The sequence below is a fragment of the Oncorhynchus nerka genome, linkage group LG11, assembly GCF_034236695.1.
Source record: "Oncorhynchus nerka isolate Pitt River linkage group LG11, Oner_Uvic_2.0, whole genome shotgun sequence".
NCBI lineage: Eukaryota > Metazoa > Chordata > Actinopteri > Salmoniformes > Salmonidae > Oncorhynchus > Oncorhynchus nerka.
The window spans coordinates 72,322,743-72,394,831 of NC_088406.1; the positions used below are offsets into that span (position 1 = coordinate 72,322,743).

Here is a 72,089-nt window from a genome sequence, read left to right on the forward strand (position 1 = left end):
TGACCCACGGTGGATGAGTCCCGCCGCCACGTAAGTCACTCCACTTAAAACGTTCTCATGTGTTTAGATCCGTTCAAGTGGGAACGCACACAAACACATGCACACACACACACACACACACACACACACACACACACACACACACACACACACACACACACACACACACTGAGTTTTCTTTCTTTCTTCTCCGCCTCCAGCTAAAGCGTTCATAAACAGACGGTGAAAGCCTCATTAATCTGTTGTCAGGAATATTACTGGCATTGTGAACATGTTCCACGCTCGGTGTGTCCCGAAGCTTAGCACAGCCAAACACTGGGCCATTAGAGCAGGTGTGAGAGTCACACCGTGCTTCTGTGTGATGGAAGGTAGGTAACGGAGAGAGGAGATGAATGAAAGAGTTCCAAATGAGGCTTTCTCATTACCAGCCATATTACGAGATGAAATGATAGAATAGCCAATTACTTCAAACTTAATTAACACTTACTTCACACTTTATTAGACACCTCTACTGCAAAACACGAAGAACACAGCAAACCACCTGAGTTCACTCACTGGCACCATCCACTACTACAACAAGAAAAGCATAGAAAAGCACAACAAACGTGTGGCACTATCCAACTACATATGCTTATGATAATGACAAACAGAAAGCAGCGAGATCACAAGACGAATACAGCTGACACTCATACGTACAGCCACACAGAGAGAGGAGAAGGATTGTTCTAGTCATAGCATGTGTTGCTATGGAGGAGGAAGAGGGGGGAGGAAGAGGAGATGGAGGAGGAGGAATAGGAAGAGGAGGAGGAGGAGGAGGAAGATGAAGAGGAGGAGGAGGAGGAATAGGAAGAGGAGGAGGAGGAGGAGGAGAAGGAGGAGGGTGGAGGAGGAGGTGGAGGAGGAGGAGGAAGAGGAGGAGGAGGAAGATGAAGAGGAGGAGGAGGAGAAGGAGGAGGGGGAGGTGGAGGAGGAGGAGGAGGCGGGGGAGGTGGAGGAGGAGGTGGAGGAGGAGGAGGAGGAGGAGGTGGAGGAGGAATAGGAAGAGGAGGAGGAGGAGGAGGAGGAGGAGGAGGAGGAGGAGGAGGAGGAAGATGAAGAGGAGGAAAAGGAGAAGGAGGGGGGGGGGGTGGAGGAGGAGGAGGAGAAGGAGGAGGCGGGGGGAGGTGGAGGAGGAGGAGGAGGAGGTGGAGGAGGAGGTGGAGGAGGAGGAGGAAGAGGAGGAGGAGGAGTAGGAGGAGGAGGAGGAGGAGGAGGACCATATCCGTAACCTGATGGGATGTTCTATTCCTACCTCCGTCCATCTGCGGATCACATGCTGAATGAGACAAAGCGGATGAGAATTTCCCAACTGACCCTGCTTTCTCATGGGTCAATATTTTGTTTATGAATAAATGTTGAACTTAAATCAAATGAATCTTTCCCATTTAATCTAAACATAAAAACACAAGCAATACGAACTGCATTAGACTGGGGTTTTCTTGACTATGGTATTCCCAAGTTGTTCCCGCTTATGGTTTCACCTCAAAACTATAAGTTAAAACAGCTTTATTTTTTACATTTGATTTGATTGAACCTTTATTTAACCAGGAAGGGCTCATTGAGATTAGAATTATATTTTTCAAGAAAGTCTTGGCCAAGATAGGCTGCACCAAGTCATAAAACAATTACAGACAGACAACATGAAAAACTATAGGTAATCTAGTAAAAAAAAACATAGAATTCACAAGAGTATAACAAAATCATAAAACAGCAAATTAAAAACATTGACAGGTCAGGGAATCAGTCTCAAAAAACACAAATTCGGACAAGTTCTTCCAGTTTAAAAATATTTTGTAAGTACATAAAAGCCCTCTGAACAATAAAAATGCCCAAATAAAATGGTAGGGCGACAGGCCTTCAGATAGATATACTAAGATGTTAGGGTGGGAGGCATCACAACAACAAAATAACAAGATAGTTGAACATGGCTGTTTGTATGTGTAGATCCAAGCCCCTTGCCCCACCGGGACACATTGTTAACTTATAGCTGTGGTCTGTCTTCCCCTCCCTACCCTGTGATTCTCTCTCTACTGCCTCTCTACACGTAGCCCCGGCGTCCCACAGCTGCATCCCACATGTTTTCACGCTGTTCAACAATGCGGCTGGATGTCATTCTGCTGTTCTCAGACCTGCTGTGGTGCTTCTTCTTCTTCTTCTTCTACAACACGCCAACCCCCCCAGTCTCAGCCAGCTAGTCCACTTTCTATTACTGTGTACGGTACCACACTGTAAGCCACAGCTAAACTTGGTTCCAAAAAATGTTCAGTGGGGTAACACAAAGTAATGCTGCGAGGACAGCTTCAGAATGCAGGGAAGGATAGACGGTAATTCTTCAGGTCAAATCTGGCAGGCAGGGGCTCTTGCTCGGGTCATAGCAACACAGAGTCATTTCCATAATTGCCCCACAGTCAAATCAGGCTGGATTCCTCTGGATCGCTCTAGATTCGTGTAGATAAGCAGCCTATTGGGCTCTGGTCAGTGCCGGCCTGTCTGCCGGACCCCCAAAGAAGAACAGGTGTGGTACTGGAAGTGATTTCCAGCTCCTCTGTGTGTTTCCACTGTTTTTTTTGTAGTAATTGCCACAGGACATTCCCCTTGCCTTTCGGATTGCTATCGTGTAATCTCTCTGAAGAGAGAGGCGAATGAAAGAGGATTTGTCCTGGGTTTGGCTTTGTCTTATCAGTGGTCTTCAGAGGAACAGCAATACCTTTAATTACAGACGTAGGGTTGTGGGGGGCTGTTTTGTTAGACTTTAGTGCAGCTTTTGACATTATCGATCATAGTTTGCTGCTGGAAAAACGTATGTGTTATGGTGTAACAGTATTGCTTCCGTCCCTCTCCTTGCCTCTACCTGGGCTCGAACCAGGGACCCTCTGCACACATAAGCAACAGCCACCCTCGAAGCATCGTTACCCATCGCTCCACAAAAGCTGCGGCGCTTGCATAGCAAGGGGAACAACTACTTCAAGGTCTCAGAGCGAGTGACGTCACCGATTGAAACGCTATTAGTGCGCACCCCGCTAACTAGCTAGCCATTTCACATCGGTTACACTCATCCCCCTTTTGACCTCCTTTTCTGCAGCAACCACTGATCCGGGTCAACAGCATCAATGTAACAGTTTAGCTTCCGTCCCTCTCCATGCCCCTACCTGGGCTCGAACCAGAGACCGTCTGCACACATCAACAACTGCCTCCCATGAAGCATCGTTACACATCGCTCCTCAAAAGCCGCGGCCCTTGCAGAGCAAGGGGAACAACAACTTCAAGGTCTCAGAGTGATGTCACCGATTGAAATGCTATTATCGCGCACCCCGCTAACTAGCCAGCCATTTCACATCGGTTACAATGGCTTAACACCCGCTGCTATTTTGTGTATAAAGAGTTACCTGTCTAAAAGGACACAGAGGGTGTTCTTTAATGGAAGCCTCTCCAACATAATCCAGGTAGAATCAGGAATTCCCCAGGGCAGCTGTCTAGGCCTATTTACTTAAAAAAATCTTTACTAATGACATGCCACTGGCTTTGGGTAAAGCAGGTGTGTCTATGTATGCGGATGACTCAACACTATACATGTCAGCTACTACAGCGACTGAAATGACTGCAACAAAGAGTTGCAGTTAGTTTCAGAGTGGGTGGCAAGGAATAAATTAGTCCTTGACAGAGTTGTGTGTATAGGTGGCAGGGAAGTCAGGCGCAGGAGAATCAAACTGAGTGAAATGTAGTTATTTAATAACAATGAACGAAACATACTCCAAACACTAAATGTAACAAAATAACAAAAATGGGTACGAGGACCCGTCGCTCACCAATTCAAAATATATACAACACTGAAATACAAACAATCTCTGACAAAGACATGAGGGGAAATTAATGGGATTGAAACCAGGTGTGTAGGAAGACAAAACCAATGGAAAATGAAAAATAGATCAATGATGGCTAGAAGACCGGTGACGTCGACCGCGGAGCACCGCAAACAAGGAGAGGCTTCAACTTCCGGAGGGTAAGGTGCAGGGCGATCCGGATGGAGACGGTGGATTTCTTGCGACATGGAAGGATCAATTACGTCCTCCACCGGAAGCCAGCATCTCTCCTCCGGACCGTACCCCTCCCAGTCCACGAGGTACTGAAGGACCCTCGCCCGACGTCTCGAATCCAAGATGGATCGAACGGAGTACGCCGTCGATGTGTAGAGGGGGCGGAGGAACATCACGCACTTCAGTCTCCTGGAGCGGGCCAGCCACCACCGGAGAGACACATGGAACGAGGGGTTAATACGGTAATTAGTGGGTAGCTGTAACCTATAACATACCTCGTTCACTCTCCTCAGGACTTTAAACGGCCCCACAAACCGCGGACCCAGCTTCCGGCAGGGCAGGCGGAGGGGCAGGTTTCGGGTCGAGAGCCATACCCTGTCCTCTGGGGCGAACACCGGGGCCTCACTGCGGTGACGGTCTGCTCCAACTTTCTGGCGCAGTATCGCGCCCTGAAGGTGGACGTGGGCGGCCTCCCAGGTTTCCTCCGCATGCCGGAACCAATTGTCCACCGCAGGAGCCTCGGTCTGACTCTGATGCCAAGGAGCCAGAACCGGCTGATACCCTAATACACATTGAAAGGGAGAAAGGTTAGTGGAGGAGTGGCGTAGCGAGTTCTGGGCCATCTCTGCCCAGGGCACGAACTTCGCCCACTCCTCCGGCAGGTCCTGGCAATAAGACCGCAGAAACCTACCCACCTCCTGGTTAACTCTCCACCTGCCCATTACTCTCGGGGTGAAAACCTGAGGTAAGACTGACCGAGACCCCAAGACGTTCTATGAACGCCTTCCAGACCATTGATGTGAACCCCGATCAGACACTATATCCTCAGGCACCCCATAGTGCCGGAAAACGTGTGTAAACAGGGCTTCTGCAGTTTGTAAGGCCGTAGGGAGACCGGGCAAAGGGAGGAGACGACAGGACTTAGAAAAATTATCCACAACGACCAGGATCGTGGTGTTACCCTGTGAAGGTGGAAGATTTGTTAAAAAATCCACCTACAGGTGCGACCACGGCCGTTGTGGAACCGGTAAGGGTTGTAAACTTACCTCTAGGCAGGTGTCTAGTAGCCTTGCACTGGGCGCACACTGAGCAGGAGGAAACATAAATCCTCACGTCCTTAGCTAAAGTGGGCCACCAGTACCTCCCATCAAGACACCGCATTGTCCGACCTATCCCAGGATGACCAGAGGACGGTGACGTGTGGGCCCAATAGATCAAACGATCGGGGACAGCAGACGGAACGTACAGACGCCCATCTGGACACAGAGGGGGAGAGGGCTCTGCACGTGACGCCCGCTCAATGTCCGCGTCCAGCTCCCACACTACCGGCAAGAAGCTGGGAGTGGGATCCATGGACCGCTCCTCTGTGTCATACAGCCGGGACAATGCGTCTGCCTTAACGTTCTGGGAGCCTGGTCTGTAAGAGAGGGTAAACACAAAACGAGTGAAAAACATGGCCCACCTTGCCTGACAAGGATTCAGTCTCCTCGCCTCCCGGATGTACTCCAGATTGCGATGGTCAGTCCAGATGAGAAAAGGGTCTTTAGCCCCCTCAAGCCAATGTCTCCACGCCTTCAAGGCTTTTACGACAGCTAATAGCTCCCGGTCCCCCACATCATAGTTTCGCTCCGCTGGGCTGAGCTTCTTCGAAAAGAAGGCACAGGGGCAAAGCTTCAGTGGGTACCCGAACACTGAGAGAGCACTGCTCCTATCCCAGCTTCGGATGCATCCACCTCCACTATGAATGGGTACGAGGACCCGTCGCACACCAATACAAAATATATACAACACTGAAATACAAACAATCTCTGACAAAGACATGGGGGGAAACAGAGGGTTAAATACACAACAGGTAATGAATGGGATTGAAACCAGGTGTGTAGGAAGACAAGACAAAACCAATGGAAAATTAAAAATGGATCAATGATGGCTAGAAGACCGGTGACGTCGACTGCCGTGCACCGCCCGAACAAGCAGAGGCTTCGACTTCGGGAGAATTCGTGACAGTCCTAAATATTTCTAAAACTAAAAGCATTGTATTTGGAACAAATTATTCACTAAACCCTAAACCTAAATCTTGTAATAAATAATGTGAAAATGTAGTAATTTGAGGTGACTAAACTGCTTGGAGTTACCCTGGATTGTAAACTTTCATGGTCAAAATATATTGATACAACAGTAGCTAAGATGGGAAGAAGTATGTCCATAATAAAGCGCTGCTCTACCTTCTTAACAGCATTATCAACAAGGCAAGTCCTACAGGCTCTGGTTTTGTCACATCTGGACTACTGTTCAGTCGTGTGGTCAGGTGCCACAAAAAGGGAAAATTGCAATTGGCTCAGAACAGGGCAGCACGGCTGACCCTTGAATGCAAACTGAGAGATAATTTTAATAACATGCATGTCAATCTCTTCTGGCTCAAAGTGAAGGACTACTGGTGCTACTGTTTGAACTACTGATGCACAGCTCGGACACCCATGCATACCCCACAAGACATGCCGCAAGTGGTCTCTTCACAGTCCCAGAGTCCAGAATAGACTATGGGAGACGCACAGTGCGACATAGAGCCATGACTACATGGAACTCTATTCCACATCAAGTAATTAATGCAAGCAGTAAAATTAGACTTAAAAAACAGATAATAATACACCTTATGGAACACCGGGGACTGTGAAGCAACACAAATATAGGCACAGACATATGCATACACACACACACACACACACACACACACACACACACACACACACACACACACACACACACACACACACACACACACACACACACACACACACACACACACACACACGATAACATATGCACTATACACACATGTACACATGGATTTAGTACTGTAGATATGTGGTAGTGGTGGAGTAGGGGCCTGAGGGCACACGGTGTGTTGTAGATATGTGGTAGTGGTGGAGTAGGGGCCTGAGGGCACACGGTGTGTTGTAGATATGTGGTAGTGGTGGAGTAGGGGCCTGAGGGCACATGGTGTGTTGTGAAATCTGTGAATGTATTGTAATTTTTTTAAATGTATTGTATAATCTGCCTTAATTTTGTTGGACCCCAGGAAGAGGGATCCATAATAAATACAAACACAAATAGTGTATGTTAATGTTTCAGAGAATTGGTGTGTTTACTTTTACATTAAGATATGTAACCTAGTGTTGGCTAATGCTTGCCATTATGTAGATCACATTCCCAAAATATAGAATCAAGTAAGTGCTATAGATAGGGGATGCAGAATACACCTGAAATGACATATGTAATAGACTTTACAATCCTAGAAAGAATCACTTCTAGAATGTATTCTCAAGTGCACTTGACTTCTCAATCTCACCTCTTCAATTCTTCTGTAGGCTATCACTGACGACAGCCCGTCCAGTGCTGACAGCCAGGTATTCATCGTTCCGTTCCACAGTAGCGTACAGCCAAGTGCGCGCACTCGTGCTGTCTTACGTCACTGTGCTCGCTCCTCTTCTCGCGCGCTGGTTAAAAAGAAGGAGGAAAGAGCTAGGGGAAACATGTGAGCGCTCTGAGGATCTAGTGAGAGACAATTTTGTGCTTACTTTTTTGACCCAATGCACTGTGCTGAAACGGATTTTAAATCAGAAGGAAGGACACAAGTGAAGCTTACTGCAATTCTCAGAGCTTTCTTATCCTTTGCTTTGTTTTCTTTACGAGAGAAAAATGTGTATTTCTGGGGTATGCCAGCATAACCAGCACTACCATTAATTTATTTTAAATAACATTTTTTTCTCTAGCAAATATTTAATTCTGATTACTTTATGCGTATACCTTTATTAAACTAAATTATTATAATCGTTTACCTGTGATACAGCATATATAAATATAGAGAATATAGTATTTTGTAGGTTTGCACCGTTGCTTTCAACAGTGATTTCTCTCATAAATTTTGGTTCCTACGTTTTTTCAATATGAGGCATTTGAAATTTGTACTCGTGTTGGCTATTGCAGTCAACGTTTGGGAATGTGGGGATTCCAAATTTGGCGAGAAGGGGGAAATAAGCCCGAGGAGAAGGAGATGTTACGACGGGAGCATGCCCAAGCGACTGAAGAAGAGGGAAAGAAAACTGTCAGTGGACAGCGATGCAAGCAGCGGGGAAGTTTGTCACAGGTTGTACCCTCGTGTGTCATGCTGCCCAACCAGGCGTGCTGCTTATCAGATAGTCCACCGGCGTGATGCCAGGGTATGTTGGGCTCGTTGCATTCTTTCATTGTGAGAGCTGTCTGTAGGCTAAAGCCAAACGCCCCGGGGAATGTATGTACTGCGTTGTGTGTCTTTTCGACGTGTTGTTGACAGTAGTAGAATGAACGATATTTGAGGGAGGTGGGACTGTGAGGGGAAAATTCAACCGTAGCCTACTTACACATTCTGGCGTTGTCCTGCTACTCTAGGCGGTTTTTGACGTTTCTTTACCAGTCACATTAAATATGTAGAAAATCCATAAAACTGTAAAAACAAATGAACATGATTTATCAGCCAACTATGTTGTTTAAAAGTGGGAAATGATATAAGCCTCCTGATTGTTGGTCTCGAGCTTGTCAAAAGCGTTACAGTGTTACCATGGTTATGTTAGAACATTTTACGTTCATCCCCGCGCTACAAAATAACACCACACGAGCGCAGTCCAAGGGAGTCAGCACCGTTGACTATCGTTCAATTATACTAAGTTATTCTTTGCATCCCACACGGCAGTTATGCGCACTTGTGGCATGTTTGTCAGCGCACTTAGAATGTATTTTGCAACAATGTTGCATGTTATTATGTTTTTCTTCTTTCCAATTAGTTCCTGCACAGAATGTTCGCGTTTACTGTACACAGCCTACGCGGATGCCCGTTATAGCTGTTATAGCATGTTTAACTGCATGGATACATCTTTAACACAGTCTTCATAGGCTACGTGGAGTTCACGGTATAATGCGTCGTATTCTTATGTAAACCGCCCCCAACTAATCGACTTATGCGGCTGGGTGGTATCTCACTTTGTGTTGTGACAAAAAGCCATATTGCGTCATTTAATTTGCTCAAGTCATGCAAATAGGAGGAAAAACACTGAACGGAACAAAAATAACCTCGACTTCTCCTCTTCCCTACTACACTGCCCACACACAGAGCTATTTTTGCTTATGGCAAAAGAATAACAACAACACCATTGTGTTTGTTAGTTTCTCTAATGGGTGAAGCTGGAGAACATCAGTCTCCCCATTCAGTCCCTCGACTCTGTCCAAGTGTTAAGGCTGCTGAGAGGGTATTATTTGTCCTTCACTCCCCCTCTCACACCCACCCCTCACTAACTTACACCTATTCCCAAAGGGCAAGTGTTTTGTTGAAGATTTTTAACACCAGTCTTAGTGTTGCCTACAGCACAGCCTCTTTTCTCTATAGGGCCTATGTGTGGGGTCTCTCTCTCTCTCTCCCTCTCTCTCCCTCTCTCTCCCTGTGATTCCTGATGGTGAGACCTTATGAGGCTTGTGCAGCCCACAGTGTCTAAGATTGAATGACAAGCAAATGTTTTCAAGTGTGACCTTTGTGCATTGATATGTTTGTTCCGACAATTTCTCTGACAAAAGCCATTGTGCCGATCCTATCAAAGAAATGAGTCCTCCTGTAACAGCTGCTCCTCTACAGTGAGCTACTTACACGTCTGGCTTTGTGATCACGTCTCTGCGAGGAGGACAACGACCACCATAAAGGAGCTTATGGAAATGCATTTTGCATTTGGGCTGTCCATGTGAACTGGCAATCTTGTGTTATTGATGTGTTACGACTCATTTCCCCCCACATGCCAAGGTATGTCACACAGATGGATGTTGTGCGCGTGTGTGGGTCAGTTGTTTTACCTTCGGAGACTTGGGTCCCTTGCATTTCTGTTCCCCCAGTAATGCTATAATAGCGTTTGTACAGACCGGGATCGAGCCTCTGCTTTTGAGTGGCGAGTCGGTGGTGAAATTTTGCTGCTAAACACAACAAACAAAGGTCCTCTTGTTCTGGTTTGTGGTGATGGCAACATTGGAGCCCATCCCAGCAACATATGGGCACAGGGTATGGCAGAGAGCCCACAAATGCTCCTCTCCATGGACTGTGTGCCAGCCCATGGCACGCCGAATCAATGGGCAATTTAGAGCAGGAGGGCGGGCGGTTAGGCATGCCCACGGCGGTAGTACTCGCATATATTTGGAGGGGTTAGTACTAGTATTAGTATAGTAACATATACTGTTACCACTTAGCAGACACTGTTATCCAAAATGATTTTGAATACAGTGAGTGGATACGTTTTAGTATATGTATACTGCAGGGATTAAACCCACGTCCTTGCCGTTGTTGGCGTCAATCTCTTACCAACTGAGCCACACCTGACCACTACAGTTAGAGACCGAGAGTAAGTTAAAACACACAGACATGGACAACCAGGTTTCAGCCCAAGCTAAGCCTACCCTGCCTAATGCTGACCTGTCAACACTTCTAAAGGCTAACGGCTTTTAGCTGCTCTGCACTCTTTATTAGTATAGTATTAGTGTGAGTATATTTATTAGTATGTTTATTAGTATATTTATTGCTTGTTTATAGCCGGGTTTATCAACCTCTGTGTGTGCTTCTGGCAAGTCCTAATCACCCGTGTTTTACACTGTCCCGGTAAGAGGAGTAGAACAAACATTCTTTGGCCATCTCTAGTCGTGGTCCTGAGGGGCTATAAAACAACCAAAGGGCCTGTGTTCAACCTGTGGTCACAAAACGGTCTCGAACACGACCGCAGGGTGGCCGTATCCTTAAGAAACAGCTTTCACTTCCAGACCTAGTCAGGTTATTGTTGAACTGAGAGAGAGAGAGAGAGAGTTAGAGAGAGAGAGACAGAGAGAGAGAGAGAGAGAGAGAGAGAGAGAGAAGGAGGTGTCCATATGTTGGACCCAGGTCTGTAGGTCTAATTGACTAGGACAGACTGCTAATTTGTTGAATGATGTGCCTGTCTATCTCTAAATTGGTGTTTACACACGGACGGACCTCACACAGTGCAAAGCACTACCAGCCTGCCTGCTGCCTAAGCAGCACACATGTCTGGATGCAGGACAGATTACGTTGTGTTTTATTACACCTAATTTGCTACGTAAATAATCCCTGCTAATTTCTGGGGTCTAAATCTCTTGTTTACTTTTGTTTAGCGACCTAAGTAACGCTTCAAACCCTCTAATTCGGCTCCATCCATTTTGGCCCCAGCCGCCCTAACATATGTCATGTAATTTGAATTGAACTGTTTGTGCACTTAGGTAAACAAGTTGTGAGGAAGATAATCTTTCTCAGAAAGTGCCGCGTATTCTGGGTTTAAAAAAGTGACATTAAAAGGTAATCAAGTCTAATTTTGGTGTGGGTTTAGTTTCTCTGGAGAATATTTTTCCGTGTACCATCAATAAAGCTGCAGCAGTGGATAATTGAAGTTAGGTTATATCATCTCCATGTCTTACAATAATGTTTATTATTAACTGGGTGGTTCGAGCCCTGAATGCTGATTGGCTGAAAGCCATGGTATATCAGACCGTATACCACACCTGTGACAAAATATTTATTTTTACTCATCTGAATAAGTTGGTAACCAGTTTATAATAGCAATAAGACACCTCAGGGGGTTGTGGTATATGGCCAATATACCACGGCTAAGGGCTGTATCCAGGCACTCTTCGTTCGTGCATAAGAACAGCCCTTAGCCGTGGTATATTGGCCATATACAACACCTCCCGGGCCTTATTGCTTAATTATACAATATCGCTGACATGCCAGAAAATGATAAGCCATGTTGAGGTGTAAAACATTAATGCTCACTAAGTCCGTATTTTAATCAGTCATTGTTCCTTGTTGCGTGTGGTCCCTCCCCCTAGATCTTCTCCACCAATAACACGGAGTGCAGCCGTCTCCTGGAGGAGATCAAGTGTGCACACTGTTCGCCCAACGCCCAAGTGCTGTTCCACTCCCCCGAGTCGGACAAGGTCCCCCTCAGGGAGCCCCACCTGCCACGCCTCTGCCAGGACTACTGCCGTGAGTTCTACTATACCTGCCGCGGACACATACCAGGTAACCATTCTACTACACCTACCACTAAGATATACCAGGTAACCATTCTACTACACCTACCACTAAGATATACCAGGTAACCATTCTACTACACCTACCACTAAGATATATCAGGTAACCATTCTACTACACCTACCACTAAGATATACCAGGTAACCATTCTACTACACCTACCACTAAGATATACCAGGTAACCATTCTACTACACCTACCACTAAGATATACCAAGTAACCATTCTACTACACATACCACTAAGATATACCAGGTAACCATTCTACTACACCTACCACTAAGATATACCAGGTAACCATTCTACTACACCTACCACTAAGATACAGTGGGGCAAAAAAGTATTTAGTCAGCCACCAATTATGTAAGTTCTTCCACTTAAAAAGATGAGAGAGGCCTGTAATTTTCATCATAGGTACACTTCAACTATGACAGACAAAATGAGAAAACAAATCCAGAAAATCATATTGTAGGATTTTTAATGAATTTATTTGCAAATTATGGTGGAAAAGAAGTATTTGGTCAATAACAAAAGTTTATCTCAATACTTTGTTATATATCCTTTGTTGGCAATGACAGAGGTCAAACGTTTTCTGTAAGTCTTCACAAGGTTTTCACACACTGTTGCTGGTATTTTGGCCCATTCCTCCATGAAGATCTCCTCTAGAGCAGTGATGTTTTGGGGCTGTTGCTGGGCAACACGGGCTTTCAACTCCCTCCAAAGATGTTCTATGGGGTTGAGATCTGGAGACTGGCTAGGCCACTCCAGGACCTTGAAATGCTTCTTACGAAGCCACTCCTTCGTTGCCCGGGCGGTGTGTTTGGGATCATTGTCATGCTGAAAGACCCAGCCACGTTTCATCTTCAATGCCCTTGCTGATGGAAGGAGGTTTTCACTCAAAATCTCACGATACATGGCCCCATTCATTCTTTCCTTTACACGGATCAGTCGTCCTGGCCCCTTTGCAGAAAAACAGCCCCAAAGCATGATGTTTCCACCCCCATGCTTCACAGTAGGTATGGTGTTCTTTGGATGCAACTCAGCATTCTTTGTCCTCCAAACACGACGAGTTGAGTTTTTACCAAAAAGTTCTATTTTGGTTTCATCTGACCATATGACATTCTCCCAATCTTCTTCTGGGTCATCCAAATGCTCTCTAGCAAACTCCAGACGGGCCTGGACATGTACTGGCTTAAGCATGGGGACACGTCTGGCACTGCAGGATTTGAGTCCCTGGCGGCGTAGTGTGTTACTGATGGTAGGCTTTGTTACTTTGGTCCCAGCTCTCTGCAGGTCATTCACTAGGTCCCCCCGTGTGGTTCTGGGATTTTTGCTCACCGTTCTTGTGATCATTTTGACCCCACGGGGTGAGATCTTGCGTGGAGCCCCAAATCGAGGGAGATTATCAGTGGTCTTGTATGTCTTCCATTTCCTAATAATTGCTTCCACAGTTGATTTCTTCAAACCAAGCTGCTTACCTATTGCAGATTCAGTCTTCCCAGCCTGGTGCAGGTCTACAATTTTGTTTCTGGTGTCCTTTGACAGCTCTTTGGTCTTGGCCATAGTGGAGTTTGGAGTGTGACTGTTTGAGGTTGTGGACAGGTGTCTTTTATACTGATAACAAGTTCAAACAGGTGCCATTAATACAGGTAACGAGTGGAGGACAGAGGAGCCTCTTAAAGAAGAAGTTACAGGTCTGTGAGAGCCAGAAATCTTGCTTGTTTGTAGGTGACCAAATACTTATTTTCCACCATAATTTGCAAATAAATTCATAAAAAATCCTACAATGTGATTTTCTCATTTTGTCTGTCATAGTTGAAGTGTACCTATGATGAAAATTACAGGCCTCTCTCATAATTTTAAGTGGGAGAACTTGCACAATTGGTGGCTGACTAAATACTTTTTTGCCCCACTGTATACCAGGTCACCATTCTACTACACCTACCACTAAGATATATCAGGTAACCATTCTACTACACCTACCACTAAGATATACCAGGTAAACATTCTACTACACCTATCACTAAGATATACAGGTAACCATTCTACTACACCTACCACTAAGATATACCAGGTAACCAAGAAGGATGATGATAGTGCCATCACTACCTCAGTCAGTGCTTGCACTGTATAGGTGGAGTGAGGCACACATATGAACACAAATCTCTCTCGCTCGCTCTCTCTCACACTTACTCTCATTCTCACTCACTCGCTCCCTCCCTCAATCTCACTCACTCTCTCTCTCTCTCTTACTGACTCCCTGACACACTACATACAGTCTATTGTCTGAATAAGGCAATATTACATTTCTGAGCAGGTCTCCTCAAGGTCCCCAATTCAAAGTCAGCAAACAGTGTTGAACATATAGGTAGCTTGGTTTTACTTATGCAAGACGCAGTGGAGCGTAAGGACTCAAGAAGAAATATTTATTTATGTAGGCTTACCTCATCTGACCTCACCTCCACTTGGTGGTAGAGCCTGCCTGCCTCACGCCCCCATACACTGGGAGAGCCTCGTCTTAGTCTACCCACCCTGGCTGGCAGACGTTGCCTGCTGCAGCCATCAGCCTAGCACTTTGTTAATTAGTCTGACTACACACTTTAGACCTGGCAATCAGGAGCTCTCTCGCTCTCTCTCTCTCTCTCTCTCTCTCTCTCTCTCTCTCATCAGTATTTTTAGTCCCACTTGGACTGGTTGTAGAACATTACTTTTCTTTACACACATTTACTCAAACTCTTCCTCAATCTATGAAATTTAGACATAAATTGTGTACACACACACACACACACACACACACACACACACACACACACACACACACACACACACACGCACACGCACACACACACACACACACACACACACACACACACACACACACACACACACGTACCCACACGCCCTAAACAAAGCCCCTACAATCTGCCAGAGAGCTGAAAATGATTGATTTTATGACCCTTTCCTCCCCTGGCCCCGTCCTTCTTTGGCAAGCCCTCCTGAGCTGCCCTGGCTGACGTCAGCCCCCTGACGGTGCTGTGTGCTGTTTGGGGATGTGTAAGCTGTAAGCACCCTGGCTACGGTCTAGACATGACCGGCTCTGACACCTCGCGCCACCAAGGGAGCTCCTCACACACAGCCTCAGACACACACAAACTACGGCCTGTTTAAGAAACGCCACTCACACCATCAGTTTGTTTTCCTTGGTGATAAATTCGATGGAACGTAAACACAATCAGAGCTGCCTCGCTGGACCTGGGCCTCGCCTCTCGAACTGCTCCCCCGTACGCGTAGGCAAGGCAACGCCAGCCCTGGAGGGAGTCTCCTCCCGGTGTGGAATAAGCGAGGAGATGACATGGAGATGACATGCAGTTTCCTCCTGGATAGGATGGTATTGTGAGATGATAGGAGACCTGCTTGATAGGCCGCCCTCCCTGAAAGCTCCCCATCCTCAGAAGTAGGGCCTTTGAAGGGCTGTTACCTGCCTGCCGTGCCTCCCAGTGAAGTGCACATTCCTTGTGATCAAACGGCACTGCTTGCCCCCAGCCAATTCTTCTTCCTATCTGTGTCGCCACGGCAGATTAAATCTGCTCGCGTTTGCTGAACAGAGAACAGTTTCAACCACACATGTGGTGGCTCTACACCACCACCAGAACTATCAACATCAACCCCCCCATGTACATATTACCTCAATTACCTCGACTAACCTGCACATTGACTCGGAACCGGTACCACCTGTATATAGCCTCGCTATTGTTATTTTATTGTTGCTATTTTATTTTTTACTTTAGTTAATTGAGTACATATTTTTCTTAACTCTTATTTTTCTTAAAACTGCATTGTTGGTTAAGGGCTTGTAAGTAAGCATTTCACTGTAAGGTCAACTCCTGTTGTATTCGGCAGAGAGAGAGAGGGATAGAGAGAGACGGACAGAGAGAGATGGTGAGAGAGAGGGAGAGAGAGAGATGGAGAGAGAGAGAGACAGCAGCCAGTGAGCTGACAGACAGCAGTGAAAGCTTAGAGTTAAACCCAGAGCTTCATACCAGGAGCTTGAGCCAGAGAAGGAGTCAGTCACCCCCTCCCATCAATCCTTCCCTCCCTTTCTCCCCCTCTACACAGATCAGCATATGTGGTGACGAATGACACATTTATTTTTCTACAAAGGTTGTGTATATGTAAAGCTGCTGAAGTGCATCAAGATGTCAAGTACTTTGGGTGGCCACCCAGGTTGTGTTGGAAGACAACCAGATGGAAGTAGAACTATAGCGCTAGCTCACTGCCTGGGATGTGGACAGAGGTTTTTTTCCTATCTATCTCTCTCTCTCTCTCTCTCTCTCTCTCTCTCTCTCTCTCTTTTCCCCCCCAGGCCAGTACAATAAAACTGGTACATATTGTGGAGGGAGAGAGAATGCAGTGCTCGGTGTTTATGGAAGTAGTTAACCATAAATTGTCTAAAATTAGATGGCCCTCTAAGTACATATCATTCTGGATACAGACAGAGGTTTTTCCTCCTATGGATTTAAGAGTCCCTTTCTGGATTTGTGTCCTTATGTATCAGGCTTTTTTTTTGGGGGGTTAAGCTACTTAAAAAAATGTTTTTTTTTAACAATTTGTTGTTTTTCAGTTCAGCTGTCATTTGCATTTGTAGTAATCACTTTTGCTTCTTAAGAACATGTTTAATTAAATCTCAAATATAAAGCATTGACAGACATTAGTTTTTTGGGCTCATGTACAGAATACAGAATATATCACTAAAGATGAAATTCAGAACCCTTCCAGAACTGTACTCTGCATCAACACATGCAAAGTGCTGACCAACAGTATTAAACCTGGACGGTAGCCTTTACTGTGTCTTTAAATGTCCTCCTGCTCCCGTGAAACTCCCTCTCCAGCTCCCCATTAGGCTGTGTACTTATCCCTCATTTCTCCATAAAGACATTTACGGCCTGAGTCTCACTTTAACCCAGAGGTCTCCCACCCCTTCTGCCCCCTCCTCCCTCCATCCCCCACTCTGTCTCTCCCCCCTGCATCTGAGGTCCTGGGACCAGCATGGTTAAGATAACTGCAGGCACAAAGTAGGTGGGTGGCATAGGCCTGGGAGTGTTTGTGTGTGTGTGTGTGTTCTGAGTGTGTGTTTGATCTCCGTGTTGTATTTAGATGTTTAGTGGGATATCGTATCACCTCCAGTGGTAGTGTGGTCAGCCTTGTGGTCGGTGTGGGGGGGCCAGGATGTAGGGAGGGAGGGATGTGTGGGGGCCGGAGAGCGAGATGAAAGAGGGGAGAGACAGTCCTGTTTGTGTTTTTATCACTGCTGTGTTTGCTCTCCTCCTCCGCCCCTCTGAGGGTTGTGTTAAGGGAAACAATATTGGCACGGTTGTTTTTAGGTCACGGGCAGGTTTTAAGATACGCTGCTTGCTTGCGTTCTTTTCACCCTGTTCGTGGTTTTGCCCTGCTAGCACAATAAGAAAGGGGGGGTTCCTAGAATCTTGGAATAATGTTGTGACTGTGGGTCTCTGAAGGTGGCCAATCAGGCGGTGTTGGGGCTGCTGTGTCTAATGAGGATATATTCTCAGATTAATTTGTGCCCCAGACCCTAGTGTTGAACCAACTTTAGCTCTAGTACAACTAGCAGCTCCAAGAGAAATCAAGGTGGTCTTGGGAAATAACCGTGTGATGGTGACATTTTGGTTTTGAACTTCCCCAAAGCACAAGCAAGCAGTGGAACACAATCAATCAACATTTGGGAACATAATTTCTTGATTTGGGTTTTGAGGCAGACAGAATACTTCTATCCCTCCTAAAAATGTGCAAAGTTAGTGTTTGGAAGACTGGGCTGTTAATTAAACATGGTCCGTTTTGAATTAGAGTTTCACACATTTCACATGCTGTGCCTATATGCCTGCCGCTGGGCTGAGGAGGGCGAAAGCATCTAGGCTGTGGCCCAAATAGGTACTGGTCAAAAGTAGTGCACTATATAGAGAATAGGGTGCCATTTGGCACTGGCCCCTAACAGTGCTTTAATTGTATGAGAATTTCAGCCTATGTTTGACTTAATATTCCAAATATCTGGAAAGCTATTAGGTATCCACAGCAGTCACCCACGTGAGGTAGAGTTGGCATAGCAACAGGGGTCAAACAGCCATAGCACCAGGGGTCAAAGGATAAAGGTAAAGATGGATGGGGCCTCAGTGGTGCACTGCTACAGAGTTGAAGACCTGAGGAGCAGTCTGAACAGCATATTCCTCACATTCTGTTCAGATCTAACCCAGTTGGCCTGTCTGGCCAAGCGTTTCTTCACTTGTTCAGCCCAGGCTTAGCCAGGATTTGGTTTGGCTCATTCAGCACAACTCTCAAAAACAACTGTATGAAGACTTAAGGAACTAAAGCTGCGTAAACATGAATTAAGGGAGACTAACTAGGAGGGGATTTAGCTTCAGCTCGCTGGTAAGTAGGATGATGTTGCATCATGGTTTGAACGAGGCGTGATGTCACTTGAATTGAATGGTCTTTCTCTGCCTGCGGGCCGTTGTCTGTGTCCATGGTGTTTTCAGAGCTGTTCCAAGCCGATGTGGATGAGTTCTGTCAATACTACGGACGGCGGGACGGAGGCCTGTGCTTCCCAGATTTCCACCGAAAGCAAACACGGGGACAGGACTCCAACTACTTGGGAGATGAGAAAGTCGAAGACATCAACAGGTTTGTAACGTTTCACTTTCAAAATCTCTTTTACTTGTATACGTTAGGAAGAGTGCATTTAAGGTATGCTTTTTAAATATTGAGTTAACCATCCAAAAAGGACACTTTCAGTGAGTTGAGGAAAGAGAGGCCATAGTGTGTATTGTGGCATCTCCACACTCTGAACCCAGTGTGTCACTTTGACTGGCCACCACCACCGGTCTCGCCCCAGGCGATATGTACTATGAACCAGGGTCATGGGAGACATGCCAATGCCAAGCCTGGATGACCTTACCCGTCACCCATCTCTCCAGTCATCACCAAAGCCTGCCGTTTGTTCAGGGTGCATTGGGCCAGGCTTTGGCCACACAATGGAAATGCTTACCCTGCAGGCCAGCCCTCCCTCACTGCTAGCTAGCAGCAGTACGTCATAGACAAACTTTCCCCCTTTTTTTTGTCTGCTCCGGTGGAGAGAGAGCCTCTGAGCTCCCCGTCTCCGTCCCAAATGGCACCCTATTCCCTACGTAGTGCACTAGTCCTATGGGCAATGGTGAGAAGTAGTACACCATGTAGGGAATAGGGTGTCATTTGGGACGCAGACCTGTTCGAGCCCCCCTGACGCGAGCTGAGAGCGCTGCTGCTGGACATGTGACCAACTGACCGTCCTGCTGTCTCGAGCTGGACCGGACCAGACCAGACCAGAACAGAGAAACTATGCTGATGCTGTCTGTCTATGATCTCTAGCTAAGTGCTGTCTGCATTCCTGGGGTTGATGGGGTTCTACTCTAGTCGTTTCTAGTAATGACCCCTTGCTATGCTAAAGAGCACTGTAATTGTAATTGCACTGAACTCTAGGATGGATGGCCGGGATGGCCGAGGAGAGATATAGAGCTTCTGTTGGCAGCCGCTCATCTAAAGGGAGTCTTGTTGAGCTGACTCTCCCCTTCTCATCTTCCGCCTGGGGCCGGCCAAAAGATGATGAGCAAGGAGAGAGGGCCAGGTTTTAACCACCGATGTCATCTAACATCATAAGTCTTAATCAGACCTCCCACTTCAAAACTGGCCTGAGGGAGAGAGCAAGGCAGAGAGAGAGACAGAGAGAGAGAGAGCTAGGGAGCGAGAGAGAGAGGCAGAGGGAGAGAGAGCCAGGGAGCGAGAGAGAGTGGCAGAGAGAGAGAGAACCAGAGTGAGGGAGGGAGAGAGAGAGAGAGAGAGAGAGACAGCGAGCGAAAGAGAGAGAGAGATAGAGATAGAGAGGGCGCACATCTGCTGTGTATGAACTTGACACATGCGTCACGATTAGAGGTCGACCGATTATGATTTTTCAACGCCAATACCGATACCGATTATTACAGGACAAAAAAAACGATACCGATTAAACGGATGATTGTTTTAGATTTATTTGTAATAATGACAATTACAACAATACTGAATGAACACTTATTTTAACTTAATATAATACATCAGTAAAATCAATTTATCCTCAAATAAATAATGAAACATGTTCAATTTGGTTTGAATAATGCAAAAACAAAGTGTCGGAGAAGAAAGTAAAAGTGCAATATGTGCCATGTAAAAATGCTAACGTTTAAGTTCCTTGCCCAGAACATGAGAACATATGAAAGTTGGTGGTTCCTTTTAACATGAGACTTCAATATTCCAAGGTAAGAGGTTTTAGGTTGTAGTTAATATAGTATTTATAGGACTATTTATCTCTATAGCATTTGTATTTCATATACCTTTGACTATTGGATGTTCTTATAGGCACTATAGTATTGCCAGTGTAACAGTATAGCTTCCGTCCCTCTCCTCGCCCCTACCTGGGCTCGAACCAGGAACACATCGACAACAGCCACACTCGAAGCAGCGTTACCCATCGCTCCACAAAATCCGCAGCCCTTGCAGCGCAAGGGGAATAACTACTCCAAGTGTCAGAGCGAGTGACGTTTGAAACGCTATTAGCGCACACCCAGCTAACTAGCTAGCCATTTCACATTGGTTACACCAGCCATTAGGCTGATAGGCATGAAGTCATAAACAGCGCTGTGCTTGTGAAGAGCTGCTGGCAAAACGCACGAAAGTGCGGTTTGTATGAATGATTACGAGCCTGCTGCTGCTCAGTCAGACTGCTCTATCAAATCAGACTTAATTATAACATAATAACACACAGAAATACGAGCCTTTGGTCATTAATATGGTCGAATCCGGAAACTATCATGTCGAAAACAAAACGTTTATTATTTCAGTGAGATATTTTATCTAACGGGTGGCATCCCTAAGTCTAAATATTCTTGTTACATTGCACAACCTTCAATGTTATGTCATAATTGCGTAAAATTCTGGCAAATTAGCAATGAGCCAGGCAGCCCAAACTGTTGCATATACCCTGACTCTGCGTGCAATGAACGCAAGAGAAATTACACAATTTCACCTGGTTAATATTGCCTGCTAACCTGGATTAGTAGTTATAACTAGTGATTATGATTGATTGTTTTTTATAAGATAGGTTTAATGCTAGCTAGCAACTTACCTTGGCTTCTACTGAATTTGCGTAACAGGCGGGCTCCTCGTGGAGTGCAATGAGAGGCAGGTGGTTAGAGCGTTGGACTAGTTAACTGTAAGGTTGCAAGATTGGATCCCCTGAGCTGACAAGGTGAAAATCTGTCATTCTGCCCCTGAACAAGGCAGTTAACCCACCGTTCCTAGGCCGTCATTGAAAATAAGAATGCGTTCTTAACTGACTTGCCTAGTTAAATAAAAAGGTATAAAAATATATATATATTTTAAAAAAACGACCATTATGATTAATCGGTCGACCTCTAGTCACGATGACAGCATAGCACCAGACAGGAAACTGACGGGACGAGATAACTGAACTGACACCCTTTTTCCTCCAATGAATATCCATCCTTCAGACTCAGACTCTCAATGGCAAATGTCTTGAAACAAGTGTGAGGAGCGAGAATCAGCGTCACCGCCTTCATGTGTTAGCTAGCCGTCGCGATGTTGTATAATGGATTTTGAATGTTCTGTTTCCCACATCAAATGTGAACTGTGGTTTTACGCAACACTTGTTGCACAGCTGGAGACCCCTCATCCCCCATTTAGGCATTGCTCCACTAAATTCACCCGTGGAGTAACATATGTATGTATGTGTGCCCAATGCACATGAATCAAAGTCACTGCGTATGGAAGTGTCTATACTCTTACTCAACCCTTCCCATCGTCTCATGCTATTGCTTCACTCTTCACTTGCTTCACTCTTACTTTGTAAATCACTGGTATTAACTTACTGTCAAGTCAACTCAATCAGTGTATGTATATTGTGGGGGTATTTTGTTTTTCCTCTCTCTCTCTCTCTCTCTCTCTCTTTCTCTATCTGTCTCTCACGCTCGCTCTCTCTCTCTTTCTCCTCCTCTCTCTCTCATGCTCTCTCTCTCGCTCTCTACCTGTCTCTCATGCTCTCTCTCTCGCTCTCTACCTGTCTCTCACGCTCACTCTCTCTCGCTCTTTCACCTTCTCTCCATCTCCCTCCTTCCTCTCCTCTCTCAACGGGATTATCCGTCGGCGATCCTTGACCTTTCGTTCCTACTCTGGCCGCCCAGGAAGCACAAGCACAACTGCTACTGTGCCCAGGTGGTGCTGAGTGGGCTGAGGCAGCCAGTAGCCGTGGTGCACTGTGGGGACGGATCCCAGCGCCTCTTTGTCCTGGAGAAGGAGGGCTTCGTCCGGGTGCTGACCCATAACATGGAGCTGCTGAAAGAGCCTTTCCTGGACATCCACAAGCTGGTGCAGACCGGACTCAAGGTCAGTGAGGAACACAACACGCATCCCTAATGACACCCTATTCTCTACATAGTGCACTACTTTTGACCAGGACCCATCGGGGCACCTGAAGACCGCTCCAAACCCTAATTCACATATAAGCGATGGTACTTGTTCGCCCCGTGTCTTCCCAATGTAAATGTACCTTAACACCAGTTTTAACACCAAAACGGTTAACTATCAATGCAGGGAGCGGACACAGAGGGAGAGTGACACTTTCTACTTCTAAGACCAACCTCTCTCGTCTGATAATTCCGACCAGCCAAGACCCTTCCTTCCAGACTTACCCCCCCCTCCCGCTCGCCAGTCTAACACTTCATTAAACAATTAAACAAAACCATCAGCTATTTATTAATTGTCCCAACACGGCTAACTCACACATTGTTATCTTTCAATGAGCTTAGCACACATGTTGAGAACATTGCTAATGTGCTGCTAATTCGTATAAGGTGGATAAATGGCTTTTTAAGTGTTACTCTACTCTCCCCCACCAAGCTGTTTCCATACAGGTTAGCTCTGTACAATCCCACAAGATGAAAAACGATCAGACTAACACGTCACTGGCCAATACTTTATTTTGATAAATGGTGTCGTATGATATGATTTCACACAGCAATAGCCCCTCTCACAACAGTGGAAGACCAGCTGTATCTGTCTTTTAGTGGTCAAGCCTGTCTGCACCATCTCTCTCCCCCTCTCTCTCTCTCTTTCCCTCTCTATCTCTCTCTCTCTCTCTCTCTCTCTCTCTCTCTCTCTCTCTCTCTCTCTCTCTCTCTCCCTCTCTATTCTCTCTCTCTCTTCTTCTATTCTTTCTCTCTCTTTCCCTCTATTCTCTCTCTCTCTCCCTCTCTCTCTCTCTCTCTCTCTCTCTCCTTCTATTCTCTCTCTCTTTCCCTCTATTCTCTCTCTCTCTCCTTCTATTCTCTCTCTCTCCTTCTATTCTCTCTCTCTTTCCCTCTCTATTCTCTCTCACTCTCTCTATCTCTCTCTCTATTCCCCCTCTCTCTCTCCTTCTATTCTCTCTCTTTCCCTCTATTCTCTCGCTCTCTCTCCCTCCCTCTCTCTATTCCCCCTCTCCTTCTATTCTCTCTCTTTCCCTCTATTCTATTGCTCTCCCTCCCTCTCTCTCTCCCTCTCTCTCTCTCCCTCCCTCTCTCTTTCCCTCTATTCTCTCGCTCTCTCTCCCTCCCTCTCTCTTTCCCTCTCCACCCTCGTTTGCTAAAGAAACATCTGGTGTCTGTCGAGACCGTTCTAATAACGAGGGGTCTAAGGAGATGAACTGTGTTCACGGTGCACAAACACACCAGAAGTACTCGTCACCCGTCCCTCTCCGCTGCAGTTTCCTCGAGACAGGAAACCATTGGCATGTCTGGTACTTCTGAAAAGAATTAGCACCTATCTGACATTTACTCACTCAGTCTGGTCTGCTCTGACCTCCCATCATCATGGAAATCTAACTTCCAGAGAACAGGGGAGGACAAGAGGAGAGAGGAGTCTGGAGCTGGGGCTCGGGTTGGCTGGCCTCCTCCCTCAAAGATATGTTATATACTGCCGTTTGGTTTGGAACCTTCTCCGAGAGAAGAGGGAGAAGAGAGAAGAGGAGCAGCACACCCACGAGAGCGAATCAAGAAGAAATTCAATCATCACCGCCCGCCCGCTCCTCCATAGCTTTGTGTTGGCAGAGCCTCTGGGCAACAGTTGAATAGGAAGTCGTCTTTTTCTTCATCGACGTCGTCTTGGAAGCCAGGGAGAGGATTGGTGTAGTGGAGCAGTATTCCATGTAGGCATCATTTCAACCTCAGTAGTGTGCACCATAGACATGCAGCGTCAGGTCCAGTGCCAGTAGTTGGAAACATCATCTTTATAGCTGTGTAGGATTGTTAAGCTTTTGAAATGGCCTATAATTTACCATGTAATTTCAGGTTCAGTTTCAATTTCTCACCTGCTAGGACCTGTTAATGCTATCGTAGCGCTTACCAGCTCTTACCACATAACTTTACATGGAGACATCCACTTCTGCCACTGACGGTTAGCTATGTGTCACAGACAGGTTTGGGGTCAATTCCATTTAAATTCTAGACCATTCAGGAAGTACAATGACATTCCAATTCTCTTCAACGCTTTTCAATGAAGAACATTTGGAAATGGAATTGTAATTCGTTTTTTCTTTCCTGAATTGACTGGAATTGAAATGGAATTGACCCCAGCCCTGCTCACAGACAGTTACATCTAGAGCTGTCTCAGAGAAGGAGTACTGATCTGGGATCATCTTTCCCCCTGTCCAAGTAATCAAAGTCATTGTGTGAGCTAAAAGGCAACTCTTAATACATATGGCCCCTGATGATGTTTATCCGTATCCAAGGCGATAGCTGTAGTTTTTGAATTTGAGAGTGAACTGATAGTGTCCAGAGATAGGGAAATGGGGAAGAGGAGGAGGAGGGGGCACACTTTTTGGACAGGAAGTTTATCTATCACGCATGCCTCCCACCGTTCCTTTAGAAAGAGGACAGCGGAGATTACAGGGAGTGAAGCGGACCCCAGCGAATGGACATGCAAACAGGCCCACAGGGAACCCAGGACGACCCTCCTGCTGTCTTATCATCATTAAACCTAACTGCTAGCGGATAAAACAATCATTATGACAATTAAAGAGTGGCTTGAGACCCGGAAGGCTGGCCGGTAGGCCCCCCTGAGTCCTATTCTGTGATGTTGGCTGTTGGCTGCTACAAGACTCCGCACGGGGCCCCAGCACCAGGGGACCAGGGGGGCTACTAGGGGGGGCTTCCAGGGGGGGCTGAGGTGTTTACTCACTGCATCAACAGGACATAGTTCCCTCTATACAGATAGAACACCCAGGAGCCTCAGGGGAAGTGGGAGATGAGGGGCTGGAGTGAGACTCACTGAGAGGGAAGATAAGGGTTTATCATTGCCCTGACTCCCCTAGCTGCCACATGCTTTGATTGTAATGTTCTGTGGTTCCTTCTGCCGACCCCCCGCGTGACAATTAAGATGACCCGCTCAGACACAATGCTGCCGAATGGGAGGGAGCAAGGGAGGCTCTCCTTCTCTCTTCATTGCACCGTGGGTGTTCCCTGACACCCAATCTCCCCTTCCCCTCCTGTCATTACTTGATTGTGTGTAACGCACTTGCTGGTGTCCTCTTCCCGGTAGGGGCGCGGACGCGCAATAAAATATATTCACTGTGAGACAAATATCTCATACTGTATTCTTGTGCTCTATCACACTGCATCTACAGCTGTTGGGCTAACTCAGACAGAGACATTAGAGGTTCCTCTCAGACAGTCAGGCTAACTCAGCCAGAGAGAGCAGAGGTTCCTCTCAGACTGTCAGACTAACTCAACCAGAGAGAGGAGAGGTTCCTCTCAGACTGTCAGGCTAACTCAACCAGAGAGAGTAGAGGTTCCTCTCAGACTGTCAGGCTAACTCAACCAGAGAGAACAGAGGTTCCTCTCAGACTGTCAGGCTAACGCAACCAGAGAGAGCAGAGGTTCCTCTCAGACTGTCAGGCTAACTCAACCAGAGAGAGCAGAGGTTCCTCTCAGACTGTCAGGCTAACTCAATCAGAGAGAACAGAGGTTCCTCTCAGATTTTCAGGCTAACTCGGCCAGAGAGAGCAGAGGTTCCTCTCAGACTGTCAGGCTAACTCAACCAGAGAGAACAGAGGTTCCTCTCAGACTTTCAGGCTAACTCGGCCAGAGAGAGCAGAGGTTCCTCTCAGACTGTCAGGCTAACTCAACCAGAGAGAACAGAGGTTCCTCTCAGACTGTCAGACTAACTCAATCAGAGAGAACAGAGGTTCCTCTCAGACTGTCAGGCTAACTCAATCAGAGAGAACAGAGGTTCCTCTCAGACTGTCAGGCTAACTCAACCAGAGAGAACAGAGGTTCCTCTCAGACTGTCAGGCTAACTCAACCAGAGAGAACAGAGGTTCCTCTCAGACTGTCAGGCTAACTCAACCAGAGAGAGTAGAGGTTCCTCTCAGACTGTCGGAGATAAGTGCCCTGCGGATGATAAATTAGCTCTTACTCCTACTGTTGACTCCCTCTGAGAATTGAATCGTTGAAGCTGAAGGAAGGGGGGCAGCAATGTTAATCTTACTGTTATCCTATTTATGTAATGGGAAGAGGAACATATGCTGGAATACGTCAAGAGAAAGTTCAGTGAAAGTCGTAGTTTATCAAGATGGAGTCGTAGACCCAAAACATTACTCTGTTGGCCGACGTGTCGTGTGATACAGGAAATTGCCTGGCTGCCTCCTCCATTATAAAAGTGGTTTTGCATCCAATCTGATTGGGCTGGGTGGTTTGGTCTCTTTAGTTTTTCCTCCTCTTTCCCTTCATTATGAGACTGAGTGATCTCTGGTCTAAGCTCCGACCTTGTCATAGGATTAATGTGTGTTAACAGGTGGGGGGGGGGGGGGGGGGGTTGACTTGGCTCCCTGGGTTCATTGTGCTGGAGTAACCAGTGGGAGGTGGGGGGCTGAATGAGTGTGAACATTTCAGATTGCCTTTGGGGTAAAAGGGACTGCATTGTTTTTCTCCAATCAGCTCTCCTCGTAGTGGAATGTATTTTTGTGGGGATTGCCAGAGCCAATGAGGATCAAAAGGCACTGGGCTAACAATGCAGGGAGCCAAACCATGCATCATGGAACAGAAAGGCAGCTGCCTGGCGGGATTGGAAACGGTAGCCACTCACTATGCTCCGCTCCCTGCTCCGGCTCCCGTTCCACAGCTCTATGGAATGCTGCTGATGTTCTGGTGAGAACTCCAACTCTGCCTCGCCTGGCTCTTGACACCAAAAACAACGGCCAAAAACGGAAGAACAATGTCCGGCCTACGCTGTGAATCTGAAGGCAGGTGTTGGTGGAGCATCAACAGACAGACAAACAGACAGACAGACAGACAGACAGACAGACACAGCCCCGTGAGATTCCACCAGAGCCCACTACCACACTGGGAGGAAGAATGATGGTGGTCGTAAAAAAAAGGAGGGAGAAGGAGAAGAACAGTTTAAGGAGAAAAGGAGGGAAGCTTGTTTTCAAGTCAAGGCGTTGAAGTGATTTGTGGAGGGCCTGACAGAGGTGTCACAATGACATCATCGATGGCCATTGTCCCCCTCTGCTACAAGGCTTTGTTCTCCCATGACAACAAAAGGGGGTGGTCAGAGGACCTGTAGGAGGCTAGTGGGAGGAGCTATAGGAGGATGGGCTCATTGTACTGGCTGGAATGGAATTAATGGAACAGTATCAAACAGATCAAACATATAGAAACCCCATTTGACTCCGTTCCATTGATTCCATTCCAGCCATTACAATGAGCCCGTCCTCCTATAGCTCCTCCTACCAGCCTCCACTGCAGTACACCCAGTACCTCTCCTCTAAATAACCCCGCACAGTAGAGCTGGAAGATAGTGAAACCTCACTTTGTTTATATTTTAACTGGAACTAATACTCAACACACGAACACTTCAAATGAGCTCTTTTGTCTATCACTTGGAGCAGAGCTGCCTACTTACGTTGTCAACAATATGTCTGCTGTAGCTTTGGCAGTAATTTGATAGCGATCCATCTGCCAAGGTATTTTTTCTCTTCTCCTAATCAGGAGTTAAGATTGAATTGGGATATGTTCCAAATGGCACCCTATTCCCTATATGGCTTGGGCCAAAAGTAGTGCGCTATGTAGGGAATAGGGTGCCATTTGGAACTCAGGCCTAGTTTCCAAGTGTTTGTTTCTTATGACCTGGTGTTAGCGCTGCTGCCGTCCGTATGCCTTCTGGTTATGACGAGCAGTCATTAGTGAGAGAGCTAATATTTCAGCCCATTTACCGCCTCTGTGTTTTAGTGGTCTTTTAGCTGAAGATCAAACGGCTACTTCCTTTTGGAATTCTTGTCTTGACCCGCTCCTTCCCAGTGTTTATGGGGGGAATTCGGGTCACTGCATCCCAAATCTGACATATGGGTCAATAATTTTAAGGTGAGGGACGGGAATGGTTGTCTGTGGCAAACTAGAATCATGTCCCACTCATTACTGTCAATGTGCAGTTTATTGGACTCACTACCAACCCCACATAAATCCTGTTATTTTGAGCAACACAGAATTTACATTGAGTAGTTCTCATAAATTCTCGTCAAGAGGAACTCTTATTTATTCGTCAACGTTCGCATTTTTTAATCTTGACGGCGGTATTGAAAGGACCCCGGTGTCTGATCACTGTAGGCCTAGCTCGTACTGAACAGGGCTGACGACACGGACATCACATTCCATTGGAATGTTTGACTGGGATCTGCCCTTCGCCGTCCAAACAGTTTCTGGGGGATCCAGTACACTTGAACCAATTTATGATCTGTGTTGCTTGGCCTGTGACCCGGGACTACACCTCTGCTAATGCCTCCAAACTGTAGGCCTAACACAAAGGCCAGACCTCCTTGCTCTCTTTGCCTAAATTCCCTTTTAAATATTTTGAGAGGGAATTCCAAGAGGTTGACGCAGGCAGATCGGCATTGATTCTGGCTGATGTTGATGCTGCTGGTTCGCCTCCGTCAGTGAGGTAGTCATTCTAGGGGGTTTTGAGGTCGATTTTTTGCATCCACGCCAGCCAGCATTCAATGCTTCTGTTATTGAGGGAGAAATGGGGCTTGAGCTGTTTTGGAGAGGGGGGGAGGTCAACAACATACGGCCAAAAATGTAAGGGGGCACGTTTTAAACATTGTTAACACCTAAGCCTGGCATTCTGTTAATTCTTTTGTTAAGAGAGGGAGAGAGAGAAACACAAAGGCCTGATTGCATTGCCTAGGGACTGAAACGCTATAGCTGCTTATTACAGCTAACTATGATGGGAGGACCACCAGAGTTGTGACTGATGTAGCTGCCTCCGGGGTGAGACAAAGGTTTACGTATTACACAAGCAATTTAGATGGTTTCTAAACATGTTGCCAAGACACTGGGTGCTGGCAGCACTGTCCTTGTTTAGGTTCTCTTCCCCCCTCCATCCACCTCCTTCCCCCCTTTCTCTTCCCCCCTCCATCTTTAGCCTCAAATTTTGCACGGTGCGGGGGGGGGTGACTGAAGGACTCTGCACTTTTGTGTTCTCTATGAACTACGAGTGAGCTAATAAATTCTTTCAGCCACTCAGCATAGCATTCACGGATATCCCCCAAAGATTACACACACAAATCACCGGACAATGGAGGCCGCCGGGATGGCCTGGGCGCCGCAGGGGCCCCGAGGACAAGCTGGAGAGAGAGAGAGGGCTGGGCTGGGGTGGAGGGGGATCGAGGGGGAGCACTGGCTGGAGTCAAATGTTTTATAATGGTTTGTAATGCAGTAGTCAATGAGGGGCGGTAGTGGAGGTACGGTATGTGGGGAGGACAGAAGAGGGGTATTCGGTTGGGAGGGGGGGGGGGGCACTGGGTATCTACAGAGACCAAGATGGAAGGAGACAGAGAGAGAGAAGGAAATATAGTGAGAAAAGTAGAGAGAAAGAGACAATGTGGAGGGTGATTAGCTGTGGGTTATGGGTTGGCTTTGACTTTAGTTACTACAGCACAAGCAGCAGAAAGAAAGAAAGAAAGAAAGAAAGAAAGAAAGAAAGAAAGAAAAAAAGTAGGGAAATAATTAACTTGTTGGTCCCTTTGTGTTTGTCCTCTGACTGCAGGCAGGAGATGAAAGGGGTCTGCTAGGTCTCACATTCCACCCCAATTACAAGAAGAACGGCAAGCTGTACGTCTCCTACACCACCAACCAGGAGCGCTGGGCCATCGGACCGCACGACCACATTCTGCGCGTGGTCGAGTACACCGTCTCCAGGTAACTAGTGGAGAAACTCATGCCAAACATCGACCATTTATGGTTCAACAACTGATAGTACAGAAACGTCCTGCGTGTGGTCGAGTACACCGTCTCCAGGTAACTAGTGGAGAAACCCATGCCAAACATCGACCATTTACGGTTCAACAACTGATAGTACAGAAACGTCCTGCGTGTGGTCGAGTACACCGTCTCCAGGTAACTAGTGGAGAAACCCATGCCAAACATCGACCATTTACGGTTCAACAACTGATAGTACAGAAACGTCCTGCGTGTGGTCGAGTACACCGTCTCCAGGTAACTAGTGGAGAAACCCATGCCAAACATCGACCATTTACGGTTCAACCACTGATAGTACAGAAACGTCCTGCGTGTGGTCGAGTACACCGTCTCCAGGTAACTAGTGGAGAAACCCATGCCAAACATCGACCATTTACGGTTCAACCACTGATAGTACAGAAACGTCCTGCGTGTGGTCGAGTACACCGTCTCCAGGTAACTAGTGGAGAAACCCATGCCAAACATCGACCATTTACGGTTCAACCACTGATAGTACAGAAACGTCCTGCGTGTGGTCGAGTACACCGTCTCCAGGTAAAATCTGTGAAATTACATTGAACCAACATTGAATAAACGTTGAATTGACATCTATGTCCTGTGGGCACCGTCTCCAGGTAAAATGGCAGAAACCAAACCAAACCACCCCCTAGATACATTCATTGACCGCACATGGTTCAACCAATGATGATGCAGAAACAAGCAAAGCCTAAATAAGATGGATTTCATTGTCGATATTCCTGAGATAAATGTTTGCAGGTATAAAGTAGGGCTGGGAATTTCCAGGGACGTCACGATACGATATTATCATGATACTTAGCTGCCGATATGATATGTATTGCGATTCTCACGATTCTTTATGTATTGCGATTCGCACTGTAATTTTGTTGCAATATTATTCGATGTTTCAAACATATTGCTCACAATATGTCTGCTGCAGAGGGACAAGTGAGAGCCATGAGAAAACACGTTTTGTTCAGTCTTGGAAATAAAAGTACTGACAACATATTGGCTCCCTATTTAAAAAGAACATGGAGAACAAGCTATGAGGGAAAATACTGGAGTTTTGGAGCAGGTACAGTCAACTAGCGCACAAATAATATTGCAATATTGCCAAAACAATACGATATATCGTCAAAAATAATATCCCGATATGTAACATAACAATTTTTTCCCCATCACTAGTATAAAGTACAGTTGATGAACAGGAGATGTTTATTTTCTAGTGAGTTTTGAATGCAGCCCGTGCCGGCTCGCTGCCAAGTCAAGTCCCGCACCGTGAAATGTGTTTTCTGACGGCGACAGCTTTTGCTTTTATTGAAAACTGTAATGGCGGTGTATAATTCTACAACGCCGCTAAAGACAACTGTAGATGTTTGTGGCTCTGCTGGTGATATACCAGATCTCCGTTGCACAACAAGCCGTGATTAACAAAACAAACTTCTCGTAACTATACTAGTTAAAGTATTACGTTTTTATTATCATAATCACTTGTTGTATTGCTTGGTTTAAAGACTTCATTTTTCAAACTGTTATAATCTTGGCGGCAGTGGAGTTCTGAGGAGGAGCCATGGCGTTGGTATTTGTATGTCACTCAGTGTGAAATAGTCCATCTATTCCTGGCAGAGCAACGACCCTGAAGGAAAATAATAAGAACCTCTCTGTCTAAATACCCTGCCCAAAATAACACATCATTAAACATTTTGTGGCTGTTAATATATTTCTCTGGACTTGGAAAGTCATCACTTTATGGGTTTGAGTTACAGCTTTGAGTTGAGATTCACCCCAACATCGTAATAATGTCCTAACTCTGAGCTTTAATGAAGCGTCAAATCTAAAACCCAATGTCTCCAGACAACAAGCTCATTAAACACTCTTCTCGTTGGCGTGTTGTCGGTGAGTTCGCTTGTTTTTACATGTCAGCATTTTCTCCTGCAGTGGTATAATCTTACTCACGTACATAATAGATTTTTTTCCCATCCAGGCATTACATGAGCACCTCTCTGTTTAATCAGGACATCCTTTAAATATACGTCTCAAACGTTCTTTACCTTTTCTCTCAATATGTGTAGTAGGCCCCAATAGTGTCAACATATGTTTAGGGCTCATTTTGGTTAATGCAGGGGTGTGTTAGGGCTTGGTTGGAGAAAAAGCATGCACACACTATGACCCCTAAGACTGTCCATCCTGGGTATGGAATGTATTGAAGCATCACGCCAGCCTCTGACAATACCCTCTAGGTTCCTCTCATAGAGATATGAAACAATACCCTCTAGGTTCCTCTCATAGAGATATGAAACAATACACTCTAGGTTCCTCTCATAGAGATATGAAACAATACCCTCTAGGTTCCTCATAGAGATATGAAACAATACCCTCTAGGTTCCTCTCATAGAGATATGAAACAATACCCTCTAGGTTCCTCTCATAGGGATATGAAACAATACCCTCTAGGTTCCTCTCATAGAGATATGAAACAATACCCTCTAGGTTCCTCTCATAGAGATATGAAACAATACCCTCTAGGTTCCTCATAGAGATATGAAACAATACACTCTAGGTTCCTCTCATAGAGATATGAACAATACCCTCTAGGTTCCTCATAGAGATATGAAACAATACACTCTAGGTTCCTCATAGAGATATGAAACAATACACTCTAGGTTCCTCTCATAGAGATATAAAACAATACCCTCTAGGTTCCTCTCATAGAGATATGAAACAATACACTCTAGGTTCCTCTCATAGAGATATAAAACAATACCCTCTAGGTTCCTCTCATAGAGATATGAAACAATACACTCTAGGTTCCTCTCATAGAGATATAAAACAATACCCTCTAGGTTCCTCTCATAGAGATATGAAACAATACACTCTAGGTTCCTCTCATAGAGATATAAAACAATACCCTCTAGGTTCCTCATAGAGATATGAAACAATACCCTCTAGGTTCCTCATAGAGATATGAAACAATACACTCTAGGTTCCTCATAGAGATATGAAACAATACCCTCTAGGTTCCTCATAGAGATATGAAACAATACCCTCTAGGTTCCTCTCATAGAGATATAAAACAATACCCTCTAGGTTCCTCTCATAGAGATATGAAACAATACACTCTAGGTTCCTCATAGAGATATGAAACAATACACTCTAGGTTCCTCTCATAGAGATATGAAACAATACCCTCTAGGTTCCTCTCATAGAGATATAAAACAATACACTCTAGGTTCCTCATAGAGATATAAAACAATACCCTCTAGGTTCCTCATAGAGATATGAAACAATACACTCTAGGTTCCTCATAGAGATATGAAACAATACACTCTAGGTTCCTCATAGAGATATGAAACAATACACTCTAGGTTCCTCTCATAGAGATATAAAACAATACCCTCTAGGTTCCTCTCATAGAGATATGAAACAATACACTCTAGGTTCCTCATAGAGATATGAAACAATACCCTCTGGGTTCCTCTCATAGAGATATAAAACAATACCCTCTAGGTTCCTCTCATAGAGATATGAAACAATACACTCTAGGTTCCTCTCATAGAGAAATGAAACAATACACTCTAGGTTCCTCTCATAGAGATATGAAACAATACACTCTAGGTTCCTCTCATAGAGATATAAAACAATACACTCTAGGTTCCTCATAGAGATATAAAACAATACACTCTAGGTTCCTCATAGAGATATAAAACAATACACTCTAGGTTCCTCATAGAGATATGAAACAATACACTCTAGGTTCCTCTCATAGAGATATAAAACAATACCCTCTAGGTTCCTCTCATAGAGATATAAAACAATACACTCTAGGTTCCTCATAGAGATATGAAACAATACACTCTAGGTTCCTCATAGAGATATGAAACAACACCCTCTAGGTTCCTCTCATAGAGATATAAAACAATACACTCTAGGTTCCTCATAGAGATATGAAACAATACCCTCTAGGTTCCTCTCATAGAGATATGAAACAATACACTCTAGCTTCCTCTCATAGAGATATAAAACAATACACTCTAGGTTCCTCTCATAGAGATATGAAACAATACACTCTAGGTTCCTCTCATAGAGAAATGAAACAATACACTCTAGGTTCCTCTCATAGAGATATGAAACAATACACTCTAGGTTCCTCTCATAGAGATATAAAACAATACACTCTAGGTTCCTCATAGAGATATAAAACAATACACTCTAGGTTCCTCATAGAGATATAAAACAATACACTCTAGGTTCCTCATAGAGATATGAAACAATACACTCTAGGTTCCTCTCATAGAGATATAAAACAATACCCTCTAGGTTCCTCTCATAGAGATATAAAACAATACACTCTAGGTTCCTCATAGAGATATGAAACAATACACTCTAGGTTCCTCATAGAGATATGAAACAACACCCTCTAGGTTCCTCTCATAGAGATATAAAACAATACACTCTAGGTTCCTCATAGAGATATGAAACAATACCCTCTAGGTTCCTCTCATAGAGATATGAAACAATACACTCTAGCTTCCTCTCATAGAGATATAAAACAATACACTCTAGGTTCCTCTCATAGAGATATGAAACAATACACTCTAGGTTCCTCATAGAGATATGAAACAATACCCTCTAGGTTCCTCTCATAGAGATATAAAACAATACACTCTAGGTTCCTCATAGAGATATGAAACAATACCCTCTAGGTTCCTCTCATAGAGATATGAAACAATACACTCTAGGTTCTTCTCATAGAGATATAAAACAATACCCTCTAGGTTCCTCTCATAGAGATATGAAACAATACCCTCTAGGTTCCTCTCATAGAGATATAAACCAATACACTCTAGGTTCCTCATAGAGATATGAAACAATACACTCTAGGTTCCTCATAGAGATATAAAACAATACACTCTAGGTTCCTCTCATAGAGATATAAAACAATACACTCTAGGTTCCTCATAGAGATATAAAACAATACACTCTAGGTTCCTCTCATAGAGATATAAAACAATACCCTCTAGGTTCCTCTCATAGAGATATAAAACAATACACTCTAGGTTCCTCATAGAGATATGAAACAATACACTCTAGGTTCCTCTCATAGAGATATAAAACAATACACTCTAGGTTCCTCTCATAGAGATATAAAACAATACACTCTAGGTTCCTCTCATAGAGATATAAAACAATACACTCTAGGTTCCTCTCATAGAGATATAAAACAATACCCTCTAGTTTCCTCTCATAGAGATATGAAACAATACACTCTAGGTTCCTCTCATAGAGATATAAAACAATACCCTCTAGGTTCCTCTCATAGAGATATAAAACAATACACTCTAGGTTCCTCTCATAGAGATATGAAACAATACACTCTAGGTTTCTCTCATAGAGATATAAAACAATACCCTCTAGGTTCCTCTCATAGAGATATAAAACAATACACTCTAGGTTCCTCTCATAGAGATATAAAACAATACACTCTAGGATCCTCATAGAGATATGAAACAATACACTCTAGGTTCCTCTCATAGAGATATGAAACAATACACTCTAGGTTCCTCTCATAGAGATATGAAACAATACACTCTAGGTTCCTCATAGAGATATGAAACAATACACTCTAGGTTCCTCTCATATAGATATAAAACAATACACTCTAGGTTCCTCTCATAGAGATATGAAACAATACACTCTAGGTTCCTCTCATAGAGATATAAAACAATACACTCTAGGTTCCTCTCATGGAGATATGAAACAATACACTCTAGGTTCCTCTCATAGAGATATAAAACAATACACTCTAGGTTCCTCTCATAGAGATATGAAACAATACACTCTAGGTTCCTCTCATAGAGATATAAAACAATACACTCTATGTTCCTCTCATAGAGATATGAAACAATACACTCTAGGATCCTCTCATAGAGATATGAAACAATACACTCTAGGTTCCTCTCATAGAGATATGAAACAATACACTCTAGGTTCCTCTCATAGAGATATAAAACAATACACTCTAGGTTCCTCTCATAGAGATATGAAACAATACACTCTAGGTTCCTCTCATAGAGATATGAAACAATACACTCTAGGTTCCTCTCATAGACATAAAAAACAATGCATTTGATCAAACACTTTTCGTTTTAATTTTGTTGATCAGGAAAAACCCCAACATGGTGGACAGTAGGACCACGCGGATGCTGATAGAAGTGGCAGAGCTGCACAGGAAGCACCTGGGAGGACAGCTGCTGTTTGGCCCTGACGGCCTGCTGCACATCGTCCTGGGAGACGGCATGATCACCCTGGACGACATGGAGGAGATGGACGGCCTCAGGTGAAACCCAGGGGTCAGGGGGTCAAAGCTCAAGGGCAATATGTCGGCTATTTGGGGATTAGTCTGTGGGGATCATTCTGTCAGAATCTTTAGTATGTGTATCTTTCTATGGGTATCTTTCTATGGGTATCTTTCTATGGCCATCTTTCTATGGGAATCTTTCTATGGCCATCTTTCTATGGGTATCTTTCTATGGTTATCTTTCTATTCACATCTTTTTATGGTTATCTTTCTATGGCCATCTTTCTATGGGTATCTTTCTATGGCCATCTTACTATGGGAATCTTTCTATGGGTGGGTATCTTTCTATGACCATCTTTCTATGGGTATCTTTCTATGGTTATCTTTCTATTCGCATCTTTTTATGGTTATCTTTCTATGGCCATCTTTCTATGGCCATCTTTCTATGGGCATTTTTCTATGGCCATCTTTCTATGGCTATATTTCTATGGCCTTCTTCCTATGGCCATCTTTCTATGGGTATCTGTCTATGGGAGTCTTTCTATGGACATCTTTCTGCTGGTATTTGTTAGGCCACTGTAGGCCATTTCCCAAAAACCTAAAGGACAGTAAGTCTTCTAACATTTGGCAAGATGAAGCAATATGGCAGCAGTAAACCAAGAGAGTAGCTACAGTTTTTCTACTTCCAACACTTTCCTCCCAACTAACCAGTTGTCCTTTCTTGTGTGTGCTGTCTGCAGTGATTTCACAGGGTCTGTGTTGAGGGTGGACGTGGACACAGACTGCTGCACGGCTCCCTACTCCATACCCAGGAACAACCCCTACTTCAACAGCACCAACCAGCCACCAGAAATATTTGCCCACGGACTGCATGACCCAGGCAGGTGAGTGAAATGCTCCATGGCCATACCTGATACCTGTACCTACCCAGATAATCCCCCCAATACTTCACATACCTGATACCTGTACCCACCCAGAGAATCCCACCAATACTTCACATACCTGATACCTGTACCCACCAAGATAAACCCCACAATACTTCACATACCTGATACCTGTACCCACCCAGAGAATCCCACCAATACTTCACATACCTGATACCTGTACCCACCAAGATAATCCCCCCAATACTTCACATACCTGATACCTGTACCTACCCAGAGAATCCCACCAATACTTCACATACCTGATACCTGTACCTACCCAGATAATCTAACCAATACTTCACATACCTGATACCTGTACCCACCCAGAGAATCCCACCAATACTTCACATACCTGATACCTGTATCACCAAGATAATCCCCACAATACTTCACATATCTGAAACCTGTACCCACCCAGAGAATCCCACCAATACTTCACATACCTGATACCTGTACCCACCCAGAGAATCCCCCCAATACTTCACATACCTGATACCTGTACCCACCCAGAGAATCCCACCAATAGTTCATATACCTGATACCTGTACCACCAAGATAATCCCCCCAATACTTCACATACCTGATACCTGTACCACCAAGATAATCCCCCCAATACTTCACATACCTGATACCTGTACCCACCCAGAGAATCCCACCAATATTTCACATACCTGATACCTGTACCCACCAAGATAATCCCCACAATACTTCACATACCTGATACCTGTACCCACCCAGAGAATCCCACCAATACTTCACATACCTGATACCTGTACCCACCAAGATAATCCCCACAATACTTCACATACTTGATACCTGTACCTACCCAGAGAATCCCACCAATACTTCACATACCTGATACCTGTACCACCAAGATAATCCCCCCAATACTTCACATACCTGATACCTGTACACACCCAGAGAATCCCACCAATACTTCACATACCTGATACCTGAACCCACCCAGAGAATCTAACCAATACTTCACATACCTGATACCTGTACCCACCCAGAGAATCCCACCAATACTTCACATACCTGATACCTGTACCCACCAAGATAATCCCCCCAATACTTCACATACCTGATACCTGTACCCACCAAGAGAATCCCCCCAATACTTCACATACCTGATACCTGTACCCACCAAGATAATCCCCCCAAAACTTCACATACCTGATACCTGTACCCACCAAGAGAATCCCACCAATACTTCACATACCTGATACCTGTACCCACCCAGAGAATCCCCCCAATACTTCACTATGGTGTGTGTATCTTCTCATATATTCATATTAGTATAAAGTATGTCATTTTTAGTTGTGAGTGACAACTAATTGTGAGTGACAGTTCATTCTGAGTGACAGTTAATTGTGAGTGACTGTTGCACCTATTCCTTTCTAGTGTGTATCTTCTCAACCATGGACATGATCAGATCACTCAGTGTGTTACTGTCTCGGTTGTTCTGTGTCTTCACATGGTAAAAGGTTGATCATGGATTGACTGTACTAGGCTATGAGTTTCATTAGAACGTGTTCATCAATCTTACTGAGTTGTAGCTGGGTGTGTGAGATATGCAGCTATTGATTTACAGTACCCCCGTTGCATGCCACTGTTTTATCATGTGGCACAACCACCCCAAGGTGATACTCAGGGAGTGACACATCATCGCAGATGGTCAGTGTCATGGCGTTCCAATGTTTTTCCCACTTATCCGTTCATTCCTGTCTTTCCCCAGGTGTGCCGTGGACCGGCATCATACGGATAACAACGGGAGTCTCTTGATCCTGTGCACGGACGCCAGCGGTAGGAACGCGTCTGCAGGGAGAATACTGGCGATCACTAAGGGGAAAGACTACGGTGAGTTCCTTCTTCTAATGGTTTTCCCTAACAACACTGAGGATGTGTCCCAAATGGCACCCTATTCCCTATATAGTGCACTACTTCTGAACAGAGTGCATGAGCCCTGGTTTAAAGGAGTGCACTTTATAGAGGACAGGCTCCCATTTGGGACCTTTAGGAGCCTGAGAGTGCCCTTTAGGAGTCTGTCTGGAATACATCAATGGGACATTAATGTTGCTTGTTATGAAAATAGCTCTGTCTGCCTTACAGTCTCATTTCATGTCCTCTCTCACCTTGGGAAAGTGTGGAAGAATCTGATGGAATTCCTCACAAATGACCTTTTTGGATAACCTTTCATTTTACTGTGTGTTCTGCACAAGAAAAACGATGTCTGTTTTTTTGGAATACAACTGGATTCTTTCCTATTGTGAGAATGCGGTATTTGGTCGGCCTCCAACTTGTTCAGTACACAGTGTATCTGAGTTTTACATTTATTTTAAAAAAGTATCAGAAGTTATTGTGATCCACAAACGATTCGTCCTCGCATATCATTTCCAGGGGAATGTGAGTTTGTGTCCATGACTAGGATTTATAGTTGTCAGCCACGATGAATATCTTGATGATGGGTTAGTATAGTTGAAAGCACACTAAACAGAGCCATGAGGATCTGGGGTTCATATTCTCCTTGGTGCACGTCAAAAGAGCATAATCGACACCAGAACACTCTTTCTAACACAATGAAGAAATGAGTGCTTATGTTTGGTTTGAATCATGTATAGCTGTTTGTTTGATTCTAATAACCAATGAGTGCTATTTCAGCCACCCTCAAAACAACCCCCCTAACCCCCTAACCCCCTCCCACCCTGCCCCTCAGCCTAGTCTAAAGCCCCCACCCATTCCATTGGCCACCTCTCACCCAGGACTATCACTGATTGGGCCAAATTAACCCAGACCCCGGCCCCGATTATACTATTGCCATGATGAAGGTGGAGTTCATTACCTGTCTGATTACACCGTAATAGGGGCGAGAACTCCTCAAATCATAATGTCCATTATTCCCATGTAATGACTACATAACAAATTACATTCATCTTGTCCCAAAAATACACTAAAACTCCATCATCAACCTCTTGCGCTATTTAGTACAACCATCACTTAATACGTTCAGTTTCAATGTTAATGAGGAGGTATCGTGGCGGTTAAAGCCCTACATTACATTTAATCCAGTTTAGCAAAGTTGTTTTTAACAAGGCAAGGCCTCAGTCACATTAATTGAGACCACCCTCCACTACGTATTAATGGACTCGTGACAGATGGCAGTAAACATGGATATCCTTTTCTCTTCCTACACCAACAGAGAAAACAGGACTCATTAGAGTTGGCATAAATCACACCCAGGTCTCAGGGAGTCACAGTCATTAGACTAGGGTCCGACCATGGCAGCTCCAGGTCTCAGGTAGTCACAGTCATTAAGCTATGGTCCGACCATGGCAGCTCCAGGTCTCAGGGAGTCACAGCCATTAGGCTATGGTCCGACCATGGCAGCTCCAGGTCTCAGGTAGTCACAGTCATTAAGCTATGGTCCGACCATGGCAGCTCCAGGTCTCAGGTAGTCACAGTCATTAGACTAGGGTCCGACCATGGCAGCTCTAGGTCTCAGGGAGTCACAGTCATTAGACTACGGTTCGACCATGGCAGCTCCAGGTCTCAGGTAGTCACAGTCATTAAGCTATGGTCCGACCATGGCAGCTCCAGGTCTCAGGGAGTCACAGTCATTAGACTAGGGTCCGACCATGGCAGCTCCAGGTCTCAGGGAGTCACAGTCATTAAGCTATGGTCCGACCATAGCAGCTCCAGGTCTCAGGGAGTCACAGCCATTAGGCTAGGGTCCGACCATGGCAGCTCCAGGTCTCAGGGAGTCACAGTCATTAGACTAGGGTCCGACCATGGCAGCTCCAGGTCTCAGGTAGTCACAGTCATTAAGCTATGGTCCGACCATGGCAGCTCCAGGTCTCAGGGAGTCACAATCATTAGACTAGGGTCCGACCATGGCAGCTCCAGGTCTCAGGGAGTCACAGTCATTAGACTAGGGTCCGACCATGGCAGCTCCAGGTCTCAGGGAGTCACAGTCATTAGGCTAGGGTCTGACCATGGCAGCTCCAGGTCACAGGGAGTCACAGTCATTAGGCTAGGGTCCGACCATGGCAGCTCCAGGTCTCAGGGAGTCACAGTCATTAGGCTAGGGTTCGACCATGGCAGCTCCAGGTCTCAGGGAGTCACAGTCATTAGACTAGGGTCCGACCATGGCAGCTCCAGGTCTCAGGGAGTCACAGTCATTAGGCTAGGGTCTGACCATGGCAGCTCCAGGTCTCAGGGAGTCACAGTCATTAGGCTAGGGTTCGACCATGGCAGCTCCAGGTCTCAGGGAGTCACAGTCATTAGACTAGGGTACGACCATGGAAGCTCCAGGTCTCAGGTAGTCACAGTCATTAGACTAGGGACCGACCATGGCAGCTCCATGTGCAGAGTGAAGGAATGGTGCCATGTTTGCCACCACAGAGAATAATATTGTACACTAGATAGCACAAAGGTGAACCAAAAATGATTTTTCGGCTGTCTTCATATGAGCAAGATGGGGTTCTACCTGGAATCAAAAAGGGTTCTCCTAAGGGAACAGCCACAAAACCCTTTTGGAACTTTTTTTTCTAAGAGTGTAGGGAATAAACAAGAGTGAAACTCCCTGCAACGCCCATATTATATGAGTGTAATATCTAAGATGTAGCCAGTCATATTTTGGTCAAGCTGTCAAATGACAGCTATCTTAGGCTGAAAATAATAACTTTTGACAAATGCTATATGTTCCAAAAAGTAACTTTTTTAAAACTTAAAATAGCACAATAATTCTGAATTCGTTTTTTGGAGCTTGTAGAGCTCTACAAGTGTCATATGGCACTATATATACTGTGTTATTATGGGGCGGCAGGGTAGCCTAGTGGTTAGAGTTCAAACCCCTGAGCTGACAAGGTACAAATCTGTCATTCTGCCCCTGAACAGGCAGTTAACCCACTGTTCCTAGGCCGTCATTGAAAATAAGAATTTGTTCTTAACTGACTTGCCTGGTAAAATAAAATAAAAATATGTGTAGGGCACTACTTTCGACCAGAACTCTATGGGCCTTGGTTAAAAGAATAGTGCACTTTAAAGACAAAAGGGGGCCATTTGGGGCACAGCCTCTGCAATTACACTGATCTGAGGCCTGTGTATCTGTGTTTATGTAGAGAACAAGGCGTCCATCTTAATGATACTGATCTGAGGCCTGTACCTGTGTGTTTCTGTGGAGAACAAGGTGTCCATCTTAATGATACTGATCTGAGGCCTGTGTATCTGTGTGTTTCTGTTGCGAACGAGGCGTCCATCTTAATGATACTGATCTGAGGCCTGTACCTGTGTGTTTCTGTGGAGAACGAGGCGTCCATCTTAATGATACTGATCTGAGGCCTGTGTATCTGTGTGTTTCTGTTGCGAACGAGGCGTCCATCTTAATGATACTGATCTGAGGCCTGTGTATCTGTGTGTTTCTGTTGCGAACGAGGCGTCCATCTTAATGATACTGATCTGAGGCCTGTGTATCTGTGTGTTTCTGTAGAGAACGAGGCGTCCATCTTTGACCTGGCGACTAGTGGAGGAGCAGCACCTGTGGGAGGGTTCATCTACAGAGGCTGTCAGTCCAGGAGGCTCTACGGGAGCTATGTGTTCGGAGACAAGAACGGGTAAGCTTTTAAGTTATAAATATTATAACAGGGTTTTTATTTATCGTCAAATGATCTAGATTAAATGTGTAGCTAGTTTGAGTCAAACGTCATTGTTTTCTCATTTGGAACATTCACGAACGGTTCTAGTGTTCATTGACTTTGAATTGAACAAACACAAGCAGCTGTGTTCAGTAACCCAACTTTGCTATGGTGAACGTAACTCTGAGGTAAACACTATGCCAACTGACGTCCATCCCCTGATTCTGTCCATGGTCACCGTGCCAACATAAACCCAGTGTTCCATCCACGTTGGGGGGAAAACATTACTATCACATTACTGACACTACTACTGCTCAGGCTCATTCACTGTAAATGGAGACGTGATGTCCTGCCCCGGTTGGTTGGTCCGTTTGGCTACGGCCTCGTGTTGTTCACACGTCTCATTGGTTGATAATTAATCTTCCTCTCTCGCTGAAGTCAAACCTCGCCTCTTGAATAAACAAAGGAAATAAAGACGCTGAAGGAAGTACACTATTGAGACATCATGGCAATGTGTGTGGAAAAATGACTCGCAGCTACTTAGTCTCATTTCAGTTTTTGAGGGGCACGTTGTTGTGAAAGGGCGAGGAGGATTTTGGCATCATGTTTATTTGGAAACCAAAAGACTTCATGCACACTAAGGCACTGAAACACAAGACTGTTGTGCTGTGACATGAAAGGAAACAATGTGCCGTTTTTGCTGACCCCTGACCTGTGCTTAATGCTAGTATTACTGTAACAGTGTGCTGATGTTGCGCTGTGCTTTTGTGTGTGCGCGTGTGTGTGCGTATGTGTGCGTTTCAGGAACCTGCGGATCCTCCAGAAGGGCTCAGCGGCAGCAGGGGACCAGTGGCAGGAGAAAGCTCTGTGTCTGGGGACCAGCAGCTCCTGTGGCTCCACTCTGGTGGGACATATCCTGGGCTTCGGAGAGGACCAACTAGGTCAGTAGAACCAGCACGAAGGCTGTTTCCCAAATGGCACCCTATTCCCAATATAGTGCAGTACGTTTTGACCAGAGCACTATGGGCCCTTGTTGAAAGTAGTGCACTAAATAGGGAATAGGTTGCATTTGGGATCCTACCCAACTCTCTCTAGTCTAAAGGCTGGCCCCTACATGTATAGCCACATTATTATATGTCAATTTCTGTGTGTTTCTGGGTGTCTCTCTACATCTGAGCTGATGTTATGAGTGAAAGCTTTTGTCAACAAAGGGTCTGGATGCAGAAGATAGATTGCAGGGTGTCAAGCCATCCTGAAATCAGTGTTTACACCCAATGACAGACGTCAAAACTGTGGAAAACTCTAGTTCAGAATCATTGGGGCATTGTATATGGAACAATGGTACATGTATTTACATAGTACATCCCTGGAGTGCGATGTCAATGTTCAACATGTTTCCACTCGGTTGGGTTTAGAAACAAGACTGCTCCAATTGAGTTTCCGAGATTAGGAAGTGAGGGGAAAAAAGTCTGCGGAGTCTCAAATTCAAGCCGCTATTCGAGTGATATTCATGATATTGGACCAGAAAACCAACAGAGGTCACACACGCTGTGTGAGGGGAACTAATACCTCCATCCCTTCCCTCCGTGTCACCTTTCCTCCATGGCACGTTCCAGCAAGAGGATATTAAAGTCTCCCTGCTTCCTGAAGGATTATATGGTCATTTCCATACGATAGCACCAGGCCTCAAAGAGCCTACTGATATGGCATGTAGTTGGCCACCTGGTGATGAATGTTTCTGGTCTGTGTTATTGTTTACCAGCCTACCAGTCATACCATCTTAGGTGAGGTCAGGTTCGCTACATCAACAAACCCACTGAACCCAATTAATTGTATCCCTGTTTGACAAAAGGACTCACTGTGAGCTCATGTTTTGCAGAGAACTAATTATCCATGTTGGCATACAACGGGCACACAGGGTTAACCATGGGACTTGCCAGTATCTTGGCGTGGTGTTAGTTGAAGATTTTTGCTTTTGTTCATGATTTGTAAATGGTGTGGGGGTAGGTGAATGGTGGAGGCCTGTGCTGAGCTGGGCTGGCTTCCCACAACAGGGCCCCATTGACACATGTTTACAATTTGTCCTCTTATGGAGCCGTGTTGTGGGCTTGCTCCTCATTAAATGACTCGCCTGGTTCCAGTCAGGAGTATTCAGTTGTCCCGTGATACTCACTCTCTCCCAAGTCCCATGGCAAGTGCAGTGCTGCAGGGACCCTGAGCAGGGCCTCTTCTCTTATTTTCTGTCTGTTTCTCTCTCTCAATTTCAATATCAATTTAAGGGGTCTATTGGCATGAGAAACATACAGTTGAATTTGGAAGTTTGCATACACTTATTTTGGAGTCATTAAAACTTGTTTTTCAACCACTCCACAAAAACTATAAGTCAGTTAGGACATCTGACACAAGTCATTTTTCCAACAATTGTTTACAGACAGATTATTTCATTTATAATTCACTGTATCACAATTCCAGTGGGTCAGAAGTTTACATACAGTAAGTTGGCTGTGCCTTTAAACAGCTTGGAAAATTACAGAAAATGATGTCATGGCTTTAGAAGCTTCTGATGGGCTAATTGACAACATTTGAGTCAATTGGAGGTGTACCTGTGGATGTATTTCAAGGCCTACCTTCAAACTCAGTGTCTCTTTGCTTAGCATCATGGGAAAATGAAAATAAATCAGCCAAGACTTCAGAAAATAAATTGTAGACCTCCACAAGTCTGGTTCATCCTTGGGAGCAATATCCAAATGTCTGAAGGTACCACGTTCATCTGACAAACAATGGTACGCAAGTATAAACACCATGGGACCACGCAGCCGTCATACCGCTCAGGAAGGAGACGTGTTCTGTCTCCTAGAGATTAACGTACTTTGGTGCAAAAAGTGCAAATCAATCCCAGAACAACAGCAAATGACCTTGTGAAGATGCTGGAGGAAACAGGTACAAAAGTATCTATATCCACAGTAAAACAAGTCATATATCGACATTACCTGAAAGGCCGCTCAGCAAGGAAGAAGCCACTGCTCCAAAACCGCCATAAAAAAGCCAGACTGCGGTTTGCAACTGCACATGGGGACAAAGATCGTACTTTTTGTCCTTTGGTCTGATGAAACAAAAATAGAACTGTTTGGCCATAATGACCAGTGTTATGTTTGGAAGAAAAAGGGGGAGGCTTGCACACCGAAGAACAACATCCAAACTGTGAAGCACGGGGGTGGCAGCGTCATGTTGTGGGGGTGCTTTGCTGCAGGAGGGACTGGTGCACTTCACAAAATAAATGGCATCACGAGGCAGTGAAATTATGTGGATATATTGAAGCAACATCTCAAGACATCATTCAGGAAGTTAAAGCTTGGTCGCAAATGGGTCTTCCAAATGGACAATGACCCCAAGCATACTTCCAAAGTTGTAGCAAAATGGCTTAAGGACAACAAAGTCAAGGTATTGGAGTGGCCATCACAAAACCCTGACTTCAATCCTATAGAAAATCTGTGGGCAGAACTGAAAAAGCATGTGCAAGTAAGGAGGCCTACAAACCTGACTCAGTTACACCAGCTCTGTCAGGAGGAATGGGCCAAAATTCACCCCAACTTATTGTGGGAAGCTTGTGGAAGGCTACCCGAAACGTTTGACCCAAGTTAAACAATTTAAAGGCAATGCTACCAAATACGAATTGAGTATGTAAACTTCTGACCAACTGGGAATGTGATGAAAGAAATAAAAGCTGAAATCAAACATTCTCTCTACTATTATTCTGACATTTCACATTCTTAAAATAAAGTGATGATCCTACCTGACCTAAGACAGGGAATTTTTACTAGGATTAAATGTCAGGAATTGTCGAAAAACTGAGTTTAAATGTATTTGGCTAAGGTATATGTAAACTTCCGACTTCAATTGTATGTTAACATTGCCAAAGCAAGTGAACTAGATAATTAACTAAGTGAAATAAACAATACAAATTAACAGTAAACATTACACTCACAAAAGTTCCAAAATAATAATATGATGTGCAAATAGATAAAGTTCAAAAGGGAAAATAAATAAACATAAATATATGGGTTTTATTTACAATGCTGTTCTTCACAGGCTGCCCTTTTCTTGTGTCAACAGGGCTTCTTAACTGGTTGCCCTTTTCTCTCTCTTTCTCTCTCTCTCTCACTCTCTCTCTCTCTCTTTTTCTCTCTCTCTCTCCGTCTCTCTCACTCTCTCTTCTCTCCCTCTCTCTCTCTCTCTCTCTCTCTCCGTCTCTCACTCTCTCTTCTCTCCCCCTCTCTCTCTCTCTCTCTCTCTCACTCTCTCTTCCCTCCCTCTCTCTCTCTCTCTCTCTCTCGCTCTTGCTTTATCTTCTCTTATTTGCTCTTTCTAGATAGGGCTGATGCCTGGACTACATTCCCCATGTAACCCCTGTTCTCCTCACCCCCAGGTGAAGTGTACATCCTGGCCACCAGTAAAAGCATGGCTCAGTCACACAGTGGGAAGCTCTACAAGCTAGTGGACCCTAAAAGGTAAAGAACACAACTTTCTTTGTGTGTGTGTGTCTGTGGCCTGCCCATATGCCTACACATAGCAGATATAGTGGCAGTGCAGGATCACAACTTCACAGAGAGAGGGAGCGTCACACCTCCCTCCATCCCTTGTTTTTTACACCTCTTCAATACATCACACACACACACACACACACACACCAGGGCTCTTATCCCCTTAAACAAATCATCACACACACCAGGGCTCTTATCCCCTTAAACAAATCATCGCACAACGGCCGGTTCCTCGGCCAACACAAATCTCAGCGTGGTAATTTGAGAGTAAGCATACCGTTTCCAACACCAGCACTACCAGCGGGCCCTGTTAGAGAGAGAGGGAAGATAGGAGAGAAGAACGAGAGAGAGGATAGTGAGGAGAGGGGGGAGAGAGAGAGAGAGCGAGGAGAGAGCGAGCACACGTGGCTCGCTGGGTATTTTCGTAGTGTTTGACAGGGCTGCTTATACACTCCTGGAGAGAACGGAGGGCACCTGTCGACGAGTGGTAATGTTTTCCTCATAGTCGTAGGGAGGGATTTGTTACATGTGACTGGAATACCTAGTGGTTTGGGTTTTAATGAAGGGATGCTGTGTCCCAACAATGTGCCCCGCTGCGTCACAACAATCCAGGTCGCACACAGCTGATAATGTGCTGGAGTCTCTGGTGATAAATATTACTAGAGGAGATGGTTGCCTGTTAATCATTGTTGTATGCTTGCTAAACATTTTACCACATGTTTTACTCTATTCAATATTTTCGATAATCATGAATCCTTAACAAATGATGTTTGCGTCAACCCTAGTACATGTGAAAAACATTTCTCCCAGCACACCAGGAGGTACGTATATGGGGTGTATGAGGTCCCCCTCCACCGCAGCCAACATCTGAGATGTGAAGGCCTTGAATGTCACTGATATATAGTCTGAATCATGAGAAATTACATTGAACACAACCAGATCCTCTCACTTTCTAATTCAAACCAATCGCTCTTCAAGCTGTGCCTTTCCACCCTCAGCCACCCAGAAATCATCCAGTCCCCCTTTTCAGCACCCTGGAATGGAGAACTAGAGATCCTCATGTAGGTTTAGGTCCTTCAGCTTAAGTGAAGTTTGCAGGGAGGCATGTGGAGCATCTAAAAACACTGGGCTTACAGTGGGAGTCCAGGAAGGAGACAGAATAATGTTTCCTTAAGTCCATTTCACTTTATTGGAGTGTGTGTGTGTGTGTGTGTGTGTGTGTGTGTGTGTGTGTGTGTGTGTGTGTGTGCTTGCGTGTGTGTGTGTGTGTGTGTATGTGTGCTTGCCTGTGTGTGTGTGTGTGTGTATGTGTGCTTGCGTGTGTGTGTGTGTGTGTGTGTATGTGTGCTTGCGTGTGTGTGTGTGTGTGTGTGTGTGTGTGTGTGTGTGCTTGCGTGTGTGTGTGTGTGCGTGTATGTGTGCTTGCGTGTGTGTGTGTGTGTGTGTGTATGTGTGCTTGCGTGTGTGTGTGTGTGTGTGTGTGCTTGCGTGTGTGTGTGTGTGTGTGTGTGTGTATGTGTGCTTGCGTGTGTGTGTGCTTGCGTGTGTGTGTGTGTGTGTGTGTGTGTGTGTGTGTGTGTGTGTGGGACAATAGAAACAGATCCCTGGCTAATTATTGCGAAGGTGATGGCAGTACCAACCAAGTCACAGTTAATTACGCCACAGATGTTTCTACGGGCCCTTTGCTGCTCCGCTCAACATTTTATTTATGTTTTTTGGCTGGACACATTTTTCCCAAACAACAATTCTTTCCACCCATATTTTGGGCTTGTTTAGTCTGTATAGTGGCCTGTGTGGTGCTGGGAGTCCGGCTTCTACACACACACACCCACACACACACACACACACACAACACACACACACCACTATCTCATTACAGGGAGGATGGAGAGGGGGAGGGATGGAGGCAGCTAACGTTTCTGACCTTGCTGCATTATCACGTCTGATGGGCCACCCGTCCCCCTCTACCCCTTCTGGGGTACCTGGCGCCCCCTCACCCTCCTCCTTTACAGAAGACTTGTATTTCTGAGAGGCGAGCCTGTGGTGGTCCGGGGGTCCCACACCATCCACCCACATGGTGTTTTCATTACATGTATGTTTGGGGAAGAGGAGGGGGGCTTTAGGAGGTAGGGGGCTGGGGAGGGGAGTGAAAGAGGAAAATCACCTAAACCCCCCTGCAATGTTTTGGGGTAAACACACGTCCCGGCAGCGCGCTGACTTCATTTGTAGGCATTTGTTTGTCAGTCGGGTACCGTCCAATAATAAATAGGCCACCATGCGTCTCAGTAACATCATTATACGTTGTCACTGTCCCATGTGGACACTGTCGTGGAAATTCTGTACTGAGAGAGATTTCATTTCTAAATATACAACACAGAGGCAGAGTAGGATCATGTGGCATTGTTTACTGGCTCTACTGTGGAAGGAGACAGAGCTGTTTAAAAATACCTTGCCCGGGATTCAAACCTAGTCCATATGCATCACACTCACACACACACACACGATATGCCGTCTTCCCCAAGGCTTCAACGGGTTTCAGCTCTGTTTTTAATTTTTTCCTTTTCCCCTCTTTCTATAATTAGAACAGTATAATGTCTGATTGAGACATGCAATGCTTCATTGAATATGTCTTATCTCAATTGCCCTGCCACACGCAGTCAGAGGTCGCCATAGGAGAGAGAGAGAGAGACTTTTATTTATTTCTGGTGCTAACATCCATTTAGAAGCAGAGGAGGAGGAGGCTTCATTCCTTGAGAGAAGAGAGACACAAACAAACACCGCTTCCGGGTATTGGGTGGGTTGGGTATTGTGGGGAGGGTGTCACTGGCCACATTGTAAAGCTGTACAGTATGTAACTGCCAGGTTGTTTATCGCATATAAGAATGGAAGGAACAGAGCCACGTTTTATTCAAAACCAAATTCTGTCCCGTCCTCACGATTCCGTCTGGAACCTGAATGGGGGGAGAGACAGTTGAAACAGTAAGAACTCCTGCTGATAATGGCAATAAAAAAAGTTATTTCCATCTAAACAGGCTTTTATCCAAAGAGGGAGGAAATGGTTCTCCTGTGTCATAATATACTTTTCACACAATTTAGGGTTTAGTTGAGTCAGGTGCAGTCCTCTGGTTGAATTGTGTTGAGTAAAGAGGTTGAGAAGACCCAGTGGACATAGAAATAGGGCTCTGGGACCTCCTTTATGAATTCACTATGGAAGTCACAAATTACAGGGGAGAAGGAGCAGGGAGGTGTGTGTGTGTGTGTGTGTATGTGTGTGTATGTGTGTGTGTGTGTGTGTGTGTGTGTGTGTGTGTGTGTGTGTGTGTGTGTGTGTGTGTGTGTGTGTGTGTGTGTGTGTGTGTGTGTGTGTGTGTGTGTGTGTGTGTGTGTGTGTGTGTGTGCGTGCGTGCGTGTTCAGTGTGTGTGGTACGATAGCTCCCAGCTCCCAATATGCTGGCTAAAAAAAGCCAGCTCTTTTATTCAGATGTCCCTCCTAAATCTTGCTGCTGCACTACTGTGGTCCTGCCCTTGACAAAGCTGCTCCACTGAATGGCCCTGGCTCCTACAATACACAGTACATTTCTGACACAATTAAAACAAGGGATGAAACCACAAAGAAGCCCCCAAACAATGGAGCCGGATGACAAAACAGCCAAAGGACTCACACTGGGCCGTTTGATTTAGCCATTGTTGGGAGGCACAATGTACACCACTCCAGGGCTTTTTTCTCACATACACCTCATGCCAATCAAGCAAGCCCCAGCACATAGCCCCAACACATTCCTTCCCAAAACCCTCCCCACCAACTCCCAGGCTACCAGCCACCCATTACTATCAAAGCTTTAAGTGAAATAAATCTGATAGTCGTTAGAGTATCCCTCACTAATAGCATCCCCTATATCAATCAGCTGTATGATTTGATCTGGGGTGACTTTTGAGGCGGTGAGATATTATAAAGAGGGCTGTGTTGTGAGTAAGAGGGAGCTGATCAGGGATCAGGCTCAGCATATGGTCCCTGGCTGATGTCTCCTGTTCTGGAACAAAGGGGGGCAGCTGAGCCAAGCAGAGCTCCATACATCCCTCCACCCCACAACCACCCCGCCTCCCTCCTCCATTCAGCCACTAGGACTACACTTTGAAAAAAAGAAGCTATCTAGAACCTAAGAGTGTTGGGAACCAGCCAATGATGTATACAAACCCTAGATGGCTGATGATATGTATTGGCCATTGAGAGGTTTTTGAAGCCACCGGTCGACCATATTGGCACTTCCCCCAGTAGGAGCAGTCCTCCATAGGAATTAATGGAATTCTACAGTATTTCAATTAAATGTTTTAATGACAAAATGACATGTATTGAAGTATTTTTTTGTTGTAGCGGGGACATTAACATTAGTAATAAAAATATATATATACTTTAAGGAAAATGTTTTTATATATTTTTTAATTTTTTATTTTTATGTTTAGCTCACAAAATATAATTTAAGATTATGCATTAAGTTGTCTGTAATAGAATGAATGTGGCAAAAAACGAATGTAGACATGAATAAATTGCATTTCTAAAGCTTCCCCCCCAAAAAACAACGTGACGGAGTGCCAAGATGGAGGCTCAGGGGGCTTCAAAACAGCACCCCCTATCAGTCATCTAGTGTATATATAAATCACTGGGACCAGCCTGGCCCAGCCCCGTGGACACTCAAACTAATAAGCGGCCCTCCTTTAATTTATCAGTCTTCATCAGCCTGTGTTTTATGCAAGTGTCCTCGCCGAGTTTATACATTCCCACAGTGCCTGTTGACCCAGCTGCCTTTGTCAAGTGGCGCTCAGGCAGGTGTTGTTTTCACCCGGGACCATGGCCACCCATGGTACTAATACAAACTGATGAGGGGCAATAGCCGTGGCTGACCCCTGCCCGCCTGACACTATTAACAGTGTTGTACCCCAATCCTCCAGGGACTAGCTGTCCCCCTTTTCTCTCTCTCTCACCCTGGTCTCTTTCTCCCAACTCCATCACTCTCCCACCCTCTCTCTTTCTGTCCCTCCTTCTCTCTGTTTTAACTACGTGCAGCCTGTCACAACAAAGGCCCAGAGTGTGGATGAGAAAAGGCACAGGGTTGGGTGGGTTCTGAGGGGAGCGGAGCATGGGAATCGCCCCCCCCCCTCCACCCCCCTAGAGACCCCCTCTAGGCTCTGGTACTGCCCCGGGACTGCCATCAGTCAATGTGGCTGTCAGAACAACACTCTCCCAGCCACGGTGTCCAACACCCTTCTCACATACCCCCAGAACCCTGACCAGGACCCCCTAACTCACACACAACACAGACCAGGAGCCCCTCCTTTGAGCACTAACCAACCACAGTCAGTAAGTCAGTTCATTCACAACCAGACCCCAATATCACATTCAGTTGTGGCTCCTGTCTGTCCATTGGTCATTAGATCTCTATAGCATTATTTCTCTATAGCATTATCTCTCTACAGCATTAGAGCTCTCCCCAGCATTATCTCTCTACAGCATTAGAGCTCTCCCCAGCATTATCTCTCCCCAGCATTAGAGCTCTCCCCAGCATTATCTATCTACAGCATTAGAGCTCTCCCCAGTGTTATCTCTCTACAGCATTAGCTGTCTCCCGAGCATTATCTATCTACAGCATTATCTCGCTACAGCCTTATATTATGTCCAGGATTATCTCGCTATAGCATTAGATGTCTCTACAGCATTATCTCTACAGCATTCTCTCTCAGCGTTATTTATCTACAGCATTAGGTCTCTACAGCGCCCAGAGAGTCCAGCAGGCAGAGAGTCCAGCAGGCAGAGTGCACTGGCCACTCCACAGCACTCCCACCAGGCTTTCTGTTTTCCATACCACTACCTGTGTGTGTGTGTGTGTGTGTGTGTGTGTGTGTGTGTGTGTGTGTGTGTGTGTGTGAGTGCCTGATGGATATGTCAATACACTGCCTGGCTGAGGCTTGTCTTGCCTCATTCGTCGATGCTGTTTGGCCCAACCACACACACAGGAACACACACAAGCTAACAGGCAATTCACATTTGAATTCCATCACGTAGAACGCTGCTATATTATTTCCAGGTTTTTGAGCCCGGGCCGGAGCGTGATATGAAGTGATCATACTCTAAGCCTCCTTTGGGCCAGTGCGTGTGTTCAATGTTTGTCTTGTTATGAGATGATCACAATATGTCTGTTTAGTATGCTGCCTGTTGGCAGTGTGGTTGGATATGTTTGCGGGTGTGTGCTACATCTGTGTGTGTGTGGGGTGTTTATGAGTCTCCTGTCATGCTGAATTGCAGCAGCGAATGCCTATTCCCGGTGGCCTGTTCCCGGTGGCCTAGACACACACACACACATACACACACACATGTCCTCAGTGGAAATAAATCCCTGGTCCAGTCATTCAGTCAGTCCACCATTCCCCCAGCCTCCCAACCTCTGATGCTCCAAATGAATTGTTATACTCAAAAACTCATTAACAACATTCCAGAAGCAGAATATTCCAGAAAGAACCCTGTCACACACAGAGTCTCTCCGTACTCAAACATTCATTCTCCCCATGACCCCTTTCCATCACATCAATGTTCTGTAAAGGCACATTCTGGTGGGGCCGTTTCCTCTTCCCTGTTGTGCATGGTTAAGTGTTCTGCTGCTATGGCACCACTGCTGCTGCCTCTATTGTGTGTGTGTGTGTGTGTGTGTGTGTGTGTGTGTGTGTGTGTGTGTGTGAGAATATGGTGTGTGAAAGAAAGGCCACATATCCGTATGTAATTTCTCAGAACAGTGTGCATGAGCCTTTAGAGTGTGTGACCGTTGCCCTCCCTGTGTGGCCCCTGCAGGCCCACGGTCCCTAAGGAGTGTCAGAGACAGGTGGAGGCCCCGGAGCTGCTGGGAACGGCCTGCTCACGGCAGTGTAAGAACGGACACTGCACCCCCACCGGGAAGTGTTGCTGCAGCACCGGCTGGGAGGGACCCTTCTGCAGAGTGGGTGAGTCAGAGAAAAGTGCTGTTTGAAGTGTTCAACCATAACCTAGAATATTAGTAGAACATTACATAATAACCCTCTGCAGAGTAGCTGAGACCTACTGTATAACAAGAGTTACACAATAGTATGAAGAATTCCTCTCTCTCTCTCTCTCTCTCTCTCTCTCTCTCTCTCTCTCACAGCTAAATGCGAGCCGGCCTGTCGTAACGGAGGCGTGTGTGTTGAGCCCCACAGCTGCTTGTGTAAGAGCGGCTACTCGGGCGCCCAGTGTGAGAAGGGCGAGCGGGGCATGCCTAGCGACCAGGAGAACGACGGCATCCTGGACCACATCATAGACATGACCTCGTACCTGCTGAACCTCACTAGCTACATGGTATAGGGGCATGGGGAGGGGGTCCACTCCCACCGCAACCCCCTCCGGGCCCCCTCACTCAACCACCGGAGAAGCCCAAGCAGAGCCTCCCTCCTCCGTGATTCACCTCTGAGACACACCCCCCTGTCTGAACGTACCCTGTCCCCGTCAACACCCAGACTCTGGTCATCTTCCTGCCCATAAGCTCCGGTAGGCTACGTACACCAGGCATCCAGGCCAAGCATCCCTCCAGAGACCATCACACAGACAGACACAGCAACGTGATGGTTGAATGCATGGCAATCGTCGTCTAATGGTTGGACCTCCACCGTGGCTACATAAGCTCTTTTATACTCTTCTTCTCCAGGAGAAAGTTATTCTCTCTCTCCCACTCTGGAACCTCCATGCAGATGACTTGATATTAGCACTGCACCCCTGCTGAGAACAGAGGGAGACCCCCTCGCGTTCTCTCCACACAACAACAAAAAAACTGCGGCCATTTTGACTGAAGCCTTACAGAGAGCGAAGGGGAGTCGGCTGAGCTGAAACACGGCGAGGCGGGCGGAGGCGTGGTGACTTAAGTTATCCCCCAGGACTGGAGAGTGGACAGCCCAATACTGGGGGTTAGCTTTGGGTCTGCCTTCACCAACACAACACAGTCTATATACAGCCTTTAAATGAACATGCCAATCTCTTCAGCATCAGCAATGCAATAATACTGACACTGACTGAAGAGTTTCTGATAATCTTACTGTACCGTGTATAGAGCCCCATACAGAGACCTGTACTATCTTGTCTAAAGGCGCTAATATGAACGGCCAATAGACCAATGTCACAGTAATAATAATGATTATTGTTATTTTGACCCACTGTTTTCTCCGGGTGATGTTTTGTGGGCACATCTTCATAGAAAAAGCTACGTTTTGATACTTCATGATACAGCGGTATAGATTTGTTGTTCATCGCTCACTTGACATGCTGCCAATGTACAGAATGGATCCATAGCTGAAGAATGAGTGTCTTTGGACTCAACAGGTATCGATAGAGTTTATATGGGTGTGTCCCAAATGGCACCCTATTCCCCGTAGAGTGCACTACTTTTGACCAGAGCCCTATGGGCCCACGTCAAAAATAGTGAGCATCATACGGAACAAGGGTGCCATTAGGGACAGAGTCTATGACATTGTTAGGATAGAGCTCATAGCTTTGCACTCCCAATGTCAACGCCAGTTTGATACATTTGAAATGGAGTCATCAACTCCACGCACTGTAATGTAATGTTTTTTTGTGTTTCACAATCAAGGGCAGGCGATTATGTTGGGACTATAGTACGGTGTCATACAGCAGTGACGTTGTCACACACTAACCCAGTGGCACGCAGCAGGTCAAATCTCACTCTTAATCTCTCACACTGAACACACACACACACACTAACCCAGTGGCACGCAGCAGGTCAAATCTCACTCTTAATCTCTCACACTGAACACACACGCACACACTAACACAGTGGCACGCAGCAGGTCAAATCTCTCACACTGAACACACACACACACACTAACCCAGTGGCACGCAGCAGGTCAAATCTCACTCTTAATCTCTCACACTGAACACACACGCACACACTAACACAGTGGCACGCAGCAGGTCAAATCTCTCTCACACACACACACACACACACACACACACACACACACACACACACACACTCGTTACACAACTTCAGTGGTAGTTCTACAGGGACAGAAGCTGATGTATATTTCATACATAAAGAGCTGAACTAAGTACTACTTAGCCTTGCTAAATAATATAGCGTTACTATTGTTTCAATAGAGGAGGGTTTATTTTTTTAACTGTGATAATGTATGGGAGAGGACGGTGTTTGTAGAAAGTGGTTTTGCATTAAGCTTAAAAAAATCATGTTTTCTTTTTCTTTTTTTTGTCTTATTTTTGCTAACACACAAACACAATGTATGCAGTGTTTTTCCACTGTATAAAAACACACAGTGACACATGCAGTACAGATCAGCACCGTGTGTTAAAGGCCACGCGTGTCTACACCTGAATGGGAGCAACCGACCACTGAGACACAACACAAGGCTCTCTCTGTGTTTCCTTCCCGTAGTGCCTCTGTCTGTGGCGCTCAACTGCAGAATAACGGTCGCTGTTTGGTCTTTGTTTTAGGCCAACAACTTATTGGAGCCTGTTCCCAGTCGGATGAGAAGAGTTCCTCCAGGTAGATCAGATGAAAGGTGGTTTCACACCAGACGCTCTACTCTACCTACTGTGAGAAGTTCAGATAAGACAGATGGAATGATAAAATGTGTCAAGTATGAACCCAGACTTCTTTGATCCACTTTGTGGTGAACTGTGATCCCTTAACAAATGAACAGCCTAAAGAAGACGTTGCTCATCTGAAAGCCAGGGATCTAAACCGTCTTCAGGGAGCCAAACGACAATTAAAAAAAGACTAATTATGTTGGAGCCCATCGATGTGTTGACTTTCTTCAGAAGACTGTATAAAACACATCGCGTAACGCCACGAATCTACAGGTTGATCAGGATTGGTTCATTTGATATAGTGCCATTGCAAATTCCTTGATACCGTATTAATTTTGAGTCTCCTGACAGTAGTTCAGCAAAGATCAAAGCACCTTCTAACATCTTGTGCCAATCTGCCCCCCACACAATTGGAATGTCTTTATTTCTATGATCATATTTTGTTTTGAGTTCTCGTTCTAAGCATGGTTAGAAGTGTTCTCTCTCTCTCTCTCTCTGTTTTTCTCCTCTGTATCTTCAATGACAGCAGTTGTTGAACCTGTGTCTCGCCAGTGTTCTCTCTGGTCTATAATGTGTCAAATGGAACTCATGCTGTAAAGTCCATACTATCATTTTAGCACTTAATGTGAAACTTACATTTTAGCTGCTGAGACGGCGTGGTGTGAATAAAATAGAGTAACCGTTTTCATTATTTAAGTAGTTACGCAAACAAAGTTATTTAAGTTCTCTACAATTGTTTTTGCCGCTGTATGTGAGGATTTTGATTTTGATCATGTATTGTAAATAAAACCTAGGGCTATCTTTGTTTCTTTTCAGAAATATCTATATGTCTATTAAAGTTTATAGCATGTCTGAAAACCTCGTCACAGTGTCTGTTTGATGATGACGTTTAGGATGACGTGAATGACAACCCGTAGAAAATAGTCATAGAATCTATTCATTCTATTTCTATGTGACTAACAATCCTTGATTCAGCAGGAAAGGAAATGATAGGTTGTTGCAGGATGATTACAAATGGAGACAGATTGAGGCCTTCTGCCAGGGTGTGGAACAGTGACCTCACCTTAAATGTATCCTCGTAATGTTAGATCTGAGCACGCAGAGGTTGTCTACAGGAGTTAGTCTATTTGGCCTTACATTTCTGAGATTGACATGTCAAGCCGGACAGTCTTTTACTGTTCTATAAGTGTAAATCAATAGCATAACATCCTTCCACTATTAGTATTAACAGTATAAGCAAGTGATGGTTGCTTAGTAAAATAACACTATCCATTGACATAGGTTGCCCCCTGTCTGTCTGTCTGTCTGTCTGTCTGTCTGTCTGTCTGTCTGTCTGTCTGTCTGTTGTGCCCAGTGCTGGGAAGTGCTTAATTTCATGTACGTCACTGAGCATTTCACTATTATTCTACACCTGTTGTTTACGAAGCATGTGGCAAATAAAATTGGATTTGACTCACCACATTTCCACCGTCACAGAAGGTTCTTTCTCTAGCTAGGTGACGTGTGCAGAGGGATGTTGAGAAAATGTTTGGGGAAAGCCAGCCCAAGGGCCAATGTGGATCATCGGCCAAAGTGTTCCCTAAAGTTTACTTGAATGGAAAAGTCTGTTAAGCAAAGCTACTGTTCAGAGAGGGAGGGAGAAAGAGAGAGAAGCCCCGTTTAAATCAAATCAAATTGTATTTGTCACATGCTTTGTGAACAACAGGTGTTGACTAAGAGCTTACTTACGGGGCTTTTACTTCCGGGTCTTCTATAAACTGTCTCCTCTCCTTCATCTACACGGATTAAAGTGGATTTAACAAGTGACATCAAAAAGGGATCATAGCTTTCACCGGTAAGTAAGCATGGGACAAATACAATTTGATTTGATTTGATTCACCTGGTCAGTCTATGTCATGGAAAGATCAATGTGTTCTTGTACACGGGGCACCAATACCGAGTCAATATGCAGTGGTATGAGGTAATTGGGGTAGATATGTACATATAATGTAGGTAGGGAAGTTACTAGGCAACAGGATAGACAGTAAACAGTAACAGCAGCATATGTGAGTCAAAAGAGTTGGTACAAAAAGGGTCAATGCAGATAGTCCAGATAGCTATTGATTACTATTTAACAGTCTTATGGCTTGGGGATAGAAGCTGTTCAGGTTCCTGTTGGTTCCAGACTTGGTGCATCGGTGCCGCTTGATTGAGCCCACATTTTTAGACAGGTGTAAACTATCGAGACATGTGATCAGATCTTCCAGCCCACCTCCGGAGGAACTCAAGCACGCGTTGCATAGCTGGATCTGGACAGGGAAACTGGCTATTATCCCTCCCTCTAAAATCATTGACAGGTGGCACCATTGACTGTCATTAATATGTGAATTAAAATAAATAAATATATATTTGTTCGAAATAATATCTGTCAAATCATTTGCATACAGGGAAGGACCAGGAAAATATGGTCACAATACGGACAAAGCAGACCGATAAGAGTCACAATTAAAAAAATGTGGACAAGATCAGGACACAGAACGCCTGTTAGCTCCAGGTATAAACGAGACTAGAGAGAGAGACATATGTCCCTGATATAGACTTGATAGACAAGAGCACTAGAAGATATTTAGTGAGTGTCATTGGAAGACTTGCATACAATGGCTATGAAGTTCACTACTACTTTCCCAGGATTTCCTTTTCAAAGAAAGAGTTTTTATGATGAGAATGTTGATGATGTTACAAATGATCCTGTAGTTATAGAACTACAGGACTACATAGGAGAACCCTTTGAAGAACCCCTTTTGGATCCAGGTAGAACCCTTTTTGGTTCCAGATAGAACTCTTTGGGGTTCAATGTAGAACCCTCTGTAGAAAGGGTTCTACATGGAACCAAAAGGGATTCTTCAAAGGGTTCTCCTATGGGGACAGCCGGAGAACCCTTTTTGGTTCTAAAGCAGCTTGTTTAATAAGTGTGCAGGTTTAAAGCATACATGTCATTAAAGCACCTTAATAAAATGTCACAGACTAAATGCATTGAGCATGAAGCTCAGACCTAAACTCTTAATTTCACCTCTCCCTACACATGCACACACACACACACACTCACAAATACATACACACAAATACATACACACAAACACATACACACAAACACATACACACAAACACATACACACACACTCACAAATACACACTCACAAATACATACACACAAATACATACACACAAACACATACACACAAACACATACACACACACTCACAAATACACACACACTCACAAATACATACACACAAACACATACACACATACACACACACTCACAAATGCATACACACAAACACAAACACATACACACACACACTCAAAAATTCATACACACAAACACATACACACATACACACACACTCACAAATTCATACACACAAACACATACACACATACACACACACTCACAAATTCATACACACAAACACATACACACAAACACATACAAACAAACACATACACACAAACACATACACATACACACAAACACACTGAAGCAACAGCCATCACTGATGGCGTTATTAATTTCCTTCTGGAAATATCAATCAAGCTCCCTGGTTGTAACGATAGTGGAGGTGGACCACCCACCTCACCACACAGGCCTCTCAGGCAGCTCCCTCCGTATTCAGAGTAATGCAATACTAAGTTGTCTGTGCACTGTTTAGAGCCAATCAAAATTGTGCAAAGTGGAACTGGGCAATTGTGCTCCAAGGTCCATGCAACTAGCAGGCAGCGTATATTTTAGTTTATACACTATCTGTGGCATGAATCATGACTTTTCATTTGGAATAGTTTTCTTTTCCCCCTCCCATAGGGCCCTGGCCGGCATATCTGTCATAAACAGTGTAACCCAGCACTTTGAATAAACATGAGGAGTCTGTATGCTAAATATTTGTAGGACCAAGATGGCTAGAAGTGCATGTTATAATACTGTATACATGAGCTGAAGAGGTAGTCCAACCAAATACTATGGGAGGACAGACAGACAGACAGAGGGAGACAGAGAGACAGAGAGAGGGAGACAGAGAGACAGAGAGACAGAGAGACAGACAGACAGACAGACAGACAGACAGACAGACAGACAGACAGACAGACAGAATGACAAAACATTTGACTCTTTGTGATTTGAACGGGAAAGAATACATTTAATCCTTTTCCCCAGAAACATTTTATTTCAGTGAGTATAACTTTTATAGAACTGCAATACTTCTCCGAACAAATGTCAATCTTTGGTTTCAAAATGTTGCTTTTCAAAAATCGGACCACAGCCTGTCATTATCGTATTGGTAGTATAGGGGACTGAAATGGTCTATTTATCCTAAATAGTGCACTACTCTTGTCCAAACCACACAGGGCTACCTCATAAGGTCCTGGTCTAAATAGTGCACTACAGTGAGCTCCAAATGTATTTGGACAGTGACACATTTTGTTGTTGTTTTTGCTCTGTAGTCCAGCACAGCACTTTGGATTTGAAGTAATACAACGACCGTGAGGTTAAAGGTCAGACTGTCAGCTTTAATTGGAGGGGAATTTCATCCATATCGGGTGAAACGTTTAGAAATTACAGCACTTTATATAGTCCCCCTATTTTAGGGGACCGAAAGTATTGGGACAAATTCACACGTACGTGTAGTAAAGTAGTAAAAGGTTAAGTATTTGTTCCCATATTCCTAGCACACAATCACTACATGAAGCTTGTGACTCTACACGTTTGTTGGATGTATTTGATGTTTGTTTTGGTTGTGTTTCGGATTATATTGTGCCCAGTAGAATTTAATGGTATATCATTTTTGAGATTATTATTATGAAAATAAAATAAATTCACCTTTATTTAACCAGGTAGGCTAGTTGAGAACAAGTTCTCATTTGCAACTGCGACCTGGCCAAGATAAAGCATAGCAGTGTGAACAGACAACAACACAGAGTTACACATGGAGTAAACAATAAACAATAAACAAGTCAATAACAGTAGAAAAAAGAAGAATCTATATACATTGTGTGCAAGAGGCATGAGGAGGTAGGCAAAAGAGGTGTGCAAAAGAGCAGAAAAGTAAATCAAATAAAAACAGTACGGGGATGAGGTAGGTGAATTGGGTGGGCTACATACCGATGGACTATGTACAGCTGCAGCGATCGGTTAGCTGATCAGACAGCAGATGTTTAAAGGGAGATAAAAGTCTCCAACTTCAGAGATTTTAGCATGGAGTCACTTTCATTGTAAATAAGAATAGAATGTGCTATTTGTGCGTCTGTAACCTCATTCATCATTATTCACAATTCATTCAGGATGATCAGTAATCATAGTAGCATCCACATTCATGTAGAAGTGTTTAGAAACATAGTATATTCTTATTTACAATAAAAAGGACTTCAAAATGACACAATACATTATCACTCATTATTATTTAAAGCTGGCAGTCTGCACTTTAACCTCAGTCATTGTTTAATTTCAAATCCAAAGTTCTGGGGTAGAGTCGAAACAACAACAAATGTGTCACCGTCCCAATATTTTTGGAGTGCACTGTACATGGGAAAAGGGGTGTGAGTTCAGATGACTACTGATGTTTCTCCATATATCACATAGTAGTTCTGCAGCGCTGCAACAGATGGCTAGTAATACAGTCTAGCCGTGGACATAACGGCTGAGGCCACTAAGGTCTGTCAATGACCATTTCTTGGAAGGGAGGGTACCGCAAACAAATGGTCATTATGGCATCGGCTCCAGCCTGACTTGACATCTAAACAGACTCCTTCAGGATGAATCACGGTTTCCATAGTAATCTAATCGTACATACAGTTCCATTTTACAATACCGCAACAACTGGAGACTGAAGGGTCCACCGTGGCAGAAATGCTGTAGGCTCTCAGTACTAAAACAACACATTTTACTGCACCTATCTGGAGTACGTGACATAGAAACACACATTTAATCAGTGCTTGTGTCATATGTAATGAAGCGTTTATGTCATGCTATGGAGAGGTCATAACATAACCGCATGAGAAAGATGATTTATCAAGTTGGGTGGATTTACGGACATTATCTACATTGCTCTCATGTTTCCAGTATTCCTATTGCTCTATTGGCTGATTTAAAACAACACGGCCCACACCGCTTTGTAACAATATTGATTTATGTGCGAGAGCTGGATTTGGCCTGTATAAACATCGATGGTGGTTTCCGTGTGTGTCAATCCCCTGGTTGTGTATCTGGTTTTGTCACACCCCTAAGTGCGTAGTGTATTCTATTACTTCATGTGTTTACATGGCTGACTCAGGGAGTACTACTGGTGTAATGCGTGACCCACCCAGGCAGCTGAACTCTCATATTCCCCGGACCGAGCCACTGACTGATGAAGACATGCTTTCCACCAAATGTGCACCTTTCTTTTACCCCCCTCCCCTAAACATTCATCACAAACCCTTATCACATATCAAAACAAACAAGGCAGAACCAAATCACTGCCCGCCATGTGTCGTGTTTGATTGTGAGCCTATATCTCTCTCGCTCTCTTAGCCTGAGAAGTCTTGGTTTATTGGCATCTAAACTGAAAAAAAAGGCCTCCCTCCCTCCCTCCCTCCCTCCCTCTCTCTCTCTCTCTCTCTCTCCCTCCCTCCCTCCCTCCCTCCCTCCCTCCCTCCCTCCCTCTCTCTCTCTCTCTCCCCTCCCTCCCTCCCCCTCCCTCCCTCCCTCCCTCCCTCCCTCCCTCCCTCTCTCTCTCCCCCTCCCTCCCTCCCTCCCTCCGTCCCTCCCTCCCTCTCTCCCTCTCCCCCTCCCTCCCTCTCTCTCTCCCTCCCTCCCTCCCTCCCCTCCCTCCCTCCCTCCCTCCCTCCCTCTCTCTCTCCCTCCCTCCCTCCCTCCCTCTCCCTCCCTCCCTCCCTCCCTCCCTCCCTCCCTCCCTCCCTCCTCCTCTCTCCCCTCCCTCCCTCCCTCCCTCCCTCCCTCTCTCCTCCCCCTCCCTCCCTCCCTCTCTCTCTGGCCCTGGATCCAGATCCCTGTTTACCTTTTCTAGGCCACCGCACTGACTCGCATCCATGAAATGATGCAATTAAGGTTCCCACTGGGGAGAAATCTGTCATGTAAACACAGAACGGGGTTGCAGGCAGGGAGGATCGGCCCAGGGAGACAGGTAGGTACGAAGGAGAAAGGTAGAGGATGGGAGGAGAGAGATGGAGGAGGAGAGAGGGCTAGAAAGGGGGGGAGGAAGGGAAGGGAGGGAAGGAGTGGTGCGATGCGTACCCTTTTTGCTGCAGTGGGGCAGTACATTTGAATTAATACAAAAGTGTCAGCTCACACTGTCTGTCTGTCTGTATGCTCCCTCCCTCCCCCCATCCGTCCGTCTGTCTGTCTGTCTGTCTGTCTGTCTGTCTGTCTGTCTGTCTGTCTGTCTGTCTGTCTGTCTGTCTGTCTGTCTGTCTGTCTGTCTGTCTGTCTGTCTGTCTGTCTGTCTGTCTGTCTGTCTGTCTGTCAGTCAGTCAGTCTGTGTCTGCTTCCTCCCTCTGTCTGTCAATCTGCTTCCTCCATCTGTCTGTCTGTCTGCTCCCTCTTTCTGGCTGTCTGCGTCCTCCCTCCCTCTGTCTGTCTGTCTGTCTGTCTGTCTGTCTGTCTGTCTGTCTGTCTGTCTGTCTGTCTGTCTGTCTGTCTGTCTGTCTGTCTGTCTGTCTGTCTGTCTGTCTGTCTGCTCCCTCCCTCCCTCCCTCCCTCCCTCTCTCTGTCTGTCTGTCTGCTCCCTCCCTCCCTCCCTCCGTCTGTCTGTCTGTCTGTGGTTCGGAATGGACCACCTAGGTACAAGTTTCCACGTTGAGGTAGGCTTTTCAAACGAATGCGGATACATTTTCCCAAACACATTAAAAAGAGTTGTGCAAATGGATTATGGAGGCGCTGGCGTGGTGCATTGTTATATTAATCTGTATACACCGTGTCTCGTCTTGGCACAGAGCTGTGTTTGCCTTATTCTGTTAATCTGCCCGTCTCATCAGAGCTTACATCACTGAGAGTCAACACTGTTCCATCCACCCCAGCCCCACTGAGAGTCAACACTGTTCCATCCACCCCAGCCCCACTGAGAGTCAACACTGTTCCATCCACCCCAGCCCCACTGAGAGTCAACACTGTTCCATCCACCCCAGCCCCACTGAGAGTCAACACTGTTCCATCCACCCCAGCCCAACTGAGAGTCAACACTGTTCCATCCACCCCAGCCCCACTGAGAGTCAACACTGTTCCATCCACCCCAGCCCAACTGAGAGTCAACACTGTTCCATCCACCCCAGCCCCACTGAGAGTCAACACTGTTCCATCCATCCCAGCCCCACTGAGAGTCAACACTGTTACATCCACCCCAGCCCCACTGAGAGTCAACACTGTTACATCCATCCCAGCCCCACTGAGAGTCAACACTGTTACATCCACCCCAGCCCCACTGAGAGTCAACACTGTTCCATCCACCCCAGCCCCACTGAGAGTCAACACTGTCCCATCCACCCCAGCCCCACTGAGAGTCAACACTGTTCATTCCATCCCAGCCCCACTGAGAGTCAACACTGTTCCATCCACCCCAGCCCCACTGAGAGTCAACACTGTTCTATCCACCCCAGCCCCACTGAGAGTCAACACGTCCATCCACCCCAGCCTCACAGAGTCAACACTGTTCCATCCACCCCAGCCTCACTGAGAGTCAACACTGTTCCATCCACCCCAGCCCCACTGAGAGTCAACACTGTTCCATCCACCCCAGCCCCACTGAGAGTCAACACTGTTCCATCCACCCCAGCCCCACTGAGAGTCAACACTGTTCCATCCACCCCAGCCCCACTGAGAGTCAACACTGTTCCATCCACCAGCCCCACTGAGAGTCAACACTGTTCCATCCACCCCAGCCCCACTGAGAGTCAACACTGTTCCATCCACCCCAGCCTCACTGAGAGTCAACACTGTTCCATCCACCCCAGCCCCACTGAGAGTCAACACTGTCCCATCCACCCCAGCCCCACTAAGAGTCAACACTGTCCCATCCACCCCAGCCCCACTGAGAGTCAACACTGTCCCATCCACCCCAGCCCCACTGAGAGTCAACACGTCCATCCACCCCAGCCCCACTGAGAGTCAACACTGTCCCATCAACCCCAGCCCCACTGAGAGTCAACACTGTTACATCCACTCCAGCCCCACTGAGAGTCAACACTGTTCCATCCACCCCAGCCCCACTGAGAGTCAACACTGTTCCATCCACCCCAGCCCCACTGTGAGTCAACACTGTTCCATCCACCCCAGCCCCACTGAGAGTCAACACTGTTCCATCCACCCCAGCCCCACTGAGAGTCAACACTGTTCCATCCACCCCAGCCCCACTGAGAGTCAACACTGTTCCATCCACCCCAGCCCCACTGAGAGTCAACACTGTTCCATCCACCCCAGCCCCACTGAGAGTCAACACTGTTCCATCCACCCCAGCCCCACTGAGAGTCAACACTGTTACATCCACCCCAGCCCCACTGAGAGTCAACACTGTTCCATCCACCCCAGCCCCACTGAGAGTCAACACGTCCATCCACCCCAGCCCCACTGAGAGTCAACACTGTTCCATCCATCCCAGCCCCACTGAGAGTCAACACTGTTCCATCCACCCCAGCCCCACTGAGAGTCAACACTGTTCATTCCACCCCAGCCTCACTGAGAGTCAACACTGTTCCATCCACCCCAGCCCCACTGAGAGTCAACACTGTTCCATCCACCCCAGCCCCACTGAGAGTCAACACTGTTACATCCACCCCAGCCCCACTGAGAGTCAACACTGTTACATCCACCCCAGCCCCACTGAGAGTCAACACTGTTCCATCCACCCCAGCCCCACTGAGAGTCAACACTGTTCCATCCAACCCAGCCCCACTGAGAGTCAACACTGTCCCATCCACCCCAGCCCCACTGAGAGTCAACACTGTTCCATCCATCCCAGCCCCACTGAGAGTCAACACTGTTACATCCACCCCAGCCCCACTGAGAGTCAACACTGTTACATCCACCCCAGCCCCACTGAGAGTCAACACTGTCCCATCCACCCCAGCCCCACTGAGAGTCAACACTGTTCCATCCACCCCAGCCCCACTGAGAGTCAACACTGTTACATCCACCCCAGCCCCACTGAGAGTCAACACTGTTACATCCACCCCAGCCCCACTGAGAGTCAACACTGTTCCATCCACCCCAGCCCCACTGAGAGTCAACACTGTTCCAACCACCCCAGCCCCACTGAGAGTCAACACTGTTCCATCCACCCCAGCCCCACTGAGAGTCAACACTGTTCCATCCACCCCAGCCCCACTGCTAACACTGGAGCCCTGGGGTCAAGCGGGCAGAGACGTGTGTGTGTGTGTGTGGGAGAGGAGGGTGTGTGTGTTGACCTCAGTGACACACACACACACCAGAGAGGGGTTAGCAGGTTGAAGAGTCAAGTCCACACCCTGACCACTTTAACAGGACAACGTCCCTCTGTGTATACTCTGTATCGTTCATTTCCCCTCAGAAAAGAAGCTCAAGGTATTGGTTGCCAGACGCAAAGAGCAAACCCTCCTCTTCCGCCTTCTTTTTCCAAACACTCTGCCCGTCTCAAACATAATTGCTGTTCAAACAGTGGGTGACTAAGCTTGACTCTGCTCCAGAGCTCTCTGCCCGAAGAGAACGGGAGAAAGAGGACAAAGTACAGGTGGAGTTCTATGCTACCAAAGATGTGGTTTTCCTTCTGTGTTCTGGCTGGCAGCTTGGCTGTATCACTGAAGGGGAGCCAACGGCATCCATCATCCACCATCCATCTGTACATTGGTCTGTCTGTCCCTCAGTCCGGACACGGGAACGTTACTCCTCTTCTTCTTGCATTACAATAGCAGTGGATCATAGGGATACTCTGTGGTTCTGACTCGTGATGTTTACCATCTAGCCCCATGTCATCCTCTGTCATGAAGCTAGAGTGTGGGGACGGTTTAGATATTTTAAAAAATGACATACTTTTTTTTTTTAAGGGGTTTGTGAACTAACACTCACACCTGACTCTTTTCCCCTTACTACCGCTGACTTTGCTGACAGCTACTTTGAGCAAAAACGTACTTTGACTGTGATATGTGGTTGTCCCACCTCTCTATCTTAAGAGGACTGCACTAACTGTAAGTCGCTCTGGATAAGAGTGTCTGCTAAATTACTACTTTTTAAAATCTAGTGACTTACTGTTCTCATCAGCAGTAATAAAAAATAAAATAAAAAATGGTTTTTTTTTGTTTGAATTTTACCCCTTTTTCTCCCCAATTTCGTGGTATCCAATTATTGTAGTAGCTACTATCTTGTCTCATCGCTACAACTCCCGTATGGGCTCGGGAGAGACGAAGGTTGAATGTCATGCGTCCTCCGATACACAACCCAACCAGCCGTACTGCTTCTTAACACAGCGCGCATCCAACCCGGAAGCCAGCCGCACCAATGTGTCGGAGGCTACACCATGCACCTGGCAACCTTGGTTAGCGCGCACTGCGCCTGGCCCGCTACAGGAGTCGCTGGTGTGCGATGAGACAAGGACATCCCTACCGACCAAGCCCTCCCTAACCCGGACGACGCTAGGCCAATTGTGCGTCGCCCCACGGACCTCACGGTCGCGGCCGGTTACGACAGAGCCTGGGCGCGAACCCAGGGACTCTGATGGCACAGCTGGCGCTGCAGTACAGCGCCCTTAACCATTGTTACTGTATGGCTGCATTGGTATTGTCTCTCTGGCTTCCTCTGACATGGTGGTGTAGAAAGAAGGAGGTAGAGGAAAGAGTGTGTGTGTGTGTGTGTGTGTGTGTGTGTGTGTGTGTGTGTGTGTGTGTGTGTGTGTGTGTGTGTGTGTGTGTTTATGAGTCTCCTGTCATACGAATTGCAGCAGCGAATGGCTGTTCCTGGTTGCCTAGACAGACACACACACACACATTCACACACACATACACGTACACACACACACACACACACACACACACACACACACACACACACACACACACACACACACACACACACACACACACACACACACACACACACACACACACACACACACACACACACACACTCACACACACATACACATACACACACACGTGTCCTCAGTGGAAATAAAACCCTGGTCCAGTCATTCAGTCAGTCCACCATTCCCCCAGCCTCCCAACCTCTGATGCTCCAAATGAATTATTATACTCAAAAACTCATTAACAACATTCCAGAAGCAGAATATTCCAGAAAGAAACCTGTCACACACAGAGTCTCTCCGTACTCAAACATTCATTCTCCCCATGACTCCTTTCCATCACATCAATGTTCTGTAAAGGCACATTCTGGTGGAGCCGTTTCCTCTTCCCTGCTGCTATGGCACCACTGCTGCTGCCTCTATAGCTAAAGGAATAATCCTTGGTTACAGATGTAGGATCTTAATTTGAGCCAGTTAACTACAGCAGGAAAAATAATCCTGCAGCAACAGGAAATGTGAATTATTATATGGATTATAATATATTTTTGTGTAGGGGTTGATACCTTTTTTATTAGGGTATATCAAGTCTGTCATCTAAACCTAGAATACACTACATGTTTGCATTTCCTGCTGTACAGGATATTATCTCAGCAACAAAAGTGTGATCAAATAAAGATCCTACATTTGTAGGTACAGAAACAGTCTGTGGAGGTGTTGTGTTGTGTGCATCTCTACCCTAATCTCTCCCAAAGCTCTGTGTCCAATGGCTGTTTTCTGTTCTGGTCTCTGTTCTATTTTCCCTGCTGTCCCCACAGTCTCTCTGTACACCATGTCCTTCCAGTCTGAATGAAGCCAAAAGACATCTGTGGCATAGTTGGATAGAACATAGCGAAACCTGGTCTCAGAGCATTTTGTACAGAAATCCAAGACACACAATTTAGTACTGTATGTTTCGTATGGTATGTATTAATTTGTGAATGTCCATTTAGTATTTTATTTAACTAGGCAAGTAAGTTAAGAACAAATTCTTATTTTCAATGACGGCCTAGGAACAGCAGGTTAACTGCCTGTTCAGGGGCAGAACAACAGATTTGTACCTTGTCAGCGCTGGGATTCGAACTTGCAACCTTTCAGTTACTAGTCCAACGCTCTAACCACTAGGCTACCCTGCCACCCTAATGATATGTCACGAATTATAATTTGTATGATATGTTAGGAATTGCCATTTGTACAATATGTTGCAAATTGTAATTCAAATTCACAAAACATACAATATGTTACAAATGTATTAAATGTATGATATTTTAATTAAATTTTGTTATTAGCAAACTTTAGCTAGGTGGCCAAGTGGCCAACGCCAACGTTAGCTAGCTGGCTTATGTTAGCTAGGCTAGGGGTTAGGATTAAGTTTACGGTTAAGGTTAGAAGTCAGGTCAAAGGGTTGAGTTTAGGGTTCGGGAAAGGATTAGCTTATAGGGTTAAGGTTAGGGGAAGGCTTACCTAACGTGCTAAGTAGTTGCAAAGTAGCTAATTAGCTCAAATCGTCCATAATGAGATTTGAACACTGAACTCTTGGGTTGCTAGATGTTCGCTATACACCCACCCACCCAAGCACCCTCCTTAAATGTTTGCCTTAAGTAACATTCTGTCTTATGTAACCATATACATATCACATATCATACTCATTTGAGGAGAAAAACAGTGATTTTCATGGATAAACCCATCAAGCACGCACTGGAAGAGCATAAAAAGTCAAGCACTCAGAAGACAAAAATAAAAAATTTCCCTGCATAAAAAAACAGCTGGAAAAAAGCAAGCCAAGACAAACCACACTGAACAACAACAAAAACTGTCCTGCTTAAGAAAAGAGCCAAAACAAAGCACATTGAAGCAGAAGATTCAAATTCCTCCAACGAGGAAAACTTCTGCATTGTGTGCATGGAGCACTTTAACAAGTCCAAGTCCAAGGAGGTCTGGGAGTAGAGCTGGGAATGCAAATTATGGTCCCACCAACCCTGTACCCCAGGACAGCCATACCAATGTCACAGCTGTGACTCTGATTATGTGACATCCAGTCACACACACAGACACGCATGCGCGCACATCACACACACACACCACAAACATTCAGTTGTTCAGTTTAGCCTAGTTGTTGTTTGGTTGAGAAGACTATTTAGTGGAGGGGAAAATAATAAACATTTTATTATTTACATTTATTATTATTTCTACCAAACGAAATGTTGAACATGGCAATGTTGCTCTCATGATCTCAATAAAGGTGTACAATAATTAGTTGCGTGCCATGATTTATGCACTTTTTCATTCTGTTACAATTCACCCGAAGCACTGTTACAACTAACCCAGACCATGGGGTAAATTGTAACACTTCACTCCTTGTACTTAAGAAAACACCATGAATTTGCGATTTGATTTACATATATAATAACCACACCAATTGGTAAAGAACAGGTGTAGGTTGTTTGTATCAAGTTTTGAATATACTACCAT

The 72,089-nt window shown here is 45.5% G+C and overlaps 1 protein-coding gene across 1 annotated transcript; it reads left to right on the top strand.

The window, feature by feature from the left end:
- The first annotated feature begins 7,590 nt into the window (after positions 1–7,590).
- LOC115118633 (hedgehog-interacting protein-like) lies at positions 7,591–58,422 on the top strand. Its single transcript, XM_065024912.1, has 13 exons — positions 7,591–8,293; positions 11,976–12,168; positions 18,728–18,872; positions 22,457–22,658; positions 30,351–30,502; positions 36,723–36,896; positions 37,598–37,741; positions 39,522–39,643; positions 43,272–43,395; positions 44,221–44,357; positions 47,843–47,924; positions 54,796–54,944; positions 55,124–58,422. Exons 1-13 carry the CDS (start codon positions 8,021–8,023, stop codon positions 55,318–55,320), a joined length of 2,094 nt encoding a protein of 697 aa, XP_064880984.1. The 5' UTR covers positions 7,591–8,020; the 3' UTR covers positions 55,321–58,422.
- The last annotated feature ends 13,667 nt before the right edge of the window (positions 58,423–72,089 follow it).

Excerpts from the sequence above, each read along its gene's own strand:
- LOC115118633 (XM_065024912.1), top strand. The coding sequence starts at position 8,021 with ATGAGGCATTTGAAATTTGTACTCGTGTTGGCTATTGCAGTCAACGTT. Across the intron at positions 36,897-37,597 it reads GAGGAGATGGACGGCCTCAG|TGATTTCACAGGGTCTGTGT; the intron begins GTGAAACCCAGG and ends TGCTGTCTGCAG. Across the intron at positions 37,742-39,521 it reads GGACTGCATGACCCAGGCAG|GTGTGCCGTGGACCGGCATC; the intron begins GTGAGTGAAATG and ends GTCTTTCCCCAG.